Below are 72,089 nucleotides of genomic sequence, written 5' to 3'. Positions count from 1 at the left end.
ATGTTGGAATCACTCCTGGAGGACTTATTTTCAAATATAAACACTGGGAGCTGTTTCGAGCGTTTGGCCACGTGACATGCTACAGGAAGTGGTAGCCCCGGACTCGGACTCGTTGGAATCACGTCCTATATGATGGGAATACAGGGTGGTGATCCGATACCATGTAACAGTCAGTGGTAAAAATCAGCGCTTCTTGCAATTATTTCATCGCCAAAGCATCGCAGTTGCCGCTCAGCGTCGTGTTCGATATAGGCGCCATGCAACTTGTGTGTAACGTGTACGAAATGTATTAGTTTCACACGAATTATATATAAACTATGGGGCGTGAACGGCTCATTCAGTCACTTTTTTTACTCGCCATATTGACTTGTTTGATGTGATTTATTTCAACAGTCACAGAAAGATCAGGATAGAAAAAAAAAACGGTTACCGGTCTTTTTTTATGATTCATTGCGTATTAATAGACGAAATTTACGGGCATTCTGGACATCATAAACTCAGATAGCGTCGATTATGTGGAGGAGGGCTCTATGTGTTAAGGCAGTGGCATGAGTCCATTGCTCCGTATACAACGCGCGTAACATACTCGGTCTGTTCTATGAAATTCCAAAAGCCATCGTGTCCATATCCGACGAATGCCATATTAGAGACCTCTTTCTACATACCCACCAAAGTGACATGCAAACATGCGAAGTTACGCAGAATAAATTTCTCCGTCCCAACAACACTGGTTCTCAGAAAATGACAAGAGTAAATTTATTTCCGTAGGCGAATAACCAGATAAAGATCAACGCATTACATGATAACATTCGACTCACATGTTTTTCAAGTTTGTTTTGTTTTATTGTAACCGCGTCTGGTTGATATTAGTTGTCAGCTTTAAACAGAATTGCGAGTCGTTAGTTGATGACATGGCGAGATAAAAACGCCGTTCTAGCATTTCAACCGACTGTATAACTTTTCAACCAGATGTTACCAAACGAAGGAAGGACTGTGCGGGGAATAAATCCTCCTGGGGTGAATAATTCAACTCGTTGATAGATCGGGCCATCAACTGGTGTCGTGTTCCCCACATTGTTTAAAAAAATGTCAGTAACACGGGGAATTGCGACTGGGTGATTGTGATTATATGGCTACAATTGGCTTCACCTGTGTAGTCGGTTTTAAAAGAAGGTGTTCCCAAGGTAACATCATTTCATGGAATACGGGCGGAACGTTCAAGGGTAGGATCGTTGATGTCATTGAAATTTGTTGTTATGAAGTTCCCGTTATATCTAATGCAGTAATGTCGTGAGGTGGTTCGTACAAAGGCACACCAAAGGTCACATATCCCGGGGGACTGATGTTGTTTATGTAAAGACGTGTTTTGGTAAAGTGTTCGCAACGCCCCGAAGGCTGATTTGAAACATGCTGCCTCGAAATCGTTGATGGACGTCACGTCACTTCTGACAAGTTGACATCGTCAAACCAGAATAAGCCTGCCAGTTGGCGGTCCAAACTATTTATGACCTAGGGGCTACCAGCTTGCTCCTCTTCAGTGAGAAAATGCATGCTGTTATATGTATTATGTGTAACTAATTCGCATCTGAAATAAAACGCTTCAACCTCGTCCACCCCTAAACAGCGAAATGGTGTCGCCTGGTTACCCTTAGGACGGGCCATCAGATGGCAGTCGTCAAGAGCGTATAACCGTGTTTGAGTGTAATAACAAACTTCAGTGCAAGCCTGTACGAGAATCAGAAAGTTGGCAAATTGTTGAAGTGAACGGTATTCACGCGTTTCTCGACGCATTTCAAAGTATACACGCTGTTACTGCAAGAAGAACAATACATACTTTTATTTATATTCAACGACAAATCATTGGCAAAGCAAGATGAGATGTTTAAACGTTCTTCTGTTACTTCTTCTCTCGGTAATGTCCGTCCATGCGGCAATAATGTCGGATTTTGAAGGTAGGTCTGTTAAATTATATAAAAAAATATATTAAAACGTCGTTGATCGTACGAGTACACGCTTCCCTGTACCCTGATACCTGAGAAATGCACACCTCACACGTGTGACTTTATTGAGTGTATCGGCGTAATCAACTTATAACATGGTAATCGAACTATACGCTTACAACGGGAGAGTGGCAAAATATAGTAGACGGCTCCAGTAAACACTCGTCCTCGGCACCGTTTTTTTAGAAAACATCGAAACGATCAGGCACTTAGACTCGGATATCGTCCTCTGATAATGGATTTCCGCTGGCTCACAACACACTTACAACAACGAAGTTTTTGTTCCTGCCTGATTTCCGAATTGTTTTTTGCATTTTTCTTCGTCGGATAGATACGTAATATGCATACTCCTCAAAATAGGTTTCAATCTAAATATAATGCTAGGTAATGATGGCGGCGAGCTGTTGTCTTCATCGCGGTTTCAGAAACTTTAAGCTCAATTTCCGATCATTTTTTGACGATTGAATATTTATTGCAAATGTCGGTGATGACGCTTTTTATGGAAAAATACGCATTACATACACTTTAGTTTTCACTTCCCAACGATTCACAGTGCTTTTATGGAGAGCTACGCATGTGCAAGATGCATTTTGCAAAATTTGTTGTTGTTGTTGTTGTTGTTGTTGTTGTTGTTGTTGTTGTTGTTGTTGACACAAACAGTACTCACTACAGTAAGTTGTGAATTGGCCTGCTCGTCGCCCGTTCATTTATAGGTGGATTACATGCAAACAAGGAAAGGAAATTGAACCAGAAAATAATGTAACTGTACAACAATCGGTGTACTAGTAGCTTTTTTTTCTTGTTCGTGTTTAAAAAAATCATACAACCAATGGCGATGAGTACTGAAGGAATGCTTGTAAAACCCACAGTTTGAATTTGACACTGAGAGAAATGCCTACTATGTAAGTATTCGACGTAGTTTACGTATTCTGTGACACTAGTGGGTTTCGTATTGCCATCCCAATGTACACAACGAACGGCAAGATAGTATGGCACATGTCAGGTAATCTGATGGCATATATCAACACTGGGGGGTCGACATTTCACGCTACAATTTAACACGTGTAGTTAAATATTTTAATGAGTTAAGTCGTGTCACTTGCTAACCAACAGCGGAATGACTGGCAGCTGATACAAAATACCATTGCTGCTCCTTTCCCTGCAGCGGCGAGAAAAATGTGAACGAAGCGAGTGAGACATACCACAGCTGACCGATGGCCGCGGTTAAACATCATCATCATCTGTCCATCACATTGTCGTCGTTGTTGTTCGCAACTACTCCCCCTCCAATGTTATATTATTCGCTTTCTGTAGTTGTTTGAACAATTGTGCTAATACAAAATTGTAAATGTTAACGGTCGATCGATATATGTATAATCACACTGAGATTCCCCATGGCCACAAACATGACTGTGCTTCATTACTGGCACGAAGCTTGAAAACAAGAGACCGATGTTCATTTAATTTTTGAAAGAAATGTTTGTAAAAAATGAATAATTTCATATTTTAAAGAGTTTGGATGTCAGTAGTCCTAAGGGCAAAAATGGTACAACACAATCCTCCTAACCTAAACCTAAAAATGCTTTTAAAATGATATTCATGCGTTCGGCATTAATCGGTATTCTTCGGCCCAGCGCTTTCCCCATCATTCATTTCGCGCGATGCGCGTTTCATAATTGCGTATTTCAGTAGTGTTTTAATACTTTCTATTTCTCCCCTGTTACAGACTATCTTGCAATGATTGAGAGCGACCCAACTGACGGGGACGACGAAGACGGGAGTGCTCAGACAGACGTCGACGCGTTTATCATGGCGACCACACCAGTTCCTGAGCAGAGCAATGTACCACGCGGGACGACTTGTTGCGAACTGGGTCGTCTCGCTGGCGTCGGTGGATTCCATTGTAACCCTGAATACTACAAGCCCCGCATGTTTATCAGGTATGTGAAATAAACCTAGTATCACAAACATTTGCCGTTTATGTGTAGTTGCTCCATTTCTAAATGGACGGTGGTCGTCGCGCAAGCAGCAGGTCTTCGAATATCGTGTAAGCGTGACGACCTCCACCCTTTAAAGGACGTCGCACAGAGCGTAAACAATCAAACAAACAAACAGTGTATTTTACACGTGTTGCATACGTCACAATGTGTCCCATACCGAACACGACGCGATGCGACGACTGTAGTGTTTTAAAGCGGGAGTGTCGTCACCTGCGCACGCGTGGGAATTGAGTTCCAAGCGACGATACCAACACACGCTAAATACGCAAGGGCTCATGGGTAGACGCTTGTTTGTACACAATGACACGCTATGGCCATCTGACGCCTGCGCAGGTGACGATCGACTCCTTCGCTTTAAATCTAGGCTCCAAAGCGGTTCGGGGTCCGTGTATTAGTAATCAGTACGCGCAACATGTTGGCGTAACAATGATCGTCTTGAATGTGAAAATCAGTTTGTTTGTAATTACTAGCAATTATCTAGTTTAATAGTCAACAGTGTACGGATTTGAAAACCGTGTTGGCATTTTTATCATGTGTACATTCCATTTCAGAAATATGGGCTATTGTGGTCTCCGTTTCTAAAAAAAAAAGACCGTCATTTTCACTTTCGTATGTTGTATTCGCACTTACAGAAATAGAAATCGTCCTCACAACGCGAAGATGCGCTTCCACGAAGAAAACGACCAGCCTCTCAAGCAGGGATACTCGTTGATGAGACAGTTCTGGAAGTGCGTGGGTGGGTTCAGCTTGAGACTCGAGAATGAGTTTCACAAGTGCTGCAAATCCGCGTACATGGAGCAACAAAAAACAAGTTTCCGCGAGAGGTCAAAAGTCGACACCGAGGGCGCTTTAAAACACAGCAAGCATCGTGATCGAAACGATTATGGCGACCGTGCAAAGGAAGAAGAACTTCTTTTAATTCAACGAGTCCATAACGACCGAGTGAGGGAGGAAGAGCTACGTTCAATGCGGCGAAACCATGACGACCAAGCGAAGGAGGAAGAGCTTCTTAGTATGTTACGAGGACATTATTAAAATGAGACTTTATATACCTATAACTGTGAATAATTGTGGGTTAAAAATCATCACATTAACAAATTTTATTTATTTTTAAAACGTTTTAGTTGAATTATTGAGAAAAAAAACACATTTAAAACATTTCCATCAAATTATACATGATTGAACATTAATTCTGACTTAGACTCTAAAGTACGAGTGTCGCAACTAACAATAGCTGATGATGGCGCTGTTGCATTGCTATAAGCCACACTGGTAGATTGAGGGCGCTATTCAATTGAAAGAACGAGCTCATTAATCCTATGTATATTTATTGACTCTTTATTTATGAGACTTTACAAAAATATATGTATTGTTGAGATTTTATCTTTAGGGCATTTTATGTAATTCGTCCAGTCTTACTGGTGGAAGCCTAGGTTGGATCGGTGAAATACCTAACACTGTCAACTGGATAAATAAAAATTGAATTGATCTGAGATGTGATCAAGTTAGCCTGACATGTAGGCGTGAATGGTGCCCTCACCGACCGAACGGCATGTTGGGTTTGGAGCACTGCGGAGGGCGCAGCTCACATGATTTTGTCAGGCTATGATCAAGTTGGTAGAACACGTTAGACGAATATATAGACACCTAGGGGGTGGAAATTATATTTGTCGATACCTAGGACTCGAGTTTTGGAGAATACCGAATATTCAAAATGGTTATTTCGCAGCTAAATGAAACTTGACAACGTTTCACTCAATGCCGTATTTCCTACATGTCTTTTAGTCAGGGGTCAACGAAAAAGCTTGTGGTTTGGGGCACTATTGTTGAATCTACTCAAAAGGGTGGATTTATTGTAAAACATATACTTCCATAGTGGGTTCTGTTGACGAATGTTATTAAATTATTGCCGTACAAACACATTCCAAATTTCCCTTAATAGTAAGTTGTGCTATTCAAGCTCCAACCCGAAACCAGAAAAGAGTATAAAACGACAACGTAAGCATATTGATTGACCTTGACATTCGGATTTTGATTGTCAGGATATCACTAAATTGTTGCCATAACTGTCCCGTACATTTGTCGTCAAAGTTCAAGGCTCTGGGATTGCAAGCTGGAAACGTGTCAGCACATATTTACTCTAATGCTTTCAAGTTGATGACGTGACGTGTGTGAGTATTTACATTATTGAAATGTGAAATAAAACATGTAATATAGACTGTGGAATAAATCATGTAATATAGACTATAAAATAAAACATTGCAAGTTTCTAAAAGTGTTATAATTTAGTCAACACCAATTTAGTAGACAACCCTTGTTAGTCAAATATGATGATGACGTCATGACTAAGTGACAAGATGAAAACCTCATTATCAGGATATTTTCCAGAAGAGCGGCGATCAGAATGTTCAGAACTTGAAAAATAGAAACAAAGTCACGATCTGAGTGAGTGAAGAAGTAGGTATGAAATTTCACTGTATTCACTGTATTCGTTATTTACTTAGATGTAATTAACGATTGGGGGTTCGCGAGATATTACTCGTTTATATTCATTATCCTTAGATTTTAAGCTTAAATTATTGGCCTATTACCCTGGGATATTATTAGATTTTACATCGGAAGACGCAATTAGTGCACTACAAGTTCACTACATATTGAAATTACAAAACATTCAAAGACGTGGATCTCGAAAAACGTCTCGGGTTCAAAATGGTCGACCAGTGGCCATTTTGTTTTAAAGAATGCAGTCCTGGTTCCAAATATTCGACATTCCTGGACCTATCGAGCCAGACGATGTGCCTGACATGATCAGTGATAGTTCTTGCGCCCTCGCCGACGGACTAACTCTGACTCAAGATTACACCTGACACCGGGGACATCATAACCATAACGACGAGCCCACGTTGTTGTTTATAGGATTTGGTTATGAATATTCAATTTAGCAGCCATTGCAACTCTGCCAAACAAGGATTACAGTACAGGGGAAGGGAAAACAAGAAATGCTATACAATATTGGTTCTTGTCTATCCCCTTCTGTATAATAGACTGTTCTCGTTGCCAATAACCTTTGCCACCTGTTTACGGAATGGAATACTCCGCTTATCATTAAAAATCATTACCCTTATCATTAATAATATTTAGTTGGCAAACATCGATGTACGTTGTCAATGAACAGTGTACCGGAAGTATATGTATGTTCTACTACCTGTGATATGAAATGATCAATGATAGATAAGACGATACGCACGATTGGCCAACTTATATGCGATGATTTGCACGGCGAAGCGGCCAGGAAAAGTTTTCTAGCCGTGTTTAATCACATACGGTGCCAAGAATCGGTTAATGTTTCCACACGTTTGTGGAATTGTATTTAAGTTGGGTTGGTATTACAAAATGTACATTATATCACTGAGGAATTTACGTGTTGGCACACGTGTTAAGAACCACCGTTTATGGTGGACAACCAAAATAATTCGTTTGATTGTACAACATTCTACCGTACACAGAGCTTGTATATTTCCGAGTTTTATAAAAGTCTCATGTTGCGTTTCGAGTGACTCAGTGTGCAAACTAATACATATTTTTGTTTCAATTTCGGGTTTATGTGAACGCGGTTAAAACTTACTGTTTTTCACAATACTTTCAAGAAATTTCAGAGCCCTCTTTTCTGATTTGTTGTGTAAACGTTCGCTCACGAAAATATTAAGAATGCTGCCTATTAGAACGGCATATTTTTTGTCGTTATGGTTTTCTTCATGTACACAGCATTTCACTTGTGTACATCTAATAAAACGTCTGCAAAGCCGAGGTGAGGGAGAGAATTTACGCCTGGGACAAAGCACCATTACTCCAAATAGCGCCCTCTAGTGACGAATTTATACTGTAGCGTAAATGGGTGCCACAGACGAAATTCACATCGTCGGTATTGGTTGCATCTGTCGTCGTTCAACAATGAGAGCTTTACTATATTTAAATGACGAACTACTTGAATTTCCAGTTACAATGTTGCACAGAATAATCTTTTTCGCTCTTTAGAATATATTTTTTCCTGTTTCTCTCCACGGTGGATGGTCACATCCTCTCAGACTGCCCAAACATAGCGCCAACCCAATGTCCATTTACCTCGGCCATCTGAGAATGTAAGTTTCATACCGAGGTCACTACACCGTGTGACGAGGAACTGCTAGACTTTAAGGTAGAACTTCGAGTTATATGCCACGCTAATTTTCGCGTTATACTTTTTTTTTTGGCCTGACAACATAATCACCAACTTTTGAGCCGACCACGCCCCCTTCCGCTCATTTATCGCCGCTGAACAACTTCGAGTAACCATCCAAAGTTCGTTAATATCGATTAAGAAGTACCGGTGTCGGATTAAATGATAATAATCATTAATTTGGTGAAAAAAGGTTGTCGAAATCGGCTGGTGAAGCGATTTTGATGACATTGATCACGTGACTAAAACACCTAGAATAATAAGGTTACACCGTGGCGTTAACAAAATTCGGATTGTGTTTTTTTCCAAGTGAATATGGTCGAGTCAAAAAGTATAACTAGAATGTTGGCGTGGCATATAATTCGAAGTCCAAACCAGAATATAACAGCTCCTCAATTCACGGCGTAGTAACCTCGGTGTGAAACTCAAACACTCGCTAAACATATGTTAAACACGTCTGCCATCGACTAGCGTACTGTAGAACAAGGATTCTGAAGGCACTCTAGGAGTTTATTGACCCCGTTATTCAGAATCTGGTTGGCAGAGACTGACTTTAAGCCAGTTTAAGCCAAACTAATTGATAACTACCTCTATAATATGTCTGCCCATGGTAAAGGAAGAAAGGGTCTGGGATAAGGAGGCGCCAAACGTCATCGGTGCGTTCTTCATGATCATATCCGCGGTATCACCAAGCTAGCTATCGAAGTATCCGTCGTCTTGCACGTGGTGGTGGTGTGAAGCGTATCTCTGGTCGCATCTACGAGGACACCCGTGGTGTGTTCAAAATTTTCCTGGAGAATGCAATCCGTGATGCCGTCACCTACACCGAGCACGCCAAGAGAAAGACCGTCACTACACCGCCATGGACGCGTCTTAGCTTTGAAACGCCAGGGTCGTATTCTGTACGGTTTTGGTGGTTAAAACAGACCAAATACGAAATAAAACACAAAAAAACGGCCCTTTTCAGGGCTACCAAATTCTCCAAAAAGAGAACTACCGTGGTATATGTGATAAAACGTTTATGTAATCACTCTCCCCAGTTAGTCCTCTTTAGGTGTACCGTGCGCCGTCTGTTATTGAAACACCGTGTGCCCACCGTAGATTGGTTCCGCGTGTAACTGAAATGAAAGCGTCTTCAACGCTCTCACACAGTCAGGACCTTTCCTCTCGGAGCGTACTACTGCACTATTATGAATGCAAATGGGAATGCCATTCTAAAATCATTTTCAAAAGTTAAGTGAAGTGAAATTACAAATCTATTGTCAAAAATAAAAGTAAATTTTCAAATAAAATTCTATTTTCAAAAGAAAGTTTTCAAATGTAAGGGATTAGTTATTTTCTTTCGCCGGGGTTGGGTGGAGTGTGTGTGCAGGGGAATCTGATATCGCAAACACTAAAGTATGAACCCCCCCCCTCTTAAGCAAAAAACAAAACAGGGTGTCTCCCTTCACATCATCTGAAAATACAGTGACCCCCCCCCAACAACTTTTGATTTATGTTACTTGTAGCTTCGCAGTGAGTCGGACTTAGTCACAGTAACGTTCATCAAATTTGAGAATTAATGTTTTAAGTGTCATTAACAACTGGTGTTAATCTGGGAATACCATCCTTATGAGCTGTTAATGATTTGTGCAGTTGTTCTGGCGAAGTTCCTAAATAAAACCCATGCTCTGATATTTTCAAAGTATTTTTTTTATTGCTCAGTGCATTTAAGTCTATGTGCTGCAAGTTAGAGTGCACATACATAAACGACCATCACTCAGCATATGATTTAGCTCAGACATTTTCTGTGTCAAAATCGCGAACTATCTTTTGTTATGCAATATGGGAAGTCCGAATTACTAAACGAAGTACAGGACAACGAAACTGAAATATCGAAGAACAAACACATATCAAAAATGATATCTTAAAAGTAAATATTTATAGTATAGTGTAACTCGACCGGAAGTGTTGAAGTTGTACAAAATAGCAGTGACGATGCCGTCCATGGCAGTATGTGATGGCAGTGGTGATTATGTGATCCACGTTGGTGTTGTCCATGACAGTGGTGATGATGGCATCCATGAACGAGTTGTTGGTCATGGCAGCAGTGATGCTATTAAATGGAATTTGTGATTTTAAAATGGTGATGGTGATATTGATATTGACATTTAGGAGTTATAAATAGTTCATATACCTGGTTATGTTATATCCTGTTATTTTGATATTTTGTATTAATGATAAATTTTATTTCAAATATATCATACTTATTTGTTGCTACCTTCTTCGGTATTATACATTATGATGAGTTGAGTTATTAAAAGAAGAAAACTATTTGAGTTTATTAACAATTAAAAAATACAATAAACTTTATATTATAAAAATAAAAGTTTGAATTTTGAAAGTGTTAAAAGAGAGTTCATGAACTTGAATATTTTTGCGAAATAAAAAATGTACAATAATCATTAATGTAAATATTGTGTCTGTTTAAACTATGTTTTTTTTCTGTGAATAACAAAATTGATTGCTCCCTCTCAGGCAATGGAAAAAAAGGCATGTCCCCCTTTATTCAATTTCAAAATAGCTGGGCCTACTGTTTTTCCCGGCACCCCAAGCCAGAGAAAATGACCAGTCCCGAAATCCTTTTTCAAAAGTAAAGCGACATTTCAAATGTATAAATTTCATTTAAATTGTCGGTTTTTATTGTCACTTATGCTTTTTTAAATATCAATTTATTTGTGAAATAGACAATTGTTATGATATGGTCTTGACCCTCAGTTGCTGTATACGTACGTTAATGCATACAAATGTCACAATTAACAAACTTCATTAATAAAAAAAAAAAAACATTTGAAGATGATTATCACAATGACTATGATTATGCACTGTGAGAATTACGCTAGATTTAATTTCAGGATTTCACGAAAGTATCTATATTCATATCTCTGTTTATGAATCCTAAAGTTGACGGTACGCCATGAAATTGCCTCGCATAATTTTGTGTTTGTTTTTAATTTTCTGACGTTTGGAGTGATCGTACTAAATTTGTTTCTGGAATATTAGAAATTCACTTGGCCTTCATTAGCCACGGATCCAGATTATGGCTTAATACTCAAAATTGTACCCGGTTGTATGATAATACAAACATGTACTACACATTCCATACAAATAATAACAATATAAATTAAAGCCGCAAGCGGCGTCACCGGGGCCCAAGCTGATAAGATTCTGTTTCATAATTAATGAGGTCACATGTTAGACAATCAGCTGCAGGTAGATTGTATTATCAGTAACATGAGGTCGAAATGAAGTTGGTACCATGTATTTACCTGGTTTGGTTATCGAAATATGGTTTTCAGGATATATAATGAGCCATGTTCTTATGCACAATAATGAGATTAGAAATGGCTATATATGATTATGTAATGTCAGTTACATCTTTCATTCAATGTCTTCATAATGACACTAGTTACATGTCCTGCTCTGCGACAGTGTTTCAGATATGACTGCTATGCATATTAATGAGTTCACATGACCATATATGGTCATTTGTTATTTTTAAACAAATCTCTTGTTCACTGTTGTCATAATAACACAGGATTCATCTTCCTAACTGCGACAGTGTTTTAGATATGACTGCTATGCATATTAATGAGTTCACATGACCATATATGGTTATCTGTTATTTTAATCAAATCTCTTGTTCACTGTTGTCATAATGACACAGGGTTTATCTTCCTAACTGCGACAGTGTTTAAGATATAATGGTTATGCATATTAATGAGTTCACATGACCATATATGGTTATCTGTTATTTTAATCAAATCTCTTGTTCACTGTTGTCATAATGACACAGGATTCATCTTCCTAACTGCAACAGTGTTTGAGATATAACGATTACGCATATTAATGAGCTCACGTGACTATATATGGCCATCTGTTATTTTAATCAAATCTTTTGTTCAATGTTGTCATAATAACACAGGATTCCACTTCCTAACTGCAACAGTGTTTGAGATATGACAGTTATGCATATTAATGAGCTCACATGACCATATATGGTCATTTGTTATTTTAATCGAATCTCTTGTTCAAGGTTGTCATAATAACACAGGATTCATCATCCTAACTACAACAATGCTTGAGTTATAACAGTTATGCATATTAATGAGGTTAGAAGCCCCCACCCCATGGGTGCCCAGCCACGTGGCCTACCAGTGTGCTATTGGGGCAAAATGATGCATCTGATGACACAAATGCACATACAAAATTTGAAAGAAATCAGACTAATACAAAACATGTAGTTGCATAATTTCTATTTTCACAAAATCCAAGATGGCGGCCAAACCACGTGACTGATCAAAATAATATTATTTTTCTCGTATGCAGCTAAGGCCAGGCATGGTAAATATAAAAACATCTAGTAGATTGGTTGAATCGTCTCTGAGAAACAAATACCCAAACTTTTGGTCAATTTTGCTTAAAATCCAAAATGGCGGCCAAACCATGTGACTGATCTGAAATTTTTTTTAGGTTTCTGAAAGGGCTTGATACACAGATGCCATGAAGCAAAATTGAAAATATTCCCTCAAGTGTTGCCAGAGTAAAAAACTACTTCCTGTTTAGAAGAAATCCAAAATGGTGGCCACACCACATGACCAATCATAAACATGTTTTCAAACATAAATGGGATTCATATATAGAAGCTAAATACTACATATGAGAGCATTCTGCTTGGTGGTTCTGAAGAAGAAGATTTTTAAGTGTTTTTTGCCGTTTTTAGGAAAAACAAAATGGCGGGAAAAGTCACATGACCGCTAAAGTTTTTATTGCTGATATTTATTACACATGAGTTGTACTATATACCATAAAAAAATCTAGATGCCTAGACCCTCAGAAAGAGGTCAAACAGCCACTTCCGGTTTTATTTCATTTCAACATGGCTGCCAAACTAATTGACCAATCGAAATTCTGAAAGCATATTGCACCAGTTCACATTAGGGACTATCAGTATAGAGCATTTTCAGACTATTCAGTTCAGCAGTTTTCTCAAACGGCTTGACGAAAGAAGTTGTGGAAGAAAGAAGAAGAAGAAGAAGAAGATTAAAGCCGCAAGCGGCGTCACCGGGGCCCAAGCTGACAAGATTCTGTTTCGTAATTAATGTGGTCACATGTTAGACAATCAGGTAGCTTGAATTATCAGTAACATGAGGTCAAAATGAAGTTGGTACCATGTATTTACTTGGTTTGGTTATCAAAATATGGTTTTCAGGATATATAATGAGCCATGTTCTTATGCACAATAATGAGATTACATAATCATATATTACATAATCATATATAGCCATTTCTAATGTCAGTTACATCTTTCATTCAATGTCTTCATAATGACACTAGTTACATGTCCTGCTCTGCGACAGTGTTTCAGATATGACTGCTATGCATATTAATGAGTTCACATGACCATATATGGTCATCTGTTATTTTAATCAAATCTCTTGTTCACTGTTGTCATAAGAACACAGGATTCATCTTCCTAACTGCAACAGTGTTTAAGATATAATGGTTATGCATATTAATGAGTTCACATGACCATATATGGTCATCTGTTAATCAAATCTCTTGTTCACTGTTGTCATAATAACACAGGATTCATCTTCCTAACTGCGACAGTGTTTTAGATATGACTGCTATGCATATTAATGAGTTCACATGACCATATATGGTTATCTATTATTTAATCAAATCTCTTGTTCACTGTTGTCATAATGACACAGGACACATCTTTCATTCAATGTCTTCATAATGACACTAGTTACATGTCCTACTCTGCGACAGTGTTTCAGATATGACTGCTATGCATATTAATGAGTTCACATGACCATATATGGTCATCTGTTATTTTAATCAAATCTCTTGTTCACTGTTGTCATAAGAACACAGGATTCATCTTCCTAACTGCAACAGTGTTTAAGATATAATGGTTATGCATATTAATGAGTTCACATGACCATATATGGTCATCTGTTATTTTAATCAAATCTCTTGTTCACTGTTGTCATAATAACACAGGATTCATCTTCCTAACTGCGACAGTGTTTTAGATATGACTGCTATGCATATTAATGAGTTCACATGACCATATATGGTTATCTGTTATTTTAATCAAATCTCTTGTTCACTGTTGTCATAATAACACAGGATTCCACTTCCTAACTGCAACAGTGTTTGAGATATGACAGTTATGCATATTAATGAGCTCACATGACCATATATGGTCATTTGTTATTTTAATCGAATCTCTTGTTCAAGGTTGTCATAATAACACAGGATTCATCATCCTAACTACAACAGTGCTTGAGTTATAACAGTTATGCATATTAATGAGGTTAGAAGCCCCCACCCCATGGGTGCCCAGCCACGTGGCCTAACATTGTGCTATTGGGGCAAAATGATGCATCTGATGACACAAATGCACATACAAAATTTGAAAGAAATCAGACTAATACAAAACATGTAGTTGCATAATTTCTATTTTCACATAATCCAAGATGGCGGCCAAACCACGTGACTGATCAAAATAATATTATTTTTCTCGTATGCAGCTAAGGCCAGGCATGGTAAATATAAAAACATATAGTAGATTGGTTGAATCGTCTCTGAGAAACAATTACCCAAACTTTTGGTCAATTTTGCTTAAAATCCAAAATGGCGGCCAAACCATGTGACTGATCTGAAATTTTGTTTAGGTTTCTGAAATAGTTTGATATACAGATGCCATGAAGCAAAATTGAAAATAATCCCTCAAGTGTTGCCAGAGTAAAAAACTACTTCCTGTTTAGAAGAAATCCAAAATGGTGGCCAAACCACGTGACCAATCGTAAACATTTTTTCAAACCTAAATCGGATTCATATATAGAAGCTAAATACAACACATGAGAGCATTCTACTTGGTGGTTCTGAAGAAGAAGATTTTTAAGTGTTTTTTGCCGTTTTTAGGAAAAACAAAATGGCGGGAAAAGTCACATGACCGCTAAAGTTTTTATTGCTGATATTTATTACACATGAGTTGTACTATATACCATAAAAAAAATCTAGACACCTAGACCCTCAGAAAGTGGTCAAACAGCCACTTCCGGTTTTATTTCAATCCAATATGGCTGCCAAACTAATTGGCCAATCAAAATTCTGAAAGCATGTTGCACCAGTTCATAGTAGAGCCTATCATTATAGAGCATTTTCAAACTATTTGGTTCAGCAGTTTTCTCAAACGGCTCGACGAAAAAAGTTACGGAAGAAAGAAAGAAAGAAAGAAAGAAAAAACTGAACGATAATAATAGGGGCCTCGCCCTTTGGGCTTGGGCCCCTAATGACATGGACATACGACGTATGATTTTGTCAATGACACGATAGCCAATAAATCAATGGCGGCGGCACATGAGGGCCCCCTAGAAATTCAAGCTGAACCCATTTGGGTCAGCAAAATTTGCCCTCAAAATGCAGGTAATAGCGTTTCAGAGGGTCTAGAATTAATTTTTTTAAGAAGGTGTAAGCCCATGGATCCCCCTAGTGAGCTTGCGCCTTCGGCGCGAAGGGGTGATGAGCAGAACTCGCCCCTCCATGCAACATTTCGTGCCGCGGCCTCTGCATTAAATTTACTCAAGTTCAAGTGCAATGTAATTGGATGGTCTGTGATTATGTAAACAATTATACTTCGTACTATTATAAAAAAAAATCAAAAGTATATGACGTTTTTGTGAGTAGTCAAGCCAGCCTTGTGATGTGAAAATACCGCTTGTTTTAGGTTTTTACGGCTGAAATTGACTACTCAGATTTCACCTCCACTGTCAGTTGGTTACCGCGCCAATGATTGGCTGAGAAATATAGCATAATGATAATCAAGGTGACATCTTTAGTTATCTAAAAATCAGGTCAGTTGGTTGGAATCCCCTTGAAGAAATGAACTATAATCAGCCGTTCCAGATATAAAGTAAAACACAGAATGGTCGTTAAGGTAGAAGCCTAGTCATAATTTTTGACAATAATGGTCATAAATCGCATGACAATGTTAATTAGTTTATTATGTACAATCATGAAGCTAATGTCCCAGGGTACAATGAAATAACATTATTTTGTGTGTTACAGTTAAGCTTTTTGAGAAACGTGTCCTAATATTTTTTTGAAAATTTCTATTTTTAGAACAATTCCATAGAAAACAATGCTAAAGAAAAGTTGCATTTTTTGACACTTTTTAAAACCCAGATTTTATAAATAATTCAGAACAACAAAAAGTACTCCATCATTACCAATATATGATTTTTTCAGCCTATGTCACCAGGCTGGATTTTGAGATATTGCATATCGCTGCCATATGAACCTGTGGTAAAAGTGTTATAATAGTGTCAAAATGGCGACACTCCACTAAAATACAACTATCAATTTCTCAAAAAAAAGGCTGTTTACCCCCAACTTTTTCCTTTTGTACATTTTATTGCAAAATGAATAAATTCTGGGTTTTTAAATTTATGAGTAGGGGTGTGTCTTAGAATACCAGTTGCTATTTTTAGTCAAATGACATGCACCCTCATCTATGTATTCAAAAATACCACTGGAGCCACCGTTTTTCACTTCCCTCCTAGCAGAAGAAAATGACCAGTTCCTAACCCAGCTACAAAAATAAATATTAAACGACAATATTTTCAACGAGTGACTAAATATGTAAGAAGCAATGTGTATATTTTTTGAACACGTTTAAATAATCTCGTTCAACATCTTGATCAGTATTAAGAAAAGCGTTTATCGAAAAATACAAATAAAGCGTTACTGAAAGCAGCAGTGTTCGTTAAATTAAATACAGAAATCGCGAGTTCAATCAACCTGATTAAAATGTGACCGTACGTATTAAAATAGGCTCCGTGGCCTGTACATGTCTGATACGGTGCCCATGTAGATGTACACAACGCGTGTAGGTTCACTGTTTACATTAAATTCGGACACGCGCTGTGCGATGACTGCAGCGCTTTATTTTTTATATACTTTATTTTAATATATTATTCATTTGCTGACATTTTTAAAAAGCGTTAGTTAAAATAATACAAAATAACTTCCGAAGTTGTATGTAAAAAAATAATATATTATAAAATGATAAAAAGCATAAAACAAAATAAAATTTAAATACAATTAACGCCTACAACTTGAATATAACACAGATTCTAATCAGATTGGGGGTTTAATTGAATTACCTGTACGCATGCGCATACAGTTTTTCTATATTTCGTCACACGGATACAGTTATTATTGCTATTATTCTTTCATCTCTGCGGACGGGCTATTAAGTTAAAAACTTTTATTTCTTTTTAAACTTTTTAATTTACTAAAATCACTGATAAACTCGAACTAGCCAAATTTCGTCAAATTGTACACGATTGTCATAAAATCACGTATTTTATGATATTACCAGTAACACTATGACTTGTCTTTCATTAATGCGAGAGACCACCGGCTGCAACACAGTTGCTGATTGGCTACTCGCGCTGTCAATCACATGACCGATGTATAAATAAACGTAATATAGACCGTGAAATATAATCTTGTAGTTTGAAATTGTTATCACTCAAACATTCTGTCTTTCATGGAATAAATATTATGATGTCACTGTGAATAAGTAACATATTTATTTTCCAGACGAGCAGGGACGAGAATGTGTCACTTAATAAATACAAGTCATACCGAGTGTTGAATAAGACGATGTGACAACGAATTTCAATGTAATATGATCAACGATTATGGGATGCGGCTTGTGCAATTATTTATATAGCTTTTTTAAGGGTTGAAACTCATTATGTGCGAAAAATGCGGTGTTTTTTCATTATTAATAGATAAATATCATAAATCAATCATACAGAAATAAAACGTGCTGGCTGTGTTTTTAAATAAACAGATTCGTAATATTTTATTTAATATCTTTATGTGCACTTTATTATTTATAAATAATGTTACTTTCGTTACCTAAATTTTATTCGATTAAGATTCGATATATTTTATTCAAATAAAGAAATTATAAACACTGAATTCAATTCAAGGAAACAATAGTAAAATGACGGACGGAACATTCTATATTCAACCCATATTTTTATTTAATTTTATTTATCCGCGTGACATAAAATTTCACATATTAAAAATAAAGAAAATGAAATTATTTTGTCTAGTGAGCAGCATTCTTCTTTAAAAAGAGCAACAATGTCTGTCAACACGTCTGAGTCTGAGTCGTCGTGACCTCATTGTGACCCCTCCCGATGTCAACCAGTTTAACCCAGTTCTTCGACTTGACTAATTCCTGTGCATGACGTATATCCATGCATTAGCAATTAACGTGATCTCAAAGTCATGCAAAGTTAAACATCGAACACAAAACTTATTCTCCGAACTTCATCGAATTTCCGCGTACTCGTTTACATACACCGCGAAATAAGACCACTTAGGCCACTGATATTTATCACATACTTGAGTCTGAGTGACGAGTACATTATAAATTCACGTACCCAGTCCAGGGTACACAAAACTCGATATTGAGGCCCAATAGTTTATGTTGGCTATCATTAAAACGGCTGACCAGTTTTCCATGATTTTTACAATATGTTTTTATATGCTGTTGTTCACAGCATACAAATGGTAGCTAGGTCACCGAACTACTTTTAGAGCAAATCACGGTTTGATAAATGATAATTTATGAGCCATTTAAAATGTTTCCATATGTAAAAATCTCGAAAAAATCAGCATATGTTTTTTTCCCAATACTATACTATTTTTTTATAGAATAATGGTTTTACATGAATTCCCATGAGAAATGGGCATTTTTTGCATTTTGTCAGTTGTCAGATTTCGTAAAAAGTTAAACTACGCAAAATTAATAATTAAATCACTCAATAATTATGTGAAACTTCACTTTCAAAACAAAAGAATTGTGGTCAATATTTCTCCGCTATTCATAGGTCAAATACAAGCGAACACCTTAATAACAACATTAATAACCTGATTAATAACTGTAAATGGTGGTGTCCGCTGAAAATAACCCATATGTCGTATGATCCAAAACTATCTACCTGTGGCGGAAATGGAGCGCGTGAAAGCAAAGTCTTCAAATATAGCCCATCCAAAATTATATCATGACTCAGGACTAGACAGAAGTGTGTGAGATTCAATCCTTCTACCTTCTAAGGCTGTAGTAAAGCAGGTAGCCATACTATATACGGAAAACTATGTAATGACAATTTGCTTGGTCTTAAGGGGCCTCATACCCGATCAATATATTATCGAACATTCAAAGCGATTACAGCTACGGCAATATGGCGACTGCTGAGTCAAAACTACTGGATGAATTCAACGAAAATTCCCTGATCTGTGCTATATGTTCAGAGCGATACAGAGATGCGAGAATTCTGCCGTGTTTACACAGCTTCTGTGAGCAGTGCATCGGTAAGCTGGCTGCGAAAGCCGGTGGGAAGACCGTCCTATGCCCCACATGTAGAAGGGGTCACGACCTAACCGACGGACTGGCAAGTATCCCTAAAAATTTGTTTCTTACTGAACTCGCTGGGTTGATTGAAAATGAACGAGGTGGCGATTCTACAAAAGTAGTCAAATGTGGCAGTTGCCTGAAAGCAGCACCCCAGACTTGGTGTCTGGATTGTGCAGTTGGACTATGTGTCGATTGCACGCAGGGACATAAACAACTTTCTTGTTTAAAGAATCATCGTCTGATGTCACTTGAAACGTACAACAATACACGAGCCACTGACCCTGCTAAAGTGCAGCCCCCAGTTTACTGTAGCAATCACCATGACAACCAAGTCAAGTTTTACTGTGATACATGTGATATCCCCATATGTTTAGAGTGCACTGCTCTGGACCATAAACTGACTGAGCATAACTACCGATACCTGAATGATGCGGCATCAGAATATAAAGAGTACCTAGTAGAAATGGTGGACACACTACAAGAAAAAGAACTGCAGGCAAACGTGAGTAAAGAGGAAGTGAAAAAAACGTCAGAATCTCTGAAGAACCAATTTCAAAAAGAAGAGAAGAAATTGAATGAACACACTGAAAAAACAATTAAAGAAATCACAGCCAAGATCCGTGAAAATGGAAATCACCTGATGGTGGAGATGAAGCGTGAATACGAATCCCGGAAACAAAATTTGCAAGCACAAATTAAAGAACTTGAAATAGCTGAGAATGATATGAAACATGCACGTGACTTTGGGAAAAAACTAATGCATTATGGGAATGATGCACAAATGATGTCAGCAAAGAAGGGTATGACGTCACAGATACGACAACTGATAGAAGTTAACACCAAACAACACCCAGTAGAGGAGGAATATGTTGAGTTCCAGCGATCTGATTTCCATGAAACCAAAAGCCTTGGAGTCGTACTCTATCACATATGCAACTTTAAGATCACAAATGTGCCGAAGTATGCTAGAATTAATGAAGAAATAAATGTTTCTATGACAACCAGTGGTAACCAGTCCAGACCACTGGCCGTAAAAGAGATCCGAGCTGAGCTGAGCTCACCAAGTGAGAAAGTACAGGAAGTGAAAGTTGTAGAAAACCAAGACAGGACAATATCTCTAAAATGTCATTGTAGTGTAGAAGGAAAACATGAATTGTCAGTCTCAGTGTGGGACAAACCAGTTGAGGGATCACCGGCTCAGATTACCATAATTCCTAATAAGGGGTTAATATGTAAATATGGCATAAAAGGTTCAGGCATGGGTCAGTTTAGGGGCATATGGGGAGTTTGTGTAGATGGGAATGGTGTGACAGCTGTATGTGATCAAGGTAATCAGAGAGTTCAGTTGTTTTCTTTGTATGGGACACACCAACGTGTTCTTCAGTTCACTAATTTTACATCTAGGTTTGACCCACGCCATGTAGCAGTATCAAAGGAAAGTTACTACTTCATAACAGATAATAGTAACAAACAGGTTGTTGTATGTGATGAAAACAGTAAGGTAATTAGATGTTTTGGGAATCAGGAATTGACATCCCCTATGGGTATTGCTATCAGTCCTGTGAATGACAGAGTGTATGTTTGTGATTTCAGTGCACATTGTATTAGAATCTATACACAAGATGGGGAATATGTCAAGTCATTTGGTTCTCAAGGTAATGGGCAATGTCAATTTTACTATCCATGGGGAATAACCATTGATAACAAGGGCAATGTCATTGTGGCTGAACACAACAACCATCGTATCCAGGTGTGTAATTCTGATGGTGTGTTCTTATTCAGTTTTGGCAGTCAGGGGAATGGTAATAATGAGTTCAGTTGTCCGTTGGATGTTGCTTGTGATAACGATGGCAATATGTATGTTTGTGATTATAATAATAACAGAGTCCTGAAGTATGATTCACATGGTGTGTTCGTATCTCGTATTGATAGTGACCAGGATGCATTGCAATGTCCTGCAGGTATTAGTGTCACTGATGATAAGCCGTTTGGCCATGTGGTAGTAGTAGACCAACGGTCTCAGTGCATTAAAGTGTTTGCACAATGAAAGATAAACCACAGAGAGTGATTTCTATAATACACCATGTTTTCATATACTAGTGGTGTAAATTAATCACAGACAGTAATTCTGTATTCCAGTGATGTATATTAACCATGCATATTAATTTATATAATACTCCATGTTTTCATATACCAGTGATGTAAATTAACCACAGACAGTGATTTGTATAATACACCATGTTTTCATATTCCAGTGGTGTAAATTAACCACACATATTGATTTATATAATACACCATGTTTTCATATTCCAGTGGTGTTAATTAAACACAGACAGTGATTTATATAATACACCATGTTTTCATATTCCAGTTGTGTAAATTAACCACACATATTGATTTTCATGATTTACCGTGTTTTCATGTACCAGTGATGTAAATTAACCACAGACATTGATTTATATAATACACTATGTTTTCATATACCAGTGGTGTTAATTAAACACAGACAGTGATTTATATAATACACCATGTTTTCATATTCCAGTGGTGTAAATTAACCACACATATTGATTTCTATGATTTACCATGTTTTCATATACCAGTGATGTAAATTAACCACAGACAGTGATTTGTATAATACACCATGTTTTCATATTCCAGTGGTGTAAATTAACCACACATATTGATTTCTATAATACTCCATGTTTTCAAATACCAGTGGTGTAAATTAACCACAGACAGTGATTTGTATAATACACCATGTTTTCATATACCAGTGATGTAAATTAACCGCAGATAGTGATTTATATAATACACCATGTTTTCATATTCCAGTGGTGTAAATTAACCACAGACAGTGATTTATATAATACACCATGTTTTCATATTCCAGTGGTGTAAATTAACCACACATATTGATTTATACGGTGGCTTGTTAGGGCCATTGACGATTTTTCTAATTTTTGACATTTTCACTTGTATTTTCCTGCTTTTTCTTGAATTTCCAAAATTTTCTCCAGAATTGTTCTGCTTTTATTTTATATTTTCGACATTTTCACCAGTATTTTCACCGCGGTGAGAATATTTACACCGCGGTCAGAATATTTAAACCGCGGTGGAAATATTTAAACCGAGGTGAGAATATTCTCACCGCGGTGAAAATATTTACACCGCGGTGAAAATATTTACACCGCGGTGAGAATATTTAAACTGCGGTGAAAATATTTAAACCGCGGTAGAAATATTTAAACCGCGGTAGAAATATTTACACCGCGGTGAGAATATTTAAACCGCGGTAGAAATATTTACACCGCGGTAGAAATATTTACGCCGCGGTGAAAATATTTTCACCGCGGTTTTCCCACAGCCTCTCTTTCATTTCGTCGCCATTGTTTCGTAATTATCAAACGTGGGAGATGCGTTCCCGGGATGCGTTCAGTTGAAGAGGCAAGTTTACTGCCTTTTGGGGGGATTGCCTGCCGCAAACTATTGTCATATATTTTTAATGTGGGAGACACGACACGATTCCGTACAACATACAATATAGGGGACGTTTCCAACCAATTAACTGAGACGCTGTACCCGTGCTTCCATGCTAGTACAACTAACTCACGATTAGACAGAACAAGCATTGATTTGTAGTATTTTGGCGTATTTCGAATTTCGTCAATGTTACTGTAGCGTTAGGTATGGTGACCCGGGTATGGCGATTCGTGCTTATTGTAATGGTAATCGCAGAGCAAACTCTTGACCAATCACTGATCGCCTACTATAAACGAACAACGGCTTGGCGCAATCAAAAACAGAAAATGTGTGTTTCATGTAAGAGGTGAGATTAGTGTCAAAATTAAATATTTTCTAATTATTTCTTCATGATTATTTTATTTAATTATTATTTTATAATTACATTATTATACCATTATCATTTCATTGTGTTTACATTATTATTACGTTATTGTGAAATTAATATATCATCATTATTTCATTGTGTTTACATTATTTTATCATTATTGTGAAATTATTATACCATTACTGTTTCATTAATCTTTCGTTATTTTATCATTAATGAATAAACAACCCCCTAAGCTAGCACCAAAATTATTATCACCTTCAGGCAGCCCGTTGGATGAGTTTAATATTCATTTATTTTCCTTTGATTATTTCATGTAGCTGTCAACAAACCCATGATATGAAATTCATGCTGAAAAATAGGAAATATTTGCTAACCCGTAAAATGAAAGAAACATATAATGGAGGCCTTAAGGGTCTACCTTGTCATGTCCGCTGGCGGGAGAGAACGTGTTCATGTGAGCTCTGATAGCATCAGAGATGCCTGCAATTATTTAAGAAGCGTTAGTGATATTTTACAGTGATCAGTTGTAATTCAAGAAGCACCATATGCATCTCACAGGGATGTCTATCGTGACAGAGATAGGACGCAGTCTCAAGCTATGGGCTCTGCGCGCGCTGCTGTGGAACGCCCGTCGAAGGGTCAGTGAAAATAGCTAAATTCGAGAAAACAGTACGAACTCAACTTCGAAGTAACCCTGAACAACTAAGGGACAACATCAAAAGTTCAATGTAGGATGAAAAACTTAATTGATAAATATTTACCATGGCGTCAGACTACATTCACCATTAAATACAAATTGATAATCGAACAGTAGTATGGCATAGCAGTCGGTTGTCGGGTGGGTGTAAAAAAACTTTACACGCGGACCAAACCATTTTCTCGTCTTGGATGTGTTTTTTTTCATTATCTGTTATTTTTTGTCCATGATTGGATAGAAAAAAGCGAACTACTCCAAATACTCCAAGATTTGTTTTGACTTAATTTTTTATCCGACATCGATCTTTTGACGTCGTCCCTAAATCTATATGTTACACACGCAGGGGTAATCCTGTTACATTGTTCAGGGGAGTCTCATAAACAAGTACCGTTTTATGTGAGTTTTCGGTCTTTGATTTCACCACGACGGTTGCCAGGCGATGAAAAAGCCATATGTCCGCCCCTGAGAATAGATCTGGGCAGCACCATCAGAGACAACAGGTGCTCAGAACGTTTCTTGGACAAAAAAAATTTACCTAAAATAGGATCGACATAGTTAGTCAGTCACCGGCACATTCCCCTACCACTCATATAATAATAACTTTATGTCATTTTTTGTTATCCAAGAAACGTTCCGAGCGCTTGTGTCAGAGACGAAATGAGAATAAATTTTGGAAGACGTCGTTATGGGGGATGTTTCCCGGTCATCTTCAAGCACTAGAAGATGCGGTACGAGAAAACGTCGTGCAGTTCGTCATGGTTAGGGCGACAGCAACGTATCTCGTCCAACATAATAATACTAATAATAATAATAATAATAATAATAATAATAATAATAATAATAATAATAATAACTTTATTGCATCCTTAGAAGTACAAATGTTCTATTGGTTTACAGCAATAAATATATAAGTGATTAAAATAATATCAAAGTATGATAACATGGTCACATAATTTAATAATTTATTGACACAACACTATATATGGTTGATAGCCCTAGATTCAGCATTCGTCGCCAGGTCGAGAAGGTAGACGATTACTGATCAAAGCGGGATTGGGGGAAAGAAAATTACGCATACCTATTGGACTTGATAGTGCTGAAGTTGTAAACTTTTTGGTTGAAGTATATCCAAAATTAAAATTTGCTGGTGGATTTGAAATATGCAAAGTGTCGTGAGGTTCGAGATCACTAACTGTAATTTCTTGTCAACATGAATTCTAAAAGTGTTGCTTGTAAATCAGTGTCCCTGGGACAAGGACAATAGGGGCCCGTTAGTTAAAGCGCGGTAGTCGTCGCGCTGCGCATGTGCCACATTTGTGTTGATAAACATTGATTTTCCCACAATCCAATGCGCTCTTCAAATGGCAATCATAAGTATGAGGTTTGACCTGGGCACGACTTGCACTGATTACCGCCGGTGACTCCTTTGATGCCTTCCAATAACATGAAAATTACTTAATTAAAGCTTGGAAATGTCTCAGTTCGTACTCGTTGATCTGCGCAACAGTCAAAGTCGCCATTTTTGTTTATATGAGACCCATATATCTCGCACATGCGCAGCGCGACGACTACCGCCCTTTAACTTCACTGTAACTTTTAATCACGTTATACTCGGTCACTTTACACGTGGAGGTTTTACACAGGCAACTCTGTGAAGGTCAGTAATATTTAATAATCATTTGTTTGTGGCATGTCCCTGAAATGGAGAAAACAGACTATTGATAACAGTCTTAAAGACAATGGTTGCCCTAATAAGAAGTGAAAAGATAATTACGTTATCATTATGCTGTTGGCTTTCAAACAGGAAACATGAATATACTGCTCGGAAAGTATGCATTTTCTCCTTAAAATCACAAGTATTATCAGTGGATATGCAAAATTATTGAAACTTGTGTGTTAGTTTCAGAAAATAATTTCTGCGAAAACATGAAAATTTGAAGACTAGTTATCACGTATGCGCCAAGTTTGCCCCTGTTTTCTGAGACTATTTTCTACATAAATATTTCAGCAAATTAGCTAACTCATCGTCTCCCCATGGGAAAGTCGCCCACCTTATTTTTGACTCTGTGGATCAGTATCTTAGTTTTGTGTTTCACTCTATTTCGAAAAAATAACATAAAAATTTGGCACACTTTGACCGATAGTTTTCAATGTAATTTTTAGTTGTTTATGTGGTCTCCATGTTGTGCCGATTTTTTTACATGATTGTACTATTTTGGGAATTCTTAAGCATTAAAGCTTAAATAACATGTATAATAACTTTCAATACTATTGCAAATCCACTGACAGCACTAGCATACTTTTCTGAGCAGAGTATGATGCTTTTTGTTTGAAAGCCGACTGCTTAATGATTACGTAATCGTGTTTTCACTCCTTATAAGGGCAACCATTGTCTTTAAGTCAGTACTAGTGGCACCAAGTGTGTTTGTTTCCCTGAATTAACTTAGTAAATTATCAGTTTGAGTTAAGAGTGTTTTTCATTATGTATGTTTTTCATTAACAATGAAACAATAATGGTATAATAATTACACAATAACGTAATAATAATGTAAACGCAATGAAATAATTAAACAATAATGGTATAATAATTACACAATAACGTAATAATAATGTAAACACAATGAAAACAATCAAACAATAATGGTATAATAATTACACAATAACGTAACAATAATGTAAACACAATGAAATAATGAAATAATAATGGTATAGTAATGAAACGATAACGTAATAATAATGTAAACACAATGAAATAATAATAGTATAATAATGAAACAATAACGTAATAATAATGTAAACACAATGAAATAAAAATAATCATGAAGAAATAATTAGAAAATATTTAATTTTGGCACTAATCTCACCCCATATTCACGAAATGCTCAATACGTTATTATGGCGCAATTTTGATAAAATTTAATTTCAATCCAATGTGCCTAATAGAAAAAGGTGTTATTTTGTTGGGGTGGCTGGCTGGCCATGTCCATGTACGACTTCCAATCAGATTTGATGTAAAGCTAAATTTTAATGAATCCCCTATACTAAGAACTGTGTGTGGGAAATGTTAATTTGGAAATTTGCCTGTTTTACTATTTTTAGTATTTTCTTACAATACTTGTAACTCAAAATGTTGTAAATCATAAAATATGGTAGCGTACATAGGTAATCAACTGCATTTTTAGTTTGGCCACATCCGTGCATATTACGTATTAGGATATTAATTTAACAGTTTAATATTTTTTCCTGAGAATGTGTACAGCAGTACCCCCTTACTGCTGAGCACATTTTCTGTGTTTAGGGTGAATTTTACGGGTTTAGAAGAGATTTAAACTTGTAATAGCTTTGGGGTGAAACTTTTTTCATGTGCGTTTTTTTCGGTGGGGGACTGCAGAAAACTCAAACACTAGGGGTTTATCCCGTGATAAATATTATTCTTATAATAGTTTTTGCTTTGTTACTTTTTCAAAAAGTAATATTAACTATTAGAAAAGCCAAATATATGTTAAAATATATCACAAATTCTGTTCAAACATAACAAAAATGAAATGAGTTTTACAGAATCAGGGATGCAGACAATTTAATGTTAAAGGTATTACCTGTACTATATTTCTTGACAATTTTGAATCACAATGCAAGTAAAAAATGCGATTTTTATTTGATAACAAACATATTTCTTTGTCTACAGGTATGCAGTTTTCTGCAAAGCATTGGGATATCCCAAGGCACTGTACTCTCTTTCCGACAAAATAAGGTAATTTGTTGTCATTATTGTGGTAAAAATGATATTGACTATATCACTGCTGCAACAGCTAGCTAATGCGTTACAGCAAGTAATATTTCTGGCATTGAATGTTATGCTTTAATTGAGTAAACTTTAGAACATCATCCTAGGGAAGGTCAGTTTGATGTATTTTGGTATTGATATTGGTCCAGGTAATAGTGATCTCAAACAATGTTCAACGTACTGATGACGTCATCAACAAAGTTTGCTAGGATTTTTGCCATCATTGATGACGTTACTAATAACGTAATACTGGCGTCATCTAGTGTTATAATATCTTGTGAACTGTTTAAATGCAACCACACTTTGTACGTTCTCAACCATTTGCTTATGTACTGTGTAATATTCAGTTCCAACTTAATTATCAAGCTCATTTGCTCTTTTGCTTTTTTAGATTAATCTGATTTTTGGTTAATAAGTTGTGAACTATTGGTCCAAGTGTTAGTAAACGTGGTAGAAGCATTCTTGATATTTCCTATGAGGCATGCACTTAATTATCCCACTCATTTGCTTATTTGGGTTTCTTTAATTTATGTTTATATCTTATTAACTTGATAGTTTTTTATAGGGTATGCACAATGTATTATTGAATTTCAAATTTTGATTAACGAGCTTTTTCTATATTTAATTAATTTGATTTTTTGTTATTACTTTGTGAATTATTCAAAAGAATGCAACCGAACTTTGTATAGACACTTCCCCCCTTTGTTTATAAGATATGCACTATGTGACATTGAGTTTCAACGTAATGGGCTCATCTGCATATTCATTTAATTTTGATTTTATGTTAATTTCTTGTGAACTATTAGTCCAGATGTTACCAAACATGGTAACACATTTTGTGACATTTCTTTATATGATATGACATTTTATGTAACATGATATATACTTTTGAGTTTCAACTCAATCAAGGGGCATCATTTGCCTAGTTAATTTATATTTAATTTTTGTTAACATCATGTTCAATGTTGACTCAAATGTGCTTTAAGTTGCTAGAAAAATACCAGCTGTTAACATATGAGCGATATATATATATATATATATATATATATATATATATATATAATGTGTGTATTTAAAAGATTTGTAATATGTTCTATAACATGTGGAAGATATTTTCAAATTTAAAACTATTAACACATTTTGTCAATTAGAAGCACAGAATGTTTTTTAAAACACTATACATGTACCTGACCTGCCTTTCTTGGGTGTGTTAAAAGTTGCAAAATATTGTTGGTATTATTTTTATTACAGTTTTGTCACAAACTGTTGAACAGCAAGCATAATTTTCACTTTTTGCTAAGGTTACTTCAACTTTAGAGAACTGTGGTTCATGTGTAGTACATGTAATTCCCTGCAAAGTAATTACCTAATTAATGCAAATGTTCATCATTGCCAAATTTAGCACACGGAGACAAAGTATAATGAGTTACATATACAGATAATTTTGTTTTGACTTTCAACCAAATTAACTAGCTCATTCGCATATTTAAAATTACTAGTACAAATGTGAATGAACTCGACAGAGAAATACTAGGTGTTAAATTTAATATGTTAATATATATCTAACATTTATATGTTGTATTCTTCACAACTTGATTTATTAATATTTGCCATAAAATATACTTCAATTTCAATTGCAGATTGACTCAGAAGCTGCCGTCTTACTGTCATCAGGTGAATTAGAAGTGTTAGGACTTCAAGCGAAGGGTGATCAGGCCAAGCTTCTACAGTTTTGTAGAGATGACAGGTAAATGCAATGATGTGTTTAAAACCATTAGATATTGCTACATCCAGATGCTCACCCTTGACGTGCACCTGGTCTGACTCCCGTGTAGGGGTTCGCAATGTTGTCCGCATATTTTTTTCCAGACTACTGATTTACTAAACAATGGCTAATTCGTATATATTATAATTACATGTGCAACAGAAGATCTTGCAATTTTACTACTGCCCTGTATGTAATTAATGGCGGAGTCATATATGATTTAGTTGATTTAGGAGATGCGTTTGGCAAGCTTTTTTTATTATTGTAAAATACTGTAGAATACTTTATTTTCGCTTGGAATTTATTTTCGCTATTTTCGCTGAAATGATGATTCCGTGAAAATAAAATCCAGCGAATATACTTTTTTTCCTATATTTCACATTAAACTCATCAAAAACCTATGAAAATAAATTCCATACAAAATGCACAAAAAGCATTTTCAGCGAAAATAAAGTATTCCACAGTAGCATAATGGCTCATGAACAGGCTATTTTCCTATATTTAGCTCCTGCGTGTTAAGTAAAAAGGGGGTATGATGAGTACATGTACTGAATAGATTTTAGTGCAATTTCATGCATATTAATTAGCTGATCGGTAACACAACGTCTCTTTGTCCAATTATAATGAAATTTGACACACACCTAATACATAAGCACTACCTGTTTCTGGTGCAATGTCATGCGTATTAAAATAGGTGTTTGAACGATGTCAATGTTTTTAATTTGTTGCTCTAATATCATGAGACCTGTTATCTAAATTATGAAATGTGCCATGTATCTACTATATGATGAATACATGTAATCAGTGGAACTTGGTGTAATTCTTTGCATGCCAATGCACTATTTACATAAAGCCCACTCAGCTGATCCCACCAAGGAAATGGTGGTTCAAGGGCCAGCTGTCATTTTGTCAATCATTGTCACATTTAGGAAACAGAGACAAAACACCATAAGTTATATATACACATAAATTTGTTTTCAGTTGCAACCGAATTAGCAAGCTCATTTGCATATTTATTTATTTTTTATTTTTAGCTTCACTGTCTACTTTGTCGAGCGGAGCTTATCATGTGAGTGAATGTCCGTCGGCGTCCGGCGTCCGTCGTCCGTGTCAACTTTTCACTTTTTCGACTTCTTCTTGGAGACTACAAGTCTGAATGCTTTGATACGTGGTGTGTATGTACCTTAAACCTCGCTTAGATTTGTTCATTTCATGATGATATCTTCAATTATTTAATTTTGATGAATATTTGTGTCATTTTTGGTAAAAAGTGATATTTTCGACTTCTTATTGACAACAGTCCGATTGCTTTGATACTATACATATTGCTCGTTTTCTAATGATATCGTCAGTTCTTTAATTGAAATGTGCATTGCTAACAGCGGAGCTATCTCAGTCGATAGGCTGATTGTTGGTTAATAAACTTGTGAACACATTGGTCTAAATGCAACTAAACATGGTGTAGACATTAGCAACAACCATGTGTCAACTTTATTGACTAGCAAATGTGACAAAACATGATATTCACATGCTATTAAAAAATTCATGAGCTCATTTGTATACTTGTTTGATTTAGAATTGTTGTTAATATATGACTGAACTTGGCAGAGAAATACCAGGTGTTCATTTGTGGGAACTGTACATGGATTGTGCATATTTAATTGATTTTCTGAGGACTTGGTTCACTTTGAAATTCTGAGCTGTGAGTTTCACAATGCTTAGTTTCGTTTTAATTCAAAGTAATGTCTCAAATAATGTTCTTTTTTAGTGCTTCCAGTCATTTGGTGCCAGATTCTGATGTTCCACCCCATGTTACAAACCGCCGTCAAAGACTGCTTCAAATGTTGCGAAATAGTCAAAGCGAAAGTTCACCATCCCTCCAAAGAAATAAACAACATCGAAGAGCTGGAAGACCCAAGAAACTATCAAGAATGATTACTGTGGGGATGAGGATTCTCACCTCAAAGAAAATTGACAAGGATGGATGTAGGACTGCACAGGCAGTTAAGGCTCCACTTGGTGACAAGAATTTTATTGCATTAGAATTTTCACTGGATTCATCATATGAACAGCTGAAGTCAAAGATAGAAAATGCACTATTTGTCAATGGTAGTAATGCTATTGTCGGCAATCTCACAGATTTCCAATGCGAAGTTGTTAATGGACGTAATGAAAACGTGAGATCTGCTATGTCAGCTATGACATTTACTTTGGGTACTTACATCGACGAGAAGAAGATCCCTGGGGCCATACGCCTATACTTACTTTGCGTACCTGAGGATATGGTCTTGTATTCAGTTGATGTTGATCGTGAAGGTAATTGGTTAAATTGTAGCAATACGACAATACGACTGAATACGATTTATATATGGCAGGATGTGCTCACGCTTTTCAAATACCTGACATAACTTCATGGCTGTATTCCTTTGAGTCATTCTTTCACTGACTTGTCTGTGTTTGTGATGTATTGTTTGTGTCTCTTGTACAGCGTTTTTTGTCCATGGACTTGTACTTTGCCCTATGTGACACACGATTTCGATATTGGATTGGTATGATTGTTATTTCTGTTATACAAGAATTAGTATAGTCTAACATCAATAAATAAAATGTAATATTCTTTTGAAGCAAAAAATTAATTTATTGATTTTATTACATCCCTGCCAATTTCCACACAAATTGGTCCTTTCAATGCTTCACTGATGAATGTTTTGATTGACTCAGTAAATAATTATATGCTTCTTATACATTTATGACTTTTGTAATTCATGTTAAAATGGGGGATGGGTGCCATTTTTTTAACATAAAACATGCTTGCTGATTAATTACAACCAGGCTAAAAATAAATGGCCGATATGTTTATTCTGCTTAAAAAAACTATGCTCATACTGACTTCATTAAGACTGTATATATGACATAGTCAAAGTTTCAATACACATATCCACTCGTTGGTGATGTATGGTTGACTTCTAACTAACTCCTTGGATGAGCGGTTTTTGTGATGTAGCATCTGTTAGAACTGAAATTGTTCTACATGTGGGGAATTATATGCTCAATGTGGTATGTCTAACATATAACATCATCTGTGGTGATTGTTTGTTTGTTGATTGCCAAGTGTTTTAATTGTTTTTTTAGATTCAGACTGCAACTGCAACTGTCAAAGTAAATATGAGGCTGCAACACCAAGTCGAGAGGTCCTCTTTCGACAGGTGGCACATTATCACCACCAAACAGGGCCAATAACATCAACACCAGAAATGGCTCCTACTACTGAACCACAACCTTCCATTAGCTCAGGGCATTCTGACCAACAAGCTTCTACGAGTGGCTCAGGATTATTTGACCCGCAACGGTCAGTTAGTTAAATTAATATTGTCTCTGCACGTAAGGTTTCACTTCTCGTAGATTCGTTTTTAGAAATCTGTCATACCAACATGAGCCCATTTTGTAGTCCATCTATATGTAGTTCTGTGCATGAAATCCCTAAAAGTATAGGGCCAGTTGGCATGATACTTGGTACACATATTACACTATGGGAGAAGTACAAGATCTGATTGGATATCTTAAGAATGTCTAATTTGCACCCCAGATAATATCTTGGTGCATACTTCATGCATATTAATTAGCCAATTTGCATACTATGTGTTTTGTTATGAAATAATTCATCTTGAGAACCCCTTGTTGGATTTGAATGATATGTCTATTTTGACAGAGAATATGCTGAACTCATGCTATATTCCGATTCTGAAGAGGAACTTGAGGCAGCTATACAAGCAAGTATTTCAGAAGATTTTGCTGAACCTACAGCATGTTGCAATACTGTTATGTAAAACTTCACTAATAATGCACAAAGTCATTGGGAATTTAATCTGTCCGCAATAAGAATTGTAGTTTCCTTTCATAAAATCAACTGTCTTCATTAAATATCAAACTTTCTGAACGATGGTCTTGATGTAAGATTTCATTTTTATCTTTGATTTCTCTTTAGGGATATTGGAGTTATTCCAAACATACTGTCAAAGGTGGATATCAGTAAAGAAGCAGTACCTATTAATGTTATAAGAGGGAATGTTATTAAAGGAGCAAGAAGGGCAATATTGAGATCAAGTTTCGAGCCAGATCGACCTCTATCAGTGAAATTTATGCATGATCAGGGTAAATCTGAAGGTGCCGTAGACGAAGGAGGCCCCACAAGAGAGTTCTTTACTTTAGCTTTTAGGGAGCTACACGACAGTGCCATGTTTATGGGGCCAACAGGAAACAAAATGATGGTTCCAAACCATTCAGGTATAGCAGATATATATTAATCAGTTTGAAACATGAAATGATGATACTTCAGTCAGTGTACAAGTCTGTGGGTGGCTATAGCTGGGTTAATCAGACTAATTTTTCAGAGCATTTTTTATATCATAAAGAATGTATAGAGGGCCCTACTGGTTACATTCCACACATGCCAGTTTCATGAATATATCAAAGTAACCACCATATCATGTTTAGCAATATAAAGTAGTAATATTGTGCAGATTGGAAACTGGATCTCACACAGGATGACGAAATTAATTACTATATAGTTCATTAATGCATTTTATTTTACTAGTTCTGTTTAAGAGGTTGATATACATGAAGAAAAGGGAAAATGTTTTAAAACATTTCAATATAAGAGCAAAAGTGACATTTTCCAATGATATTATACATTTTCTGAAAGCCTTAAATGTATCAAACTCAAATTTTGTTCCCGGAAATTTCAAAACAAAAATCATGTAATTTTTGGCGAATTTTGGGCAAAAGTTAGGAGAGTTATTCTCAGAAAATAAATACATCTGGTTGTTGATTTGAACTTTGATCGAAATATTGAGCTATTAGCAAGACAATTTATTCCAGGAATTTATTTGATATTGCCCATTCTCGTAATTTCAGAAATTGACATTTCAAATCCTGGGATTGCACTTGATTTTTATCAGCAAGGGAGTGGCAGTCTTTTGTTTTCTATTGTAATTATAATCTTTTAGGCATATTTACTTCAAGATAAATCCAAATTAAAAACATGCCCCTTTAAGTAATTTTGTTTTTTTACTTAAATGCTCATATTTGTATTACGAAGACCTCAATGATCACACAACACGGTAAATACTTAATCCAGAATGAGTTTTGAGGAAATAAATGTAAACAAATATCTGTGAAAATTCCAAGGTAATTGGAGAAGTGGTTCAGAAATGAAATAGTGATATTTACTAATTTCCATAATTTAAGTTTATGTTCCCCCTGGACTTTTACCTACCAAGTGAACCGAATTACATTGGCATGTCTATTTTATATGGACCCATCTGTTTAGACTGACTCTGTGAGCCTTACCATTATGGTGGTTTGGGACATTTTTACATTTCCGCGTTATATATACTTTCCGCATTTTTATATCTCTCATATATAAATTGCAGTATATGTTCGTAGTGGAAAATACGTTTTAGCTTTCCTAAGACAGATACTAACAACCAGTTCTCTGAAATATAAATAGCACGTTACACATTTTAGGCACTTAGACATTAAACATATATTTAAACCGTTTTCACCCCTTCCTTCTCCCCTCCCCTAGATTAGTGCATAACGTGTTTGTAATATTTGTTTGTTTACTGTGCCCAGTTGTATGTAAAATATTATTCATTCACTGAGTTTGTGACTCTGCTGGTTGACTATAGCTTCCCGAGACCACTACATAGTTGGAGTACGTCATTGAACCAGTCCTTTTTAGGAATGGCGAGGTGGCGTGCCGTTCTTCTCATCCAGTTCACATGGAGTGACATGTGATATACCAGGTTATATGTGATATTTTTGCTTTTTTTCAGCTATGGAAATGGATATGTATTTCATCTGTGGCACAATTATAGCTCTTGCAATAGCCAATGGTTGTGTTGGGCCCAGATTTGTCTCCAAATTAGTGTTCACATGGATCACAAAAGGCTACCAGTATGTCAAATCCACAGTAAAGCTGGAAGATGTGTTACCAGGAACTGAGCTCTATGATCAGCTTCATAGTGTAAATTTAAAACATTTTGATAAATTGCGTTATATAATGCTGCTCGTCAAATTTGAAAGTCTTGTGCATGAGTTGCAGTAATTTGGCGTTAAGCTTTTCAATTTTGTTGACAGTATAACGATACAATTATATGCAAAATCTATTTTTTTTTTCAGTTGCAAGATTCCACTAATCTCACCGAAGCTCACCTTGCTCTAGATAAGATGAGCATATTTCTCGAGTTAGCTGGCTGCACATTTCCACTCACTAATATAGAAGGGAAAGACCGGATTATTAATGCATGTGTGCAGTTTCATTTAATTGACAGGACTCGGTCAAATATGGAACGGTAGGTCTTTTCATTCATCAGTCTCTAACTTTAAAAATCTAATTTGCAACATTATGACTTAACCAAACACGCATTTCTCATTTGCATTGTGGCTATATATAGGAGTAATATTCCAATAACCTAAAGACATGTATGGCTATTAGGTTGAAGATATTTTACAGATAGAAAAATAAAACATCATATGGTTTAAACGAAGTAAGAACAGTGGGTATAAAATATCATGGTATTTCATATCTTTAGATTTTCTCCGCTGTTCTTACAATGACTTATTGCTTATTTCAGTTTTCTTGATGGATTATCCTCACTGGGCATGTTGCATTCGGTTAGAGAGAACCCAGATGTCTTTGAAAGTGTTTTCTGTCAGGTAGGAGAAGAGTTGACGATGAATACGCTAGTAGATTTATTTGTTCCACATCTAAGTCCAGAGGGTCATAATTACAAACCTAAAGAATTAACAACTCTTTCACACTGGAATGAATATTTAGTGGACATTAGAGGTAAGTTACGTACATGTTTATGAATTGTTTTACTGCCACTTAATCTTATACTACCATATTTATTTCATCTCAAATATGCATTTAAATGTATTTCTTCATGGTTCAAGTTTATGTGTGTGATATTATAATTTATTACTATTTAGTAATGAGGCATATAATATTTTGTTTGGAAATACATCAACCTGGAATTAACAAAAATCTACAATAAAAACATTCATTTACTTGTTGTTCTTTCTATGTGTTTGGCGTTTTTCGCGCCAAGTTTATGTGTGTGGTATAATTACTATTATACTTAGTATAACTCACTATACTTAGTACGTCATGTCATTGGTATAATATGGGTTTAGGGTTATTTAACCTGCTGACTGCCATTAATATATCTGAAGAGTACAGAGTTTCTTTATATGTTTATCCGAAATCATGAGACTGTTGCTAATAAACCCTCGCTTACATTTTTGCAGATGGAGAAGCAAGTCTGCAGTTTTCGGACATTTTGATGTTTTCTACAGGAGCTGATTTTGTACCACCATGTGGATTTGAACCAGGTCCGAAGCTGGAGTTTATGGTTCCTGCAGAACAGTCAATATACCCAACAGCTAATACATGCAGTAATATACTGAGATTACCAATCATTTATGAAGAATACGAAGAATTTAAACAAAACTTTGAATTCGCAGTGTTAAATGCTGTGGGATTTGGAAAAGCATGAACCAGATCATGTCAAAATTATGCCAGTTATGTTTTAGCAAGCCTTTTAAAATAAGCAGCTTAACTTTCATACCTGTTTCTATAGCATGGAGAGTGAATTCTTTGTTACACTTAATTGCTAGGCCATGTGGTTTTGAGGTGTGCTGCATATTATTCATTAACATATTGTGTTGTATTGTGTTATAATAAATTGTTGAACACCAGTCTCTTACTTTTTACTCTGACAATTCCTCCCCTGTGCACGACAGATGATCTACCCCCCCCCATGAAAAGGTAACATAGGTGTCTTATATTAAATATTTATTTATTTATTTATTTATTTATTTATTTATTTATTTATTTATTTATTTATTTATTTATTTATTTATTTACTTACTTAACAACAGGCACAATTTCAGAGACCGATCTGAAGTTCTAGTAACTAATGGAGAACAGAAATCAAAAGTAGAACAATGAAAAGTAAAATGTAGAACCAAACTACAAAACAAAAAGACTAGTTACAAATGCTAACCAATAGTATTAAAACTGCTAAAAAGATGTATACATTAAAGACTAGAATATTTTTATATCAATTACATGTACATGATAAAAATGAGAATTTTCTTAGGGTCAAGCGGTAATTTGTCAATATCTAAGTGCACTGGAAGGAAAGTAAAAAGGTATTTGAGAATTGGATCAAAGTAACTTTGATGTTGATAAGACGAAATGTCTGCTCTCAAAAAATTAAAAGGGAAAATATACCATGACAGGGTGACAAATTCCTAATAATATCATTAAAAACGGCAAATTCTTATAAGTGGTCCTCCCTTCGAATGTATTGGTTCGCCGATTCCAAATACTGTAACTTTGTTTGTCAGAAAATTATCTTCAAGTCTCGACGATCCATTGTGTCTACTATCAAGTTAGAATAATATTTCGGTGGCAGAAGGGGGAATGTACCATCAGAAGAGGTAATTTAAGAAACCAGTTCGTTTAAGTCAATTTTGGGATGTAGAATCCGAATCCGGTGTGAAAATTCATGGGGCAAGATCTAGAGGTTCTCCACGGATGTTTCAACTTCATCAATATTCAGGGTATTTTACTGTGAACTTCAGCGTTTGGGCACGTACTATTATACGACTTTAGTTTTGAATTTGAAGTCAGCATTTTCATTTTTTTTTAAATATATTTATTAACACACTAGGGAATGACAACCTGTACACCTGCTTAGGGGAAGATAGCTATCTATTAGTACACAAGTTATTACTAAGTATGCCCCTCAGAAATCAAACGACGTCACCTTGCAGTACAATAGTACGTGACAAAATGGCTGCGATTGCTCCTAACAGGCGAGACATTATTTTGGCTAGTTGTTATCAAACTAAACACTGAAAATTCAGGTCTCAATCATAGAGTTATTTTTCTGTCCGTGTAAGGAAAATGCGCGTCCACGCTGTTGCGAAACAGCATGCACAAAGGGTATACGGTTAGCTGCAGTTCTGTAGCTCTGAGCTCCAGGGTTTCGCAATTACCAGCAGACGACCGAATCAAACTACCGATGCAACAAAAAACGCCATAAACGGACACCAGCGAAATCTAGAGCTACAGGACTGCAGCTAGTATACGGTGTGTTATGCCATTTGTAATATTGATTATTCGTTATTCATATGTGGTGACCGCGATTGGTCACGCAACGCTCTGGGTGTCCAAATACGTTCATAAACTAAATGATTACACCTTTACGTTGGTAATATAGCGCAATAGACAAGGGGAGTTCTAATTTTAATACGGAGAAGGCACAAACGTGTGAAGGCTGCTTATTCATATTTACAATGTTGAAAGACAAAACGCACAAGGGGTTAAGGGTCTGTTATGTGACATGTAATATTGATTATTTAATGATTCACATGTGGTGAACGCGATTGGTCACTGACAGTTTTGCTCCATGCACATATCATTATGGATTCTGTGTTTTTTTTTATAAATTAATAATATAAACAAATGTCATATATCGGTGTTATATTATTAACATGCAGGACGTTGAACGGGGTAAAGGTAGCTTAATAATATTTACAATGTTGAAAGTCAAAACGCTCAAAGGGGTAAAGGCTGTGTTATACAATATGTAATATTGATTATTTGAAGTACACATATGGTGAACGCGATTATAACAGTTATCGCACCGTTCTCGACTATCTATCACATACTCATGCTTTACGTAATTGTTTGGCGCTTAACTAGAGGTCATTGCGTCATTTCCATTAGCCATTATGCAACTGATCATGTTGCATTGATAGGGAGAAGACTAAAGCCAAGAAATCATTAATACAGAATACCAAGTAAAGTGTGGTACATGTGAAACTTTATTGATGAGATTTAGACGAAATATTTTGTTATACTACAATTGTTAAACAAACTTAAAAAGTGCTTACTGACGTTCAGCCTGTCACCTGTTTGCATCAAAAGTATTTAAATAATGCACAAAGTACAAAACATTTTCATTAACTCTGATTTGTAACTTTAAATGTCTTGGAAACAACAAATATGTCTAATAAGTCAAAAAGAAAAGTATATATTTTTCTCTTCGTATGATGCCCACTGTCATCCAAATGTTAAAGGAGCAAGTAGGAATAAGTTACGTCATCATAGTTATTTTAGTGCTGCTTGAATATTACTAATTGTAACAAGTAGATAAACAAATAAGTCATCAGCTTCCTCCATATTTGTAGGCATTTGAAGATTTGCATCTTCCATAAGCGTTTAAAACAGTTCAAAAGCATGAGGTCTGCAATCAGGAACCTCTCGTGTCAAATCATCCACCAGATGAAACATAGCGCCAGATGTGACATGTCGAAGGTAGTCACATGTACCATATATTTCTGGGAAATGAAATATAACATCTGGCTTCCCATGTGGGCACCTGGCATTTCTTGTTTTCCTTATGTAGTGGGTATTCCATAGTTGCATAACCATTTGCATCTCCGACCTGATACATCCCATAAAACAAAATCGAGCACACTGGATATCTAGGTCATTTGAATTGTCCATTATTCCACTATCTACTAATTCCTTGAAGTGACTTATCCAAAACTCGACTCCTTGCTGTTTAAACTTGCTCCAAAAACTTTCAATCCGTTGATTATTGGTTGATTTGCCATATAAAAAGGTTGTTTGTGAGCACGCGCGATCATCGTGATGTGCATTCCGTAGAATTTACTGCATTATTTCAATGTTGACATTTTCGGTACCCCTGTCTGCTTTAATAACATAGGGAATGCCATTCAGCGATACAACAGCTTCTGCAAAGTTCGTACATACCGCATATGGATCATTGTTAGACGCAGACACATCAAGCCATAACAGTTTCCGGGAAAACCCGTCTATACACCCATGTATGCAGAAACCAAAAGGTTTTAGTTTATCCAATCCATCGATGTGCCATAGATAATTTGGACCTTTTACAATATATTCCCGACGAACCATTCTTCTATTTCGTCGAAACAAAACAGCCAATGGGTCAATAGCGAGAAGTACTCGTCGGACAGTTTCTCTGTCGGTGACAATCCCGTGGACTTGAACTAAGCGGCTATGCATCGCTCTGTATCCTAGAGTAGAACCAGTTCTGCTCAGTTCCAACTCAACAAACGCAGAAACAATCTCTATATCGTCTTTTTGCTTTCTTCGAAAAAGATGCTTTTCGCTAAGAATCCTCTTTAATTGTCTAATGCTGAGACGGACATCATGGACAACATAGAGAAAAGTAATTATTTCTGAATACTTGAAACCACAATTGAAATAGTAATCGATGAGCTCATCTCTATTTGAAGTGTCTTGCATACTGGGTGAAATTACACCACTTTCAATAGAAGTCATCTTTCTGAAAAGAAAATAAGATGTCAGGTATAGTCTGGAATACATAGTATTAAATAATGCATCTCATTCATTGAGACTACAAAAGTCAAGTGAACAGTAATGTTAAATAATGCATCTCATTCATTGAGACTACAAAAGTCAAGTGCACAGTAATGTTAAATAATGCATCTCATTCATTGAGACTGCAAAAAGTCATGTGAACAGTAATGTTAAATAATGCATCTCATTCATTGATTGAGATTATAAAAGTCAAGTGAACAATAATGTTAAATAATGCATCTCATTCATTGAGACTACAAAGTCAAGTGAACAGTAATGTTAAATAATGCATCTCATTCATTGAGACTACAAAAGTCATGTGAACAGTAATGTTAAATAATGCATCTCATTCATTGAGACTACAAAAGTCATGTGAACAGTAATGTTAAATAATGCATCTCATTCATTGATTGAGATTACAAAAGTCAAGTGAACAATAATGTTGAATAATGCATCTCATTCATTGAGACTACAAAGTCAAGTGAACAACAATGTTAAATAATGCATCTCATTCATTGAGACTACAAAGTCAAGTGCACAGTAATGTTAAATAATGCATCTCATTCATTGAGACTACAACAGTCAAGTGCACAGTAATGTTAAATAATGCATCTCATTCATTGAGACTGCAAAAAGTCAAGTGAACAGTAATGTTAAATAATGCATCTCATTCATTGAGACTACAAAAGTCATGTGAACAGTAATGTTAAATAATGCATCTCATTCATTGAGACTACAACAGTCAAGTGCACAGTAATGTTAAATAATGCATCTCATTCATTGAGACTGCAAAAAGTCAAGTGAACAGTAATGTTAAATAATGCATCTCATTCATTGATTGAGATTACAAAAGTCAAGTGAACAATGTTAAATAATACATCTCACTCATTGAGACTGCAAAAAAGTCAAGCGAACAGTAATGTTAAATAATGCATCTCATTCATTGAGACTACAAAAGTCAAGTGAACAGTAATGTTAAATTATGCATCTCATTCATTGATTGAGATTACAAAAGTCAAGTGAACAATAATGTTAAATAATGCATCTCATTCATTGAGACTGCAAAAGTCAAGCGCACAGTAATGTTAAATAATGCATCTCATTCATTGAGACTACAAAGTCAAGTGAACAGTAATGTTAAATAATGCATCTCAATCATTGAGACTGCAAAATGTCAAGTGAACAGTAATGTTAAATAATGCATCTCATTCATTGAGACTACAAAAGTCAAGTGCACAGTAATGTTAAATAATGCATCTCATTCATTGAGACTACAAAGTCAAGTGAACAGTAATGTTAAATAATGCATCTCATTCATTGAGACTACAAAAGTCATGTGAACAGTAATGTTAAATAATGCATCTCATTCATTGAGACTACAAAGTCAAGTGAACAGTAATGTTAAATAATGCATCTCATTCATTGAGACTACAAAAGTCAAGTGCACAGTAATGTTAAATAATGCATCTCATTCATTGAGACTACAAAAGTCATGTGAACAGTAATGTTAAATAATGCATCTCATTCATTGAGACTACAAAGTCAAGTGAACAGTAATGTTAAATAATGCATCTCATTCATTGAGACTACAAAAGTCAAGTGCACAGTAATGTTAAATAATGCATCTCATTCATTGAGACTGCAAAAAGTTAGGTGAACATTAATGTTAAATAATGCATCTCATTCATTGAGATTACAAAAGTCAAGTGAACAATAATGTTAAATAATGCATCTCATTCATTGAGACTGCAAAAGTCATGTGAACAGTAATGTTAAATAATGCATCTCATTCATTGATTGAGATTACAAAAGTCAAGTGAACAATAATGTTGAATAATGCATCTCATTTATTGAGACTACAACAGTCAAGTGCACAGTAATGTTAAATAACGCATCTCATTCATTGAGACTACAACAGTCAAGTGCACAGTAATGTTAAATAATGCATCTCATTCATTGAGACTGCAAAAAAAGTCAAGTGAACAGTAATGTTAAATAATGCATCTCATTTATTAAGATTACAAAAGTCAAGTGAACAGTAATGTTAAATAATGCATCTCATTCATTGAGACTGCAAAAAGTCAAGGGAACAATAATGTTAAATAATGCATCTCATTCATTGAGACTACAAAAGTCAAGTGCACAACACCAAGACCATTGTATTATAATAACTAGACACCCCCGGTACTTTTGTATTGTAATAACTAGACAACCCCGGTACCATTGTATTGTAATAACTAGACACCCCGGTACCATTGTATTGTAATAACTAGACACCCCCGGTACCATTGTATTGTAATAACTATACACCCCGGTACCATTGTATTGTAATAACTAGACACCCCCGATTCCATTGTATTGTAATAACTAGACACCCCCGGTACCATTGTATTGTAATAACTAGACACCCCCGGTACAATTGTATTGTAATAACTATACACCCCCGGTACCATTGTATTGTAATAACTAGACACCCCCGATTCCATTGTATTGTAATAACTAGACACCCCCGGTACCATTGTATTGTAATAACTAGACACCCCGGTATCATTGTATTGTAATAACTGGACAGCCCATAACCATTGCAGTACAAAGGGATTGTACAGGGTAATTATCTATGGTCATGCATCGATAAAGACCGGATTGTTTTAGTAATTATTAGACTAATTACGCTGCCTAAATGTGAAACTGTAATAGCGGATTTAAATTTCACACTGAAAAAAATGAACATGCGTATTAGAAAATTCACGGTGCCGATCGAGATGGATAAAATCGTCTCCTGCGATACGGTACAGCGCACAATTTTGAAAACCTTGAAAAATATCACCACCAGAAGGTGCCAGTTTTGTTAGGAAACTAATTCAAGAACAGGATTGAATTACAGATATGTTTGATTTTATTTTGAACATGATTTTATAGAACTTAATAGTCAACACTTCATACAAGTGTGTCGCACAGCCATGGGACTGGGGATCAAGGTGGCCCTTACCTATGCTAATATCACTAGTACAATGACTGAGATTGAGAAATAAATGTTATCAGAATTACATGCCAAAACCTGCGAACCGGAAAAGGCACATTGGTTACATAAGATTTCTTTGGCCACAATGGCAAAGAACAACTTACTAAATTCCACGAATAATACAATTTTGTTCACCCCACATTTCAATGTATATTGTCTCCTATATTTAGTTGAAAGCCCTTCGTAAATAGGTTCATTTGGCTCCTTAACTAAATCCAGCAATTGACCCATTTGCGACAAATATATCGGTTTTGCCTAATTTTATTCTCGAGATTTCAGTGGGTAGCCAAGTTGCACATTAGCAAAAACACATTGTGATAGCAGTGGTTAATGCCAGCATTACAACAGTTCGTAGTTTGTCAGTATTTAGAAAGTTTATTGGAGATTCCCGACGTAGTTGATAACCCAGTCTTTCAAAACCAATTGATTTCGGGCGTTATACTGCCCGCAGTATAGTATAACATACATTTATGAAAAATGGAGGAGACTAACCTATTTTAACAAAAAATGGAAGACAATACAACTCAAACTGAATTACCATTGCTAGATACAACAATGATTCTGACGAGTACAGAAGGTGTACCAGTCTTACTCGGTACTTGCCGACAGTGCGTCGCCGTGTTGTCTGACAGTACCATGACTAACAGAAAGTGTCAGACACATGTTATCTATCAACTTGTTACAACGAACATGTCATTTTCAAGGAAATGGATGAGTTTACTACAGGAAAAATAAAATAATCAGAAAATTTACCTCTGAATGAACGGGTTACTCAAGCTAGATGCCCACAATAAAATGGCGGAGAAATGAAAGAGAGGCTATAGAAAAAACGTATTTTCACCGCGGTTTAAATATTCTCACCGCGGTTTAAATATTTTCACCGCGGTTTAAATATTCTCACCGCGGTTTAAATATTTTCACCGCGGTTTAAATATTCTCACCGCGGTTTAAATATTCTCACCGCGGTTTAAATATTCTCACCGCGGTTTAAATATTCCCACCGCGGTTTAAATATTCCCACCGCGGTTTAAATATTTTCACCGCGGTTTAAATATTTTCACCGCGGTGTAAATATTCTCACCGCGGTGTAAATACTGGTGAAAATGTCAAAAATTCGAAATAAAAGCAGAAAATTCACAATAAAAGCAGAAAACTCCTGGAGAAAATTTCGAAAATAGGAAAACAATTAGGAAATAACAAGTGAAAATGTCAAAAATTAAAAAAATTATCAATGGCCCTAATAAGCCACCGTAGATTTATATAATACACCATGTTTTCATATACCAGTGGTGTAAATTAACCACAAATAGTGATTCATATAAAACACCTAATTTTTATATACCAGTGATCTAAATTAACCACAGTGATTTTTATGTAATACACCATGTTTTCATATTCCAGTGGTGTAAATTAACCACAGCCAGTGATTTATATAATATACCATATTTTCGTATACCAGTGGTGTAAATTAATCACACATATTGATTTCTATAATAGAATTGATTTCTATAATACACTATGTTTTCATATACCAGTGGTGTAAACTAACCACAGACAGTGATTTATACAATACACCATGTTTTCATATACCAGTGGTGTAAATTAACAACAGCTAGTAATTTATATAATACACCATATTTTCGTATACCAGTGGTGTAAATTAATCACACATGTTGATTTCTATAATAGAATTGATTTCTATAATACACTATGTTTTCATATACCAGTGGTGTAAACTAACCACAGACAGTGATTTTTATACAATACACCATGTTTTCATATACCAGTGGTGTAAATTAACGACAGCTAGTGATTTAGTGAATGTATACATATCATATTTCTCCATATATATTAAATAATTATTTTCTGTTTTATTGTTTCATTTGGAAAGAATATATCAACGTGCAAATATCTCACTATATTTTGGGGTGCCTTAGTAGGATGAAAGTGTTTCGTAGTGTCTTATTAGGCACTTGAAATCGACATCACTTCTAGTGGTTTTTAATAGCAGAATGTTTTTTTTATTGTGGTCTTGTTGAATATTATGATATGGCAGGTTTTCTTGCAAATAAAAACCAAACAAAAAAACAACAACAAATTATATTGACAGTGCTTGATTTCTGTTTTCTGTCACTAAGATAAACAATTAGTGGGGATAATCTCTTTTTAAGAGTTTTGATAAGCACTCTTGCATTAAATTCAATGAAGTCAAATCTTAAGTTTCTACAAATACTATATTTATCTAGAAAATTGTTTTATATAGTTCGTATTATGGTTCATACTAACATAACAATTGCATTTTTTGATGGGACGACTGCCCCTCTGCCCCCCCCTGTGCCGCCGCCACTGAGATTAACTACAATTATTTTTTTGAGAAGTTTCACACTGACATGCCTCCATAATTAAATTTTACAATTCGAATTTGTACCGAAAACGCGGGGTCGCATGCAATGGACGGAATCGAACTGTTTAATTAACGGAGTGTCTCGTGCCACGCCCGCAGGAGACAATATGGATATTGCCACGGGCGTGGCAGGAGACAATGTGGCTCTTGCCACGTCCCGGAAGTGACGTACCGACGTTCAATGTGTAGTTTCGGCCGTCATATACAGATTTTTCACTTGTTTTACCATCGATGTTCGGATAAAATACTTTCACAGTGGTGTCGTTGGCAGAAATAATTTCAATTCGCGCATTTTATACGAAAATGCGAAGTTCAACCATTGGCGGAACCTTTGTACGCCCTCCGGTGTTGGGAACTTGGAACACTACGTTTACCTAAAGCCGCCCTCGGCGTTTATCAATCTAATAAAACTCGCAAATCACGGCCTCGTTATATAACGAAAATACACTATTAAAATTATTAAAATATTTTTTTTCAGGAAATTCGTTACTTGGTTTCTCTGAAAACTAGTAAATCAAATTACTTCAGAAATGACTAGGCAGTGCCTGCATGAACATGTATTGAGCAATCATTACATAGCCTTGTAATTTAACATGCACTGGTTTAATTTTCCCATTTAGGCGGGGACATTGATTTACTTATCTGATCATCTTGGATCATTATTATTAGAATGCTTTTAATTATTATCACAATATAACAACTACTTTGCTGTACAACACATTCACCATTCTATGAATATTCTTATGTGGTCATCATCATTAAATGTTTATGCATTGCTATGTTCATACAGCTTCACATTTGGTTATTACACATGTACAATAAATTTGAAAATCTACAGAACAATAACGATTTTCAAATAATAAACTAACCTATATTTTGTATAAATAAACTATATTTTGTTTTCCCTTCCATATGACACCAAAGTAACAAGCTTTAGAATTTCTGTGGAATTTGAGCGAAAACAAACTGGTTTTTGGAATGACGGACTGATACATTTCGATCATGAGTTTTTTTATTTTTCCCTGTTAAGGAAAAGTTTACGAGAAACAAAAGGCAACTAAAAAACAATCTATGTAAAACAAACATCGAAAAATACTTAAAGATTGGTTAATCAAGTATACATTTACTGGAATTATTTTATATAACATGATATGCCATCATAAACGTCTCTTAAAATGTGATATTGAAGTAGTAAAAGTACTGCAAAATGACTTCTTTGGGTAATTGTTCCATACGAAATGTTCGACTCAAATACATCTCGAAATTTCTCCGAGATGATGTAAAATTTACAGCATCCTCACCGATGAGATTCAAAGGCGAATTAGTTTCAAACAACTTGTGATAAGAGAAGTTTATTTACCAACTGGCAATTCAAGATTTCAGCGGACAAGTACTCGAGTACAGCAGACAAGTAGGCCGGAGCACCGGTACCGCCCGGCTTATCGACACCGAGGCGCCCTCTATCATGAAATGTTGTACACATAAACGGGGACAAGCTTGGCTTTGTCTCATTTACCAGACATATTGAATTATCATTTTTTAGGCTCGACGAGAAAACTTACATTTTCTGGTAGTATTTATACCTATCGGATTCAGTCCAATAAACACATCTCTCAATCGATGGACTGGTATAATTGTCCAATGTAAGTGCGTTTGAAATAGAACATCAACACGAAATGTCTGTGTCATCTTTCTTGTAAACAGATCAAGTCGACATTTGCTGCAATTAAAAACAAACTAATCCGGTTGACCTATTATGTGATTTATTATTTGGCCAGAAATTTGAGCGGAAATTTGCTAGATTTACCTTAATTGCTGATGTCTCTTTTCTTAGTCACGACACAAACAACAACCCATATTTCGATGTTGTTCATTAGGGATTATCGATTTAAAACGTGAGAGAGGGGCAGACAATTTGAATATAATCTGTACTGCGTATTTTTTTTTATTTCTGGTATTTTTTTTTTTATTTTAACCATATTTTTAAACTATCTTATTATAACTATTGTAGGATTTCGTGATTACTAAAACTTAACAAACTACCAACAGATACCACTGATGAGTTGAAATGTTTATTGTCTGTACCATATTACAATATACATTTGAATATCGTGAATAAATAATACTGCGACAAAGTAATTTTACCTGAAGTTCCAACACCGTAGACACAGCAATAGAATTGCATTATAGCCACTGGTCCTTATAGTAAAATAGAGATGATTGCATAAGCTTTATTTTGGAACTTTTCTTGTCTGACTGCCATTTACAGTTTTTGTATGTTAATTGTCATTTTATCCTAAATATCTGTCAAAAATATATCTCTATGCAAACTATATAACTTTCTGAAATATACAGTAAAATATATCTATTGTGATAACAATAGTCAACTCCATCAGTTCAGATAATTTCGTCCCTTATTGGGTGAAACATCACAGACTGGACAGCATTTAATCTAGTACATGGATTAAAACTAAAAAATTTCCATTCTTACCAATTTCAATATGACAACTGTATTGTATATGGTAATTGTAGTTTGTTGTTTCCGAATTAAAAATAATCAGCAATTAGAAATAAGTTAAAGTTACTGATGTACCATCCGGTAACTCTGAATCACGATTTGTAATCAGGCATATTCTAATTACTTAAAATCAGTTCTCTCATTTAAAATCCCAAAAATATTGTTCGAGTATTGACACGTAAAATTTCCAACAATTTTTTTTAAATTTTATCATGTTTCGCATTTATTAATTGTAATAGGTGATTTTCCGTACAATTGCGAGATCTCGCGAGATGCATGAAAGACGCGCGTCGAACGTCTGCCGCAAAAATCGAACGATTTGATTTGAACTAGAATTTCTTTATTTCGTAGCTTACATTGACCGGCCGATCTTCGACAGAGAAATATTGCTTCCGAATACCCTTACTTAATCGAAATTGCCTATCATCAAATGTGGACAGCACATTATTAAGCATGGAAATGTCCCCAAAATATTTTCGCGTTTGTCAAATCTCACGCGATGTTTGACGCGACTACGACGCTATGACCTTTGTTTGTCCTGTTTTTACGTTCGATTTCACGCATAACGCGTGATTCTCGCAGTGGACGAAAAATGGTCTATTGCAACCCGTTGTGTCGTCACCGGAAGCGCTGTCCCAGCACAAACCTGTGTCATATGACGCCTTACTAGCCGATTTTGGCTAAAATTCCGCTCCGCCGCCTCTTTACAACAGTGTTTATACGCGGAACTTGATATTGCTTTTTACAATTTGGGTTGCCTTTGAATCACATATTTTAGTGAAATAATGTTTATAGAGTGAAATATTATTGTCATACATAATTCAATCTTTGAAACAACAGAAACCAACACATAATAACGATAATCAAATTTGTGTTTGAAGTTCGAAAGTAGTTGCGTTATTTCCGGTTTCAACTAGTTCGAAAATAGAACGTCCTTGAGCGCAATAAAATCACGCGTAGAACTCCATCCGAACCAGACTCTAGCAGCGTAAACTTATTGCAATTTGCGCAATTTGGGCCCAGTTTGTTCTTACAAGTTTTCTAAGTTTCATTTATCATTATTTAGTAAACAGGTGTCTGAAACGATTTAATATATCCGAAAAATACGTGTCAATCGACGATTGACTTCGAAACGTTCGAAATTTCGAACAAACTCCCGGCACACCTAGCGCGATATGCGTCAGATCGGTGTAGAAGACGCCGACCTGCAGCGTCAATGATTGCAACCCCTTCTCTTGTCAAATACACTTTTACACTTCAAAACAATCTTTGACATGCAATTACAGTTATAATATGTTTACTGTCTGTACTTATGACGCAGCAACACAACCTGTCTTATAGTTTTTCGAAATCACTGTCTGGAATTACGTCGAATGATTCCGTGAATTGTCTCTTCTTATTCCAGGAAATCGGCTGCTTTTTAATGATAAAACACTATGACCAAATTCTCCAGAGTTAAGCTGGACCTTTAGAACCATTGGGGGACGGGCGATGATAGAATTGAAAAATAACTGTACACTGAAAAAAAATCATGAAAACAAATCCGGGGAGTAATAACGCATGCTTAACTCTTAGGAAAACATATTTGGTACAGTGGTAAACAAAACAAATTGCAGCAAATTGTAACTGGCTACAATTAATAAGCTGTATCAGAGGTACATTACTTGGGGTTTGCAACTACGGTGACATGATACCAAGATCCCGTCACAATCTCGCTCTCGCATAAGCGTTCCAACTCAGAAAAATGCGAATGCGCATGCCCGAGGTAACTAGGATACTGGGATGTCCAGGTGGATCAAAATAGCTGCCCACGATATGACGGATTACGAGAACTATATTTTCTGTACATTTTCGATGTATTACATTTTTCACTATGATAGTGACAAGAAAAGTTTTATTTTTTCATTACAAACCTTGAACATTGATATGTGTCATGTCAAAAGATCGTAGCCTCAGTCTCGCTATCTACGAGAAGAGACTTGAATGGGATCTTGACATGATGTCACCATACAGTACTGTCATGAATTTGTTTTCGCGTATCTGTTGACCGACTTAATGAACTGATTATTAGCTGAATTGCTGTGTTACGTCTGTCATCGTTTAGGTCTATTTGAAGTTTTGGACGGAACTTGGCTCAGTGATTTGGAACTAATTACCAGATAACCGCTGCTATTCAGATTACTCATTCTGACAGTTTATATTCATAGTTATTAATGTAGTGAATGATTAATCAAAAGATATGACGTATTCAGTACTTAGTGTGATTGGCTTTATGATTGAAGGTTACGCCCTAGAGTATTTTTTACTGCTTTGTAATTGGTTAGAGTTTTGAAAATGAATAAAGAGAGTTTGAGTTGGTCTTGGCGAATACTCCCGTAAGAGAGACCTAGCTCGAGCCATTCCATTAGAGCGCGTCCGTTCCATTAGAGAGCATTCCATTAGAGAGCGGTCACGTGACGTGTGATCACCTGACAAATGCTGGATACACGCTCTAACGGCAAATACCGTTAGGTTTAGCGAATTTACGAACCGTTACGAAAGAGTTTGCTCGTTCAAAGGCCGTTTTTGTAAAAGCGACAGCCTTGTTCGATACACTGTTCATTTACACAATCTTTCCTGGCACCATACGCACTCACACTGTTAGCGGCGGAGTGAAACGCGCCCATGTCATGCCATTAACCGATTACTGACGACTATGTATTTCAACGCGCCCATGTCATGCCATTAACCGATTACTGACGTCTATGTAATTCATGTCTTTGGCATGAAAGCTATAAAATATATGAAATACAAGGCCTTGCTATCGTTTGAACATTTCAAATATTTAATTAGTCTAGCGTTTTTTTTTTTTCATTCCATTGGAGACGAGTCGCTCTTCATTCCATTACAGGACGGTATGACCCAAACCACCCTCTAACGTCGCTCTATTTACTTGATTTGATATGGGAGCTATTAAATATAATTAATAAAATATATTCAAACAGTTTTGAACATTTCAATTATTTATTTGGCCAAGCGATCGTGTCATTCCTTTACAGACGAGTCGCTCTTCATTCCATTACAGGACGGTATGACCCAAACCACCCTCTAACGTCGCTCTATTTACTTGATTTGATATGGGAGCTATTAAATATAATTAATAAAATATATTCAAACAGTTTTTAACATTTCAGTTATTTAATTAGCCAAGCGATCGTGTCATTCCATTACAGACGAGTCGCTCTTCATTCCATTACAGGACGGTATGACCCAAACCACCCTCTAACGTCGCTCTATTTACTTGAATTGATATGGGAGCTATTAAATATATTTAATACAATATATTCAAACAGTTTTGAACATTTTAATTATTTAATTTGCCAAGCGATCGTGTCATTCCATTACAGACGAGTCGCTCTTCATTCCATTACAGGACGGTGTGACCCAAACCACCCTCTAACGTCGCTCTATTTACTTGATTTGATATGGGAGCTATTAAATATATTTAATACAATATATTCAAACAGTTTTGAACATTTTAATTATTTAATTTGCCAAGCGATCGTGTCATTCCATTACAGACGAGTCGCTCTTCATTCCATTACAGGACGGTATGACCCAAACCACCCTCTAACGTCGCTCTATTTACTTGATTTGATATGGGAGCTATTAAATATAATTAATAAAATATATTCAAACAGTTTTGAACATTTCAATTATTTAATTTGTCAAGCGATCGTGTCATTCCATTACAGACGAGTCGCTCTTCATTCCATTACAGGACGGTATGACCCAAACCACCCTCTAACGTCGCTCTATTTACTTGAATTGATATGGGAGCTAGTAAATATATTTAATACAATATATTCAAACAGTTTTGAACATTTTAATTATTTAATTTGCCAAGCGATCGTGTCATTCCATTACAGATGAGTCGCTCTTCATTCCATTACAGGACGGTATGACCCAAACCACCCTCTAACGTCGCTCTATTTACTTGATTTGATATGGGAGCTATTAAATATATTTAATACAATATATTCAAACAGTTTTGAACATTTTAATTATTTAATTTGCCAAGCGATCGTGTCATTCCATTACAGACGAGTCGCTCTTCATTCCATTACAGGACGGTATGACCCAAACCACCCTCTAACGTCGCTCTATTTACTTGATTTGATATGGGAGCTATTAAATATAATTAATAAAATATATTCAAACAGTTTTGAACATTTCAATTATTTAATTTGTCAAGCGATCGTTTCATTCCATTACAGACGAGTCGCTCTTCATTCCATTACAGGACGGTATGACCCAAACCACCCTCTAACGTCGCTCTATTTACTTGAATTGATATGGGAGCTAGTAAATATATTTAATACAATATATTCAAACAGTTTTGAACATTTTAATTATTTAATTTGCCAAGCGATCGTGTCATTCCATTACAGACGAGTCGCTCTTCATTCCATTACTGGACGGTATGACCCAAACCACCCTCTAACGTCGCTCTATTTACTTGAATTGATATGGGAGCTATTACATATATTTAATACAATATATTCAAACAGTTTTGAACATTTTAATTATTTAATTGGCCAAGCGATCGTGTCATTCCATTACAGACGAGTCGCTCTTCGTTCCATTACAGGACGGTATGACCCAAACCACCCTCTAACGTCGCTCTATTTACTTGATTTGATATGGGAGCTATTAAATATAATTAATAAAATATATTCAAACAGTTTTGAACATTTTAATTATTTAATTGGCCAAGCGATCGTGTCATTCCATTACAGACGAGTCGCTCTTCGTTCCATTACAGGACGGTATGACCCAAACCACCCTCTAACGTCGCTCTATTTACTTGATTTGATATGGGAGCGATTAAATATAATTAATACAATATATTCAAACAGTTTTGAACATTTCAATTATTTAATTAGCCAAGCGATCGTGTCATTCCATTACAGACGAGTCGCTCTTCATTCCATTACAGGACGGTATGACCCTAACCACCCTCTAACGTCGCTCTATTTACTTGATTTGATATGGGAGCTATTAAATATAATTAATACAATATATTCAAACAGTTTTGAACATTTAAATTATTTAATTTGCCAAGCGATCGTGTCATTCCATTACAGACGAGTCGCTCTTCCTTCCATTACAGGACGTTATGACCCAAACCACCCTCTAACGTCGCTCTATTTACTTGATTTGATATGGGAGCGATTAAATATAATTAATACAATATATTCAAACAGTTTTGAACATTTCAATTATTTAATTAGCCAAGCGATCGTGTCATTCCATTACAGACGAGTCGCTCTTCATTCCATTACAGGACGGTATGACCCTAACCACCCTCTAACGTCGCTCTATTTACTTGATTTGATATGGGAGCTATTAAATATAATTAATACAATATATTCAAACAGTTTTGAACATTTCAATTATTTAATTAGCCAAGCGATCGTGTCATTCCATTACAGACGAGTCGCTCTTCATTCCATTACAGGACGGTATGACCCTAACCACCCTCTAACCTCGCTCTATTTACTTGAATTGATATGGGAGCCATTAAATATATTTAATACAATATATTCAAACAGTTTTGAACATTTCAATTATTTAATTGGCCAAGCGATCGTGTCATTCCATTACAGACGAGTCGCTCTTCATTCCATTACAGGACGGTATGACCCAAACCACCCTCTAACGTCGCTCTATTTACTTGAATTGATATGGGAGCTATTAAATATATTTAATACAATATATTCAAACAGTTTTGAACATTTTAATTATTTAATTTGCCAAGCGATCGTGTCATACCATTACAGACGAGTCGCTCTTCATTCCATTACAGGACGGTGTGACCCAAACCACCCTCTAACGTCGCTCTATTTACTTGATTTGATATGGGAGCCATTAATTAATCGTTATTGGTAGGTAGTTTACATTATTTTAGTTTGTTAGACATTTGCATGTGTCATGCTAAAGCATACAACTACTTTTTAAAACAAACTAACCTAATTCAAATTCACGCTCGTTATAATCACGTTTCATTGCATATTGTGCTCACGTGTATGTATTTTGCTATTGCTTTTAGCCAATAACTCTGCTGTGCCAGTCAGTACACCAAATTCAGCTACATGTAGTCGGAATGAAGTAATCCATAGCAAAAATGTTGCCGGTGAGGATTTTATGTTATGTTACAATATTTCATAATTATATTTATATCTTAATTATATATCATGAAATTTAGTATTGAATCACATTAACTAAATGCTTAATGAAATACATTGATGTAGTTCAATCTAATAGCATTTACATGTCACCTGGTACCACAAATATAGGATTAATGTCAGGTTAAAATTTATAAAACTGTTTAAAATTGGAACACTGTTTTTGTTTAGATGGAAACAATGGGGATAGCACGTTATCACAAACATCAGACATAGAATATGTCAAAGGAATGCTTGGTTCACTTGGAAACAAAGATGATATGTCAGGTAAGCAGGAAGATAGTAGTATGTAGTATGTATACCCAGCTCATTTATAAACAAAGGTACCAACATTATGGAATGCTGTCGTATATGTAAGTCTTACAAGTAAGGCATAAACGTGACCTGTGACAGTCCTTATGTTTTTCCTATAATACAGTGTATATCAAAGAGTTTTTGGATTTACTAAATGTGTTGAAACAGTCACGGATGGAAGCAGAACATGTTGCTAAATATACTGATGAGCTGAATGCCGCCCTACGGAAAGAAGGCTTACAGATAAAAAATCCACCGACCCCTGGGGACGGCAATTGCTTGTTTCACGCTCTAAGTGACCAGATGAGTGGGAAACTAAATATCCTCCAAGACGTTCTGGATCATCTGATGTTACGACAGATAGTAATTGATTACATGATAAATTCTAAAGAAAATCTTGAGGTTGGAATTAATTACATATGCATGTTACATTATATCATATAAATATTCTTCTTCTTTCTAACTGTATATTTTTTTTTAATAATCGAATGTAAGATGTTTTTTATGTTAATATAAATAATTGAAACAGTAAATGAATAATGTATGAATGAACGAATGAATCCGCTTCTGTATTAATTATTTTAATAGGATCTTGTGAGTGCAGATCTCCTGGACATGAAATTGAGCTGGGACGAATATATTGAGAATATGAGAAAACCAGGTGTATGGGGTGATCAAATTGTGCTTACAGTTGTTGCAATAATGACAAACACTGTAATTAAGCTAGTTTCACCGACTTTTACAAGAGTGATCCGTCCACCTGAATCGGGTACTGACACTATGTATTTAGGGTATATACCTCATTTACATTTTTTGTCTGTTAATCCTGTTGCAGGCAAGTATAAAACTGTTAATTAACATTCCAGTTACTATATGCTGACGTTACAAATTAGATGAGAACTCGCAAAAATGAGCGTGTTTTCTAAAATATAGGCATGGTCAATTTTGTAACTGGATGTTTTCGTAACTCGATGTTAATAATTCGAAAATTCAGCATCTCATACAAAACGCTGTGAAATCTCGGTATGCAAATCGTTATGTGTTTTCTCCACTTCGTAAGGATTTCACATTTTTGACTCCCATGTGCGAAGCACAAAATGGGAGTCTTTGCAGTTAGTGTGTCTGTCTGTATGTATGTGTGTGTGTGTGTGTGTGTGTGTATGTGTGTATGTGTGTCCGACTGTTCCACTGCTATCTCAAGAACCATACATCGGTTTTTGATGAAACTTGGTGCATAGATGCTCTGGGCCAATGCGCAGATTTGATTACGTTTTGGTAAAAATCCATGCTTGTTAATTACCTAATTTGCATGATAATTAGCTAATTTTTAGCTGTTCTATGACTGTTCCACTGATATCTAAAGAACCACTCATTGGATTTTGATGAAACTTGGTGCATAGATGCTCTGGACTAATGCGCAGATTTGATAAGGTTTTGGTTGAAATTCATACATATTAATTACCTTATTTGCATGATAATTAGCTAATTTTTAGCTGTCCCTTGACTGTTCCACTAATATCTAAAGAGCCATTCATTAGATATTGATGAAACTTGGCACATAGATGCTGTGCACATAATTAACCTGATTTGCATACTGATTAGTCAATTTTTGGCTTTTCCAATGATATCTCAGGTACTAATCATCACATTTCAATGAAACTTGCATAGATAAATAGGACGATGCACAGACGGATGTGTGAAATATTAATTACCTAATTTGCACAATTAATCAATTTTCAGATTTTGATATGTTAAGTACTAATACTTAAAACAATACACAATACACAGACCCGCTCAGTTTTGAGTTAATTTGCATAATAAATCATCATTTTTGGTTCTAATCACATTTCAATGAAACTTCGTATAAAGATGGTCTGTGACAGTACTTATCATAATTCAGTGAGTCTTGGTACATATGTACTCTAACACAAGGTGATGATCAAATTAGTTTTAGGTTTATATACATCTATAATAATTACCTAATTTGCATAATAATTTACGTTTTCGCTTACCGCTATTTTAGTTATGAATAATCATCACATTATAATGAAACTTTGTACATGTACACCCAGAAAAGATATACAGACCTAAATCTATGTATGATAATTGCTTAATTTGTATAATAATTCATTTGGTTCATTGAGGTAATCCACGGACGTGATTAGTTTAATGTTGATGAACATGCATATTGATTATCTATTATTAGCCCATTTCTGATATCTAAAAAAATCAGATTTAAATTTAATTCATCACAGAGGTGCTTAGGAACTAATTAGACTAAAAACAATGGATGATAAATAAAATGTATTTTCTGTATGTATTATAAATTTTGATAGTATGAATCACATTTGTTTCATGTTTCATGAATCTCAAATAGCAGACACAAATTATTTGCCAAGTTACTTGTTTGAAAAGCAAATTTTAAATTTTGAATTAATTTTGATAATCTCACAACACGTTCTTTCTAAGCTTTCTTTGATTATGATTTGTATTCAGTGTATTGGTTAAATGTAATTGTAGTACAAATATAAACTTGCATTGTTGTAATTGCCTTTTCCTAATCACATTTTATTTATTAGGGATTACCCTGCCAGGTCAATAATAAAGATTGTGGCGTGTTTGTTTTGAAGGTAAGTTGTAATAACGTGCACTGGCGCATACACTATGTCAAATCAATCAATTATAATATAGTACCAATCATACTTACTTACATTCTGCCAAACGTGTATACACATGTAAATATCATTTAATTGTGTAAATTGTGAATATTATAATGTGCCCACTACACTGCAATTCCGACATACTTCCAGAAAAGCGTAATATGGTTTTCTATTAAAAAAAGAAAATGGTTTATTTGTAAATGTCTCAAAAGGACAAAATATGGTGATTGCAATCTCCAACAGGCTAAACATAAATGTGTGTGTTTCAATATCACATCTCTGTATACGATTCTAGCCTTAAGTCCCCACTAGAGCTCATGTAATTAAACGAAACACGACAATTAATCATCCACATCCAAGGATGATTGCTCTAATTTTTATTTGATTATCAGTTGATATTATACTTAAAAAGTACCACATATTGAACTGTTCCTCCTTTAGAATATATAATACTTTCAATGTTTGTTAATTGAACATTGTATTTACATTTTATTGTACCTTATTACAATATCTATGTGTGTTTTGGTTATGTAGTACCTGAAATGTTGTCTCCTTGGTGAGGATATCATGTTTAAGGTGAGTAAATCGGAATATTTTGTAGCATTTTCCAGGTTACCTTCTTGTATTTTTATTAACATAACACTAAAACAATATTTTTTGTAGGTCGAATCAACGCTTTTAAGAGAAGAGGTGAAAACAGACTTGTTGCAATGGTATGTATATTGCAAGACTACAATATTTTGGATTTTGAACGATTATTAACTTTCATTTTTCGTGTCAATAATGTCAAAACATTGCTGGTCTCAAAAGATAATTTGAAAACATAATGATACAGCGTTTGAGTTGATATAAACATAACAAGTATTGAAATTACCAGAAACGAACCGTTAAACAGTGTAAACAACATGAACATTAGTGTCCCATGTTAAAGTTGTGCAGTCTCGGGATTGTGGTGCCGCAGTTTAAACTCCATATATTTTGCAATAATGTATTTAAACATTCAACCACAATTAACTACTATCTATCCAGTCTTGCTTTCAATACTTAATCCTAACCGGAACTTTTTCTAACATTCTTTTCACTTGAATTTATCGTAAATGATATGTTATCCCATTTTGTATGATCAATAGAATATATCTCTATGACCCTTAGATGCATATCATAGGTTTGGGGTTTTGTATATATCTTATCAGTGACATTGTTTCTGCCAAGATCAGGCTTAGAATTCAAACTGATTTTATCACTTCTTATGGTGATATATCATAATATATATATTTAATAAATAATTTATTGACAGGAAACAAGTACTGGAAGTTGGGGAAGTTGAAGATTCAGGTTAATATCAACATTTTCAAATCTTTCATATTGAAAAATTACATTTTGGTTCTTTGTTAATTGTCATGTGTTAAAAATGCGTCTGCCGTTTTAGGTCAACATTATTTAATATAATACCTGGCTAATAAGCCATGAAACGTATGCTAGTTCGATTATATAACTGAAATGTAATGATATATCAATGGTTTGTTGCGTTTGTTTGCAGATTGTAGTTCATCAATAGAGATGGAAAATCTTGATAATGACAAAATAACTGGAGAAATTACAGAAAATCAGGTAAAACACACAAAATAATACTACGTAAAGTCTTTGTGTATGACTAAAATTATTTATGTTTTTGTAACGTGTAAAGTCTTGTAAGTTCTTCTTTTATATCTATGCAAGAACCCAGCAACAGAGCGTTATTTGGGTTGGGGGTTTTCATTTGTAATTTGCATAACTAATATAAATATTCAAATCAACCTTCTGACAATGATCTAATGTTCGATACTTTGCATTTGTTTACAATATAGTACCAAGAAATGTTACACCTCACAGATGGTATAATAACGTGTAGTGGAGATTGTATTGGCCATTTAAATCGACACGTCATGTTTGTGGCAGACTACAATAAAAATTATTGTGGAAGAACTACCCATGTGAGACATGGGTATGGCAATGAATACGTGTCAGATAAGGTGAGTTTATTTGATTATTTATGGGTATCATTAAATTGTCTTGTGGAAATTCAATATTCCTTTATAATAAAGAGATCACGATAAAGTTAAATTTGTTGTTTTCACATCTCACATTGTATATTTATTTGTATAACCACTTCCCACACCACTAACTGTCCTATAATCATCCTCATACATTTCATAGGTCCATGAACAAATCAAAGAACGAATGATAAAAGAACACCTGGTGAAGAAAAAAATGTCCAAAAGGTTAACACTTATTACAAAATTGTTATTTTGCAAACACACTTATTGAATGGAGTGAAATTGTTGTCTCTTCAATCTGTGGCGTCAATGTTTCCCAGTGTATATAATATGTAAGTGGTCATATATATGCCGTTCACATAATTACAGGTAAACGAACACAAGATCCGAACTCGCAATTTAATTAAAAACTTAACTAAATTTTGCTAGTACTATGATTGAAATTTGACTGTTGTAGCATGAATGCTCATGTAAATTTGTTTTCTCTGTATGCTTGTATCATTTATCGTAGTGTATATGTGTTGATTGTTTAGACTTGAATAGATTCGTTCACTCTTATACATTTGAATACGAATTTAAATATGAAGTGGTCGTAACAGTGTTTCTATATGGTATTTCTTAAATTAATTGTATTTTAATTGTAGTATATTTGAAACAAGTACGAATATGCTATGTACAACAAGCAAAAAAGTGTATATGAAGAGAGAAGCATTGAATTCTCCTATGTTGTAAGTTAACTTTGCTTTATTCAAACAAATCATAATTTCGCGATCATGGGAGATTGTCATTTACACAACTTTTTATGATTTAAGACAATACATACGAAAGTCGACATGAACGGTTCTCCTAAAGAAACTGGGAAATGTTTCTAAATGAATGAAATGGAAATGTAATTATCTAGCTAGACCAGTTGTGTCGGACATGAGTAGACATTTGCATATGTATAATATATACGGCTTACAATATCAATTGTGTTTTTGCTCAGTGGACAATTTGGATACCAGATATAACTTTCCTTTTCAATATGAAAGAATTAAATAAACAAAAACGCTTTTTAATATTTTTGTGAAGAACAATGCTATTCCCCAATATTGACAGTATGAATCAAATTGATTAAAAGGAATATTTCTTATTTTTCTTTCCAGTTTTGCAACTAGATTTGTGGATGACGTATTAGTGAAAGAATGTATCGCATATTTACTCAAGGTTAAACTGAACATTTCTTTAAAGGAGGCAGATGATTTGTGCAGACAAACTGACAAGCTGAAAACTGAAATTTGAAATATTCATTGTTATGTGTGTACTACAGTCGCATATGCATGTTTCATGGTGTACGTCTCTCACTACATTATAGTGTACAAAGTCGAAGTTGTTAGTTTAATTTATACTTATTAAAACGAGTTATATAATTGTTACTACTGCGTTGCGTTTCATTACTTTATTAAATACACTTTTGTATAATAAACATGTTTCATTCTAGCATCATCAATATTTTAACTATATTTAGATTATATATACAAGTAATGACGATGAATCAAACTCTAGCATCATAAATGTCACAACACCAATAACATGATATACATGTCAAAGTAATGTAAACTCGCATTGCAAGATAGCTATAAAATTTGCTTCTTAAAAGACCAACTGAGATGTTAATTTAAAGAATTAGAACGTGTCATTTTTTTGTAGGAGTTCATTCTGCATTGGGCTCACCGAAAATATCGCTATCAAGTTTATATTTATCAAACAAAAGTTAAAAAATGTAGAAAAATCTCAGCTAAATCGACAATAGTAATTACTTTTGTAATATGTGCAAACAAAGATAATTCTTATATTTATATGTTGTTCTTGTACTTATCCCATTTCCTCAGGTTCATGAAAATTGGCTATTATGTATTTCAACAACAATTTGGCATACAAATTCAAATAAAATAAACAAATAAATGGATTATTATGTGAACTACGTTGGTTGCGTACGTTAATAGGTCACATTTTGCATTTTTACGCGTGTTCTCATCCTCCCTCTCAGATAATGATACGGTTCAAATTGCGTGCACACCAAAGCCGTTCGTTCAATAAACTAGTTTGTTATTTAGGTAGTTAATTTGATAGCCATCTTGCAACACTGTAGTTCCATGCGCACTTGTCTTATGAGTAAGTACCCCAAACTAGGGAGGGTATAAATAGGTCCCAACAATGAACTATTCAAATTATTCAGCATATTAATAGCAAATTAATAGCTGTAATTCATAACCTAACCACCACCACAATTAACTTGAACCAAGCAGCGCAATTCTGTGCACAGGCAGTAGTAGTGGTATATGTTAACTATTATTTAACTTAATCAGTGGTTTGTAAACAAACTGGTTCTAATGAAATGAGGAGAAACTGTAAGGAATAAAATCGACACGTACTACAAAGAATTACATAAGTGTTTTCGTAGGATATATATAAAATTAATTTATTTTATCAGGTGGTTAGAAGAATAAACAAGTTAAACGAAATGGACACAATACGCGAATGTTCAATCGCCATGTAATGATTCAATAAATAAGAAAATGAAAAGCGACTCGTCTGTAATGGAATGACACGATCGCTTGGCAAATTAAATAATTGAAATGTTCAAAACTGTTTGAATATATTTTATTAATTATATTTAATAGCTCCCATATCAAATCAAGTAAATAGAGCGACGTTAGAGGGTGGTTTTGGTCAAACCGTCCTGTAATGGAATGAAGAGCGACTCGTCTGTAATGGAATGACACGATCGCTTGGCCAATTAAATAATTGAAATGTTCAAAACTGTTTGAATATATTGTATTAAATATATTTAATAGCTCCCATATCAAATCAAGTAAATAGAGCGACGTTAGAGGGTGGTTTGGGTCATACCGTCCTGTAATGGAATGAAGAGCGACTCGTCTGTAATGGAATGACACGATCGCTTGGCAAATTAAATAATTAAAATGTTCAAAACTGTTTGAATATATTGTATTAAATATATTTAATAGCTCCCATATCAAATCAAGTAAATAGAGCGACGTTAGAGGGTGGTTTGGGTCATACCGTCCTGTAATGGAATGAAGAGCGACTCGTCTGTAATGGAATGACACGATCGCTTGGCCAATTAAATAATTGAAATGTTCAAAACTGTTTGAATATATTGTATTAAATATATTTAATAGCTCCCATATCAAATCAAGTAAATAGAGCGACGTTAGAGAGTGGTTTGGGTCATACCGTCCTGTAATGGAATGAAGAGCGACTCGTCTGTAATGGAATGACACGATCGCTTGGCCAATTAAATAATTGAAATGTTCAAAACTGTTTGAATATATTGTATTAATTATATTTAATCGCTCCCATATCAAATCAAGTAAATAGAGCGAAGTTAGAGGGTGGTTTGGGTCATACCGTCCTGTAATGGAATGAAGAGCGACTCGTCTGTAATGGAATGACACGATCGCTTGGCCAATTAAATAATTGAAATGTTCAAAACTGTTTGAATATATTGTATTAAATATATTTAATAGCTCCCATATCAAGTCAAGTAAATAGAGCGACGTTAGAGAGTGGTTTGGGTCATACCGTCCTGTAATGGAATGAAGAGCGACTCGTCTGTAATGGAATGACACGATCGCTTGGCAAATTAAATAACTGAAATGTTCAAAACTGTTTGAATATATTGTATTAAATATATTTAATAGCTCCCATATCAAATCAAGTAAATAGAGCGACGTTAGAGGGTGGTTAGGGTCATACCGTCTCGTCTGTAATGGAATGACACGATCGCTTGGCTAATTAAATAATTGAAATGTTCAAAACTGTTTGAATATATTGTATTAAATATATTTAATAGCTCCCATATCAATTCAAGTAAATAGAGCGACGTTAGAGGGTGGTTTTGGTCATACCGTCCTGTAATGGAATGAAGAGCGACTCGTCTGTAATGGAATGACACGATCGCTTGGCAAATTAAATAATTGAAATGTTCAAAACTGTTTGAATATATTGTATTAAATATATTTAATAGCTCCCATATCAAATCAAGTAAATAGAGCGACGTTAGAGGGTGGTTTGGGTCATACCGTCCTGTAATGGAATGAAGAGCAACTCGTCTGTAATGGAATGACACGATCGCTTGGCCAATTAAATAATTGAAATGTTCAAAACTGTTTGAATATATTGTATTAAATATATTTAATAGCTCCCATATCTAATCAAGTAAATAGAGCGACGTTAGAGGGTGGTTAGGGTCATACCGTCCTGTAATGGAATGAAGAGCGACTCGTCTGTAATGGAATGACACGATCGCTTGGCTAATTAAATAATTGAAATGTTCAAAACTGTTTGAATATATTGTATTAATTATATTTAATCGCTCCCATTTCAAATCAAGTAAATAGAGCGACGTTAGAGGGTGGTTTTGGTCATACCGTCCTGTAATGGAATGAAGAGCGACTCGTCTGTAATGGAATGACACGATCGCTTGGCAAATTAAATAATTTAAATGTTCAAAACTGTTTGAATATATTTTATTAATTATATTTAATAGCTCCCATATCAAATCAAGTAAATAGAGCGACGTTAGAGGGTGGTTTTGGTCAAACCGTCCTGTAATGGAATGAAGAGCGACTCGTCTGTAATGGAATGACGCGATCGCTTGGCCAATTAAATAATTGAAATGTTCAAAACTGTTTGAATATATTGTATTAAATATATTTAATAGCTCCCATATCAATTCAAGTAAATAGAGCGACGTTAGAGGGTGGTTTGGGTCATACCGTCCTGTAATGGAATGAAGAGCGACTCGTCTGTAATGGAATGACACGATCGCTTGGCAAATTAAATAATTAAAATGTTCAAAACTGTTTGAATATATTGTATTAAATATATTTAATAGCTCCCATATCAAATCAAGTAAATAGAGCGACGTTAGAGGGTGGTTTGGGTCATACCGTCCTGTAATGGAATGAAGAGCGACTCGTCTGTAATGGAATGACACGATCGCTTGGCCAATTAAATAATTGAAATGTTCAAAACTGTTTGAATATATTGTATTAAATATATTTAATAGCTCCCATATCAAATCAAGTAAATAGAGCGACGTTAGAGAGTGGTTTGGGTCATACCGTCCTGTAATAGAATGAAGAGCGACTCGTCTGTAATGGAATGACACGATCGCTTGGCCAATTAAATAATTGAAATGTTCAAAACTGTTTTAATATATTGTATTAATTATATTTAATCGCTCCCATATCAAATCAAGTAAATAGAGCGACGTTAGAGGGTGGTTTGGGTCATACCGTCCTGTAATGGAATGAAGAGCGACTCGTCTGTAATGGAATGACACGATCGCTTGGCCAATTAAATAATTGAAATGTTCAAAACTGTTTGAATATATTGTATTAAATATATTTAATAGCTCCCATATCAATTCAAGTAAATAGAGCGACGTTAGAGAGTGGTTAGGGTCATACCGTCCTGTAATGGAATGAAGAGCGACTGGTCTGTAATGGAATGACACGATCGCTTGGCTAATTAAATAATTGAAATGTTCAAAACTGTTTGAATATATTGTATTAATTATATTTAATCGCTCCCATATCAAATCAAGTAAATAGAGCGACGTTAGATGGTGGTTTTGGTCATACCGTCCTGTAATGGAATGAAGAGCGACTCGTCTGTAATGGAATGACACGATCGCTTGGCAAATTAAATAATTAAAATGTTCAAAACTGTTTGAATATATTTTATTAATTATATTTAATAGCTCCCATATCAAATCAAGTAAATAGAGCGACGTTAGAGGGTGGTTTTGGTCAAACCGTCCTGTAATGGAATGAAGAGCGACTCGTCTGTAATGGAATGACGCGATCGCTTGGCCAATTAAAGAATTGAAATGTTCAAAACTGTTTGAATATATTGTATTAAATATATTTAATAGCTCCCATATCAATTCAAGTAAATAGAGCGACGTTAGAGGGTGGTTTGGTTCATACCGTCCTGTAATGGAATGAAGAGCGAAAAAAAAAAAAAAACGCTAGACTAATTAAATATTTGAAATGTTCAAACGATAGCAAGGCCTTGTATTTCATATATTTTATAGCTTTCATGCCAAAGACATGAAATACATAGACGTCAGTAATCGGTTAATGGCATGACATGGGCGCGTTGAAATACATAGACGTCAGTAATCGGTTAATGGCATGACATGGGCGCGTTTCACTCCGCCGCTAACAGTGTGAGTGCGTATGGTGCCAGGAAAGATTGTGTAAATGAACAGTGTATCGATCAAGGCTGTCGCTTTTACAAAAACGGCCTTTGAACGAGCAAACTCTTTCGTAACGGTTCGTAAATTCGCTAAACCTAACGGTATTTGCCGTTAGAGCGTGTATCCAGCATTTGTCAGGTGATCACACGTCACGTGACCGCTCTCTAATGGAATGCTCTCTAATGGAACGGACGCGCTCTAATGGAATGGCTCGAGCTAGGTCTATACGGAGATACTCCACGACAGACGCAGTCGAGAGTCCAGTCCAGGGGCGAGCCTTGAGGCAGTCCTGGGCAGTCGAGAGTCCAGTCCAGGGGCGAGCCTTGAGGCAGTCCAGTCTTGGGCTAGTCTTGGGTCAGCCTTGCGAGAGTCTTGGGGACTTTTCCCCAGGGCGCTGTGTCTTATAGAGTGCTCCAAAAGATCGACTAAGACGAGAGTTGAAACGTATTTCGTTGTGTGTGCCTTATTTGACTGTAAAGTTAAAGTGACTTTCCCGACCCCGTACCTCAAGGGGATGAGATATAGAGACGAGACGAGTTTCCCCCCTGACACGTGTGGAGAACCCCGAGAGGAAGAAATTTTACCCCTGATAGTACTATGCGAGTTGCAAGCCCCAAGTAATGTACCTCTGGCTGTATACGCATTTTATTTGTCATTACATTAGTAATGTATTAAATTAAACTAGTATACATGTTTTTGTAGTTGGTTGGAAGTGAAGTCAAAGAGTACAACAGTTAAACTAAAGTCAGCTAAATAAAACTTGTCCAATCGAAAACGACAATGTAGACACTAGATATATTAACTGTTAACGAGTCTAATATTGTTATTTATAGTAACAATCGTTCAATTAAATGCAGAAAACATAGGCGCATGCGCTTTACAGTTTTCTATAATTCATCAAACGAATAATTACGTTTGCTACTACCTTTTCTCTCTATATTATTGTCATCAAATATACAACTTTTATTTATTTTTAAAACTTGCTGAAATCACTGCATTAATTCAAACCAGGCAGTCATAAACATGAGCAAAAAACAACATATTTCATTATTTTCGGCAAATTGTATATGATTTTCACAAAATCGTGTATTTTATAACGAAAATAGACATATCTGACGCTGAAATAAACTATAACTATCATTATCGCTGCTACTATTAACTGGTGATAATGAACAGCACTGGCAAACTGAGGGCGCTATTCAACCAAGCGATGAAAGAATAAGTATATTTATTGACCCAATTTTTGTGTAATTTTACAAATATATATATACACATGATTTATTGTGATTTTATTTTACTATTATGAATTCATTCGTTTGTATTGTTGGCAGCCTCGGCTGGAACGGAGATTAGGAAATACTAGTATACACCATTAGCATGAAACGTAAACATTGAACGGGAAATAAATACTATTTAGCAACGTACTGATTCTACATGCATTTTATGTAACGTTCATAGTTTATTATGATGTCATGGACTAGTCACCACTGTTGTGTTTAGGTATGGTGCATTGTACAAGCAAAATGTGAGTCTTTATTACTTAAGTCACGCGAGAATTGAGCGTGATTTGGCATTTGTTCCAATCACCGAGACATACAAAACAAAATTGCATTGCTGTCTTTGACTTTCACATATGGGATATGGAAGTGCGCCATCACCGACATGCGCTAATCCGTAATAGTCGTGTCAGTTATCTCTGTACTGTATATGAAAGGAAATGATCCGTGAAACCATGGTTCATCATGGAACCTTCGTAAATTTGTGAAGTTCGCGTTTTACTTGTACGTACGACATGTAATCACTGTTAAAAGTGAAATTCAACAGCCTGCCAGGAGGTGGTAGTACCAAAAAGACGAGCCTGAGGGAGTCGTATGATACAATTTTGAGAGAATTATTCAAACAGGGAAACGTATTTCGCACACTCGTCATATGTAATTTATATGATTGCCATGACAACAAAATTTTTGGTGAAAATAAAATGAACAAAATAAACTTTTATATATTAACAATCATTGACATAACAGATACCCAGTGGTACAATGGTGAAACAAAAGTGAAACCAGGTCGGCCATTTTGGTTCAGAACTTTCATATACAACCACGTCTACTAGATGAACCGTGATACAACGTATGTGTAAAGTTCGATTTGATCCGGTTCCGTATTATGGTGGAAATGTTTGAATTTATTAAATTTTAGAGTTAACGGGAACGCCATTTAGCTATCATGGATCGAATCGGTGCATATGTATGACGTCATACGTAGTACGATGTATTTGTGGAGTGATTGGTCAAGGCTTTTAGAGATGCTTCATGTGCAGACGCACTGAAATTATGAAATAAGTCCACGTTTAACTTTTTCGGAATTTGTATAGAATGTTGAATATGTTAAATGTGATTAATAACTTAAATAAATAAATAAAATATTTGATTTTTCACTGTTCAAGCCGTGATTACGTTTACGTTTACATATGTTCGGTGGATTTACGAGTTTATTAAAATAACCTAAGAAAAGCAATAGTTTTCTTTCATTTTAAAGGTCTCATCGAGACATACAGAGAAGAAATAATTCAAATTACTGTGATTGTTGTCGCATAGTATCATGTTATTATAGTACATGTTGGGCAACGTCATTGCCACCCAATTCAAGTCTAAACAGTCAAAGGTGAAGTTAGTAAAATTAGGTTCAGACTTTGTGACGTTAGCATTGCGAAATTGTGCCTGATTATTGCGTAACCACCGTTCTCGAGCACTGCATTGTGTCATTAGAAAATCTCCTGCTTTCACTTTGCCAGTGTATCTATGACGTGATCGTGCATTGGTGTTTCTCGTGGATTGCGTCAACACATCGCTACTTCTCAGACGCAACTATTTTCTAAAGTTGAATATAGTTAAAAATTCCATAGACTAGTGTAAGCTCGAAAATAATGCTAATTTTGGCAATTTTACTGTAGTTTCAATTCGGTCACGTGTTTTGCAATCCCGTCAATTAAGCCGTGAATTGACAAGACCCTGTGGGTTTTCCCATGATGTCACCATCTTTTCGCCATGGATTGACGACGGTAGTATTATCTTCTATCACTGGCGAACAGTAACGCATTCACGCCAGTTGTCATAACAACATACAAAACGTTTGTCTGATTAATTGGGGATTTCCAAACTTCGAAGGAGAAACTTTCACAACGTGTCACGTGTCAACCAGGTCAGGTCAACGCGGGAATTCAGCACGGAAGTGCATATACAATGTACTAGTATACTACTTCATAGTACCATTCCAACCCACGGCATTCACGGTAAAGACATAGTTAAAGTGTAGTTTGAACTCAGCGTACGGTTCTCAATTCAGCTACTGTAACAATGGATAACATGTAAGTAGTAATTACATTGTTACATACATTGTCGTATCCACGTAGTTGATGCACATCTTACTGTCAACCATTTGAAAATGTGTCTGGGGCTTGAAGAGTGTAGAGTCAATGAGCAAAAACTCCTGTGGTGAGAGGATCATGATGTAGGCATCGTACTGGCATACGGGCAAATAGTGCATGGCTTGGCCTCCAGGCGTCGGTCCGAAAGTCACGCCTGAGAAGACAAGCACAGCAATAGACAAATACACACATAATGCAGTCAATGCACTCCCAACTACCTTATTTTGTTTAGCTAACTTTGGTTTGGTCGTTTTTTTTTCAATCTTTAAATGCGTCTCCAAGTTTCGTCTTCATAAATTTGACGTCAAAAATCATTTAATTTTTTTTTTCAGATTAATGTACATGTATTCGGAAACATATACTAGAAATAGTGTATGTAAATCTAATTATTGGTATTGCGGGAAAACCAGTGAGAATCATGTCCGGGTTCGATGACCAATAAAAGTACTGAAGTAACACATATGCATTCCAACCCGTAATTAAACAAAATGTAATTGTGAAAAAAATAAATTGGATTAATATTTTATTATCTATAGGTATATTTATGTATATTCACTACAAATTGAGTCCCAAGCGATGATAACAACGCACGCTAAGAACGCAAAGGCTCTTTGTAGACGTTTGTTTGACGATGACACGCTATGGCCGCCTGGCGCATGCGCAGGTGACTACTCCCCTGCTTTAATAGGCAAATACTAGTACCTGTCGTGCATCCGACTTATGTTTGAAAACAAATATATATATATTGATCTGTTTATATGAAAACATCATCTTTACTCGTTTACAAACAGGTTCAAAGTTAACACGATACCGGGAGAAGGGAGTGGTTTAAATCCAACATCAATGGCGACACGACAGAACCAAAGACGATGATGTCTGCGCGAAGCAGTGGTACAGGTGACATTGGACCACCCTTCATTGGCGGGGGGTTATTCTCACTAAGTTATATACCGCAGCCGAAGAAAAAAGAAAATGGAATACCGGTGATAACCCCAATTAAAACTCCCCCGTCGACAAAATGTTAATGGTGCTGGTGGATCAGAAACCAAGAAAGGACAACAAACAAACAGACGCACATACACGCACAGACAGAACAACGAAAGGAGTGTGCAGACTTATGTGTCTTAAGAACGTCATGAGAAACGTCGTCGCCAGAGGGCGCGACTTATATGATAATTATACTGTGCAGAATTATATTTTGTTATTTGGGAGGGGGGTCTCCAGTGTGGATTGTTTTCTAATTTCTCATGTTTCTATGTTTCTTCCCCAAAATGTTCTCATGAACTATTTCTCAGTCAGTGAATCTTGAAATTCGGACAAGGTAAAAATATCCTTGTCCACGAGTGTATGTGTGATCAATTCGGCCACCGTTTCACCTCTCATTCGTGAAAACTTCTACCTATATCACGTGGTTCAAATTTCTGTCATAACTGTTTGTTTGTTTGTTTGTTTATGACTATTTTTCGTATCACCAGGGAAACCAGCTAATGACGTCATTAATATGATAATATCAAGTATGTCAACTTTGAGATGTTATGATTGATGTTACTAGTTTACCATTTCTAATAAATTATTTTATCTTTCAATAAACTTATATGTTGTACACTTACCTCTGAATACCTTAGAAAAAGTCGAATCATCTGTCTTATAGTGGTGTGTATACACCGATGTTTGAAATAAGCAAGTTATACAATTCGGACCATTCCCTAAGATGCTAGGCTGTCATGTGTAGGCTGATGATACCTTAATATTATTCAGAAAAACCAAATCACCGTCACGTCGTAAATACCAATCCGCTGTTACGGTTTTTGTGACATTTTGGAAATGCCCGTAAAAGTACGTGACTGTACACATATTAAGGTGTATCATTTTATTGGACATTCGATAATAATTTTGCTCATAGACATTGCTAAGTATGCATGCAATAAAAACAATGTGGAACAGTCTAAAATGTAATTGTTGTCAT

General features: G+C 35.5%; 3 protein-coding genes and 1 long non-coding RNA gene across 4 annotated transcripts; all 4 read left to right on the top strand.

Moving 5' to 3' along the window:
* The first annotated feature begins 1,737 nt into the window (after window positions 1-1,737).
* Window positions 1,738-5,493, top strand: LOC102801012 (uncharacterized). Its single transcript, XM_006821089.3, has 3 exons — window positions 1,738-1,952; window positions 3,727-3,940; window positions 4,633-5,493. Exons 1-3 carry the CDS (start codon window positions 1,874-1,876, stop codon window positions 5,033-5,035), a joined length of 696 nt encoding a protein of 231 aa, XP_006821152.2. The 5' UTR covers window positions 1,738-1,873; the 3' UTR covers window positions 5,036-5,493.
* A 14,019-nt stretch (window positions 5,494-19,512) lies between these two features.
* Window positions 19,513-22,235, top strand: LOC100370725 (tripartite motif-containing protein 2-like). The gene has a single exon (XM_002738472.3). It carries the CDS (start codon window positions 19,541-19,543, stop codon window positions 21,758-21,760), a length of 2,220 nt encoding a protein of 739 aa, XP_002738518.1. The 5' UTR covers window positions 19,513-19,540; the 3' UTR covers window positions 21,761-22,235.
* A 22,558-nt stretch (window positions 22,236-44,793) lies between these two features.
* LOC144356305 (uncharacterized) lies at window positions 44,794-61,840 on the top strand. The gene is made up of 14 exons (XM_085502725.1): window positions 44,794-44,881; window positions 55,300-55,383; window positions 55,607-55,702; window positions 55,854-56,131; window positions 56,318-56,443; window positions 58,309-58,359; window positions 58,924-58,965; window positions 59,053-59,102; window positions 59,687-59,724; window positions 59,930-60,000; window positions 60,237-60,401; window positions 60,586-60,650; window positions 61,070-61,153; window positions 61,571-61,840. Exons 1-14 carry the CDS (start codon window positions 44,794-44,796, stop codon window positions 61,704-61,706), a joined length of 1,374 nt encoding a protein of 457 aa, XP_085358851.1. The 3' UTR covers window positions 61,707-61,840.
* An 8,133-nt stretch (window positions 61,841-69,973) lies between these two features.
* Window positions 69,974-71,096, top strand: LOC146739358 (uncharacterized). The gene is made up of 2 exons (XR_014930160.1): window positions 69,974-70,063; window positions 70,915-71,096. It is a non-coding gene; the product is annotated as an uncharacterized LOC146739358 (long non-coding RNA).
* Window positions 71,097-72,089: the final 993 nt, after the last annotated feature.

The sequence above is a fragment of the Saccoglossus kowalevskii genome, chromosome 8, assembly GCF_978046115.1.
Source record: "Saccoglossus kowalevskii chromosome 8, keSacKowa6.1, whole genome shotgun sequence".
NCBI classification, from domain to species: domain Eukaryota; kingdom Metazoa; phylum Hemichordata; class Enteropneusta; family Harrimaniidae; genus Saccoglossus; species Saccoglossus kowalevskii.
The sequence above is the reverse complement of the archived record's forward strand: the minus strand, read 5'-3'. Positions and strand labels throughout refer to the sequence as shown.

Bases quoted from the DNA above. Each gene is read 5' to 3' on its own strand.
- LOC144356305 (XM_085502725.1), top strand. From the start codon at position 44,794: ATGGAAGACAATACAACTCAAACTGAATTACCATTGCTAGATACAACA. The intron at 56,132-56,317 runs GTTGGAATTAAT...TTATTTTAATAG, and splicing joins ATTCTAAAGAAAATCTTGAG to GATCTTGTGAGTGCAGATCT. The intron at 59,725-59,929 runs GTTAATATCAAC...GTTTGTTTGCAG, and splicing joins TGGGGAAGTTGAAGATTCAG to ATTGTAGTTCATCAATAGAG.
- LOC102801012 (XM_006821089.3), top strand. From the start codon at position 1,874: ATGAGATGTTTAAACGTTCTTCTGTTACTTCTTCTCTCGGTAATGTCC. The intron at 1,953-3,726 runs GTAGGTCTGTTA...CCCCTGTTACAG, and splicing joins AATAATGTCGGATTTTGAAG to ACTATCTTGCAATGATTGAG. The intron at 3,941-4,632 runs GTATGTGAAATA...TCGCACTTACAG, and splicing joins AAGCCCCGCATGTTTATCAG to AAATAGAAATCGTCCTCACA.
- LOC100370725 (XM_002738472.3), top strand. From the start codon at position 19,541: ATGGCGACTGCTGAGTCAAAACTACTGGATGAATTCAACGAAAATTCC.